The sequence below is a fragment of the Dermacentor albipictus genome, chromosome 4 (assembly GCF_038994185.2).
Source record: "Dermacentor albipictus isolate Rhodes 1998 colony chromosome 4, USDA_Dalb.pri_finalv2, whole genome shotgun sequence".
Taxonomy (NCBI): domain Eukaryota; kingdom Metazoa; phylum Arthropoda; class Arachnida; order Ixodida; family Ixodidae; genus Dermacentor; species Dermacentor albipictus.
Genome location: NC_091824.1, coordinates 164,270,879 through 164,342,967, shown reverse-complemented (window position 1 = coordinate 164,342,967; position 72,089 = coordinate 164,270,879). Strand labels below are relative to the sequence as shown.

The window sequence follows — 72,089 nt, the reverse complement described above, 5'->3', positions numbered from 1 at the left end:
CTCTTTGGTTATAGGCCTGTCCAGATCAGAATTTTCTTTCCCCTTGTAGCACTCTGTGTAGGCTGCTGGGTCACCGTCCCCGAAGCACTTGTGCGTTACTCTTTCTATGAGCTCATACTCTGAGCCCTGAAACTGGTGAACCAGCCTCTGTATGGCCTTGTCGTTCTCCGACTTGGTTTTAGTTGGGCCCAGGAGTGCTTTGAGTATGCTCCACGTTCGGGCAGTACTCAGGGTTGAAAGCACAGCGCGTTGCATGTGCTGGTTGCCGAAAGTCAGCTTCGCCTCATTACAGCAGTATGACGAGGTGAAGCATTTTTTAAGTATTGCGGTGAAGCTTAGCAAGCGTGGGAAGGGGCAATTGTCACAGGACACACTATGTATTCCTTAATTATAAACGTGTGCACCCGCCATCTCCTGTCACAGTACGGGCACCTACATGCCTAATAAGTGTACTGGCACGGCTTCAGACCTCCTTCGGATGTGCCTGTAGAGATTTGAGCCCTTAAGGGCAGTAAAAAACATGCATTTTTTTCGCACATTTTTATGGCCCCTAGGGAGTCCGAAAAATCGGATTTCGACTGACCAAAAGGATGCTTCAAATGGTCCGTGGGGCGAACACGTGGCGGAAGTACGACGAGCAGAAAGAACCAACACACAGAGGAATGACAGGGAAAGAAAGTGTGCTGCCACTTCTTTTAAGGAGCTTGAGCTCAGAAAAACAGTCTTGACTGACGCCGAGATGCAGGTGTCCCTCATGCAAACCAAAATAAACTCTTTAAAGCAGTGAAACGCAACACTTAGGCATTGTGCACGGGCTGAGAGTATGGCAGGACAGTTGAGGTTCACTTAATTCCAGCTGCTGAAAGAGAATCTCACTTGAGACGAAGTTCGGGCCTCATACCAATGAGCTTGCTATCAGTTGATAGAAATGGCTCATATTTGGACATATTTGCTTCTGTATGCATCTTTTTATTTGTATTTGAAATTGTTCAACTTGATTTGCAATAGGCATTACGATTCTTTTTTCAGATATTTCATTCACTGGGTATTTTATTTTACTAACCCCTCCCTTCTGCTTTCTTTTTGAATAATATAAGCACTACTCCTTACTACACAAACTGGATTAAGTCGTTCTTTATTTTTTAACATGCTTACTAGAGTGATAGCATCAGGTGACATGGTGTCAGCCCGTCTCGACATAAAACATTTCTGTACCACTTGGGGAACCCCTGGAAAAATCGGGAAATTTGGAAATGTCAACTTGGTACACCTGACCTAGGAATCGAGATCTATAGCATGCTCTACTCTAGAGACCAGCAAATTAATATACCAGCATTGATAACAACTTTTATGACAGGAGATTTATGAGACAATGCCCTTCAGTAGTGAGGCCATTCTATGATTAGGTAGAAAAGGGTTTCAGAGCCTCTTTAAATTGTCAATGTTTGCATATGCCATTTTGATAGCTTGAGGTCTCTTTCACAGCACACAAGTAAACATGTGCCTGTTCAACATTTGTGCCACCTACATTCTGTATGTTTAACAGCCTTTCTATGACAGCAAAATATTCTATCAAGTGATGAGACTAGGAATGTCACAGCTGTAGCATAGGTGCAGCTAATAGGACAGGGCCGATTGAAAGCACCGAACTTATATCATGGATTCTGCCTTTTTTCAAAAATGTAACACACTTTTGCATATAACCCACACATACAATTTCCAATCAGTCTTCAGAAAAAGAAGACTTGCACTTACAATCAACTAAACAAATAACTGAATAGAACAGCATTCCAGTCTGTCTAAAAGCAACTCGTCACAATTGCTGGTTCAAAGCCAGGCTCCAGAAGCGTTGTCGTTTTCTTATGACTGTTGCAGTTTTCGCTGCTGTTCTTTTGAAATGCAGTGCTCTTCAGCAATGCACTGTGCATAGCCATGATGCTGCACCTGATAACCAATTTGCATATGATTTATACCACCAGTTTGTGCCTGAATCTCGAACTCCTAGAGAGCTTTATAGGCGTGAAATGCAAGAACTTTGCTGCTGACAAAAGTGAGGAATACCGAGCAGACATTGACAAAGCACAGCATTTTATGAGTCTCTGAAATTGCAGGTGACTTTGCGGTGCTGCTCAAGGCAGGGATGTCAGTGAAGCAGGCGGTATTTTACAACGTGGTGTCATCTGTGCTCTGCCTGTTGGGAATGGCCATTGGCATCTCTCTAGGAAATGTTCACTCGGCCTCTTCGTGGATCTTTGCTGGAGTTGGTGGCATGTTCCTTTACATTGCTCTAGTTGACATGGTGAGTATGCTTCCTCGTCCATTTCTTCACCATAATATTGTGCTGTAACTTCCTGGGATGCGCCCGCTGCAATGGCTTGGTTATATGGAATTTTACGAGGTCATGGCACGAAGCAAGAATATTTTAGGAGGCGAAATAACACTTGCTTTGGCATCCCAATAAGATTATAGGGGAGGGATGGGGGAGGGCATGGTGCTGACGCGCCCTTTGTCATACAAGGCCACTCGTGGAGAATGGGAGGACACGCATGGCACAATTGCCGCAGAGACTCGCCAATTTAAGGCCATCCGCCGCTAGCCACTTTTACGTATGAATGGATTTACTTATTTCTGATACTGGCACAAACTTCCTCTAATTTCTAAGCAATGGCACAAACAACAGTCCGCAGACTTATGGCAAATGTGGGAAGCAACAAGACACCCCATCTCATCTTGCTTACTGTTGTAAGCAGTGTGCATACTCGTATGTTGACCCACCGAAGTCTGTCTTGGCATGCTTTATGTACTGCACATCACATTCACTTGGCTTTCTTTCCTTTCTTTCCTTTTTTTTTTGCAAGTGGAGACAAGTAGCTGGGAGAGTCCCAGAAATATTGACAGCAAAGTGTGTGTGGCTACAAAACAGGCCATTTTGGCTTGTTTTGGAAGGACTCATCCCCCGCCCCCCTCTATCTAGTTTGCCAAAACACCGCATCCTCACTATCGCTTACCGAGAGGTGCTTCTCACAGACATAGTCGTGAGACATTGGCTTTCAGTCTTTCTTTGGGATTGCATGAGCATACCCTTGCAACCATATATAGTCACTAGAATCTTTGAGGGTAATTACCTTTTCCATGGAAGATACGCAGCCACTGCTGCATTTTAGCATGAGACATTTCCGCACCATCCTCAAAGGGCACAGATTTGCAAAACTTGAGCTTGCTATTACATATGTGATTTGTAAATTTGGCATCCATGCAATTCGTCTTCTTCTTTGCAAAGACTACCTCTACAATAATGCCCTCGGGGCAAATGTAGAAACAATGAATAAAGAAATAAATCGAAAGCGCTCGCTTTTGAGAGCGCGCACACATGTCTGAGAAACCGGTGCTGCCAGTGCTGTGTGGAATCCCGTGGGAACCAAAGAGACAAAGCCTGTAAACCGCAAAGAAAACCAGGACAGTTTGCTCATTGGAACTTGTATTCCAACCAATCGGAGCTTTACCTCTCTAGGTCGCCTAAGCACCCATACACCAGGGTGTCTACCAACCGGGAAAACTGTGAATTCTTGGGAATTTTTAATTCGCAGCTTTCACCGACTGTAGGGGGCGCCACCACTTATCCAACATGGCTGTCGATTCAGTGATCACCTGCGCAGAGACAGCATTGCCTGTGTTGTTTTGGTCTCTGGTTGCCACCGCTGGCCCACGACAGAATCAATTTGCGTGGCACTGCACTTACCATTCGGGAAGCAGCTCACGCTTGAGTGCATAATGTCACTTATAAGCTTCCACAGGGTCACAAATGCACTCCCTCATAATCGGTATATCGGGAAAAGTCAGTGACACATTGAGCCAAGCACTTCACTTTCGGTCACCATCGAGCCTGACTGGAATCTAGTTTATATCTCAAATAGTTCCCTTCTGCAGCTTTCGCAAATGAGCCAGTCGCGATCGACGAATTTGATCTCAATCGGGCTTGATCGCAGTCATAAGTTCCCATACAACACCGATCAGATGGTGCACTTTTTATTGCGATAGAGGCCAATCGGTATAGAATTCCTTGATCGTAACTGGTTCTCCTCAACAACGACCGTAAAGAGTACCAATTATGCAAACATTCTTCTTATTATGCAACAAACATTCTTCTTTTGCAAATAGTCTGTTTACATGTATGTCAATGTGAGACTGTCTAGAGGGTGATCGAGTAAGGTTAATTCGGTGGTTTTACCTGGCAAAACAGGCTTTCCGATGCGCCAGTTCACAACCTATTGGCTTTTTAGTTGTTTGTACGAAGGAAAAATATGACTGCTTATGACACCTTTTACGGTGCGAGTTTAATTTCAGCACAGAGCACATGCAATTGCTCTTGTACTTCGTTCCCATTTGTGAAATGCCAAAGTTCAACGGTGATGTTTCAACAAAATTCTTCGCAATTCGCTTTCCGCACGTGCAAAAAGTCACGAAGGACAAAGACGACAAAGCACAGCTTGCACGTTTTCTCCAGTCAAATATTCGTTCTATCGTCGGACAACTGCTTTCGGCAGTTGCCGTGTAGCAGCACCACCATCCCTGAAAGTTGCGAATAGTCTGAAAATACTCAGGGAATACTCAGGGGATTTGTGCTTCTGTCAGGAAAAATCAGCTGTAATGAAATTTTATTGAAAGGGAACGAAAGTCGCGGTAATGCTGGCTCGATAACAAAGAGGGAAGGGATTGCAATGAATCGTCTTTGACGCCGTGTCGTTGGCTGGAGGAGTTGCCAGTGTACAGTCAACGATCGACTTTCTGAACTCCCGGCTTCACGCTACCACCACATACCCCATAGAGTTGATGTGTAACATCATCTAAAATTTCGGACGCAAGAACCATGCGCCGTTGGATTTTTTTTGTCTTTTTGCCATCTCCTGTCACAGTACAGGCACCGATATGTCTATAAGTGTACGGGCAGGCCTTTTCAGATGTGCCTGTGGCGGTTTGAGCCCTTGAGGGCAGTAGAAAACATGCATTCATTTTTTTTTTTCAAACTGCCAGATTTTCTGAAGTTCTCACGACCCTAGGGAGTCCGCCAAATCAGACGTTGAATGTACAACTGACCAAGAGGATGCTTCAAATGGTTCGGGGGGCAAACGCATGGTGGAATGAGGATGAGAACAGAAAGGACGTATGCGTTGAGGAATGGACGGGAAAGGAAGCTAAAGAAATAGTGTTGGTTGAGGCCGAGCTGCAGGTGTCCCTCATCCAAACCAAAATAAACTCTTTAAAGCAATAAAACGCAACCCTGAGGCATTGTGCGCGGGCTGAGAATATGTAAGGAGAGTTGAGGTTGACACACCAGCTGTTGAGAGAGAATCTCACTTGAGACAAATTTCGGGCCTCATACCAGTGAGCTTGCTATAAGTTGATAGAAATAGCTCATATCCACTTCAATCACGGCATCCACATTTGTGGACGCGACCTATTTTTGCCATTTCTGTGCAGTGATAGCAAGGAACAGAGCAGAAACATTAAGCTCAGGGTAAATTGAACATTCTGATAACCTAAATTACTTCCATTTTACTTCTGTGTGATATGTATCGTTACAGAGTACCGCTTTGATGACGGCACTACTATGTTTTCTGCGACGTTTAGCGTGGGACATGCCAGTAGCAACCTTGAAATATGTTTCTTTTTTCTTGAAATGCTTGAGGCCACTGAATAACTTGTGCATGTAATTTGAGCAAGGGATTTAATCCTTTTTATGAAGAAACGTAGCAAGACTGACTTTACAATATTCAAACATTGAGTTACCTTCGAATTATGACTCTTCATAAATGCTCAGTCAGTCTACCATTTTGATTTGCTTTCACTGGAGTCTCAAGCAATATCCATGTTTCACACATGTATCTACAGTCCATAATAATTCAGGACTAAAGGGGATATTCGAAAAGATTTTTTTCTGTATGCATCTCTTTTATATTTGTATTTGAGAACGTTCAACTGGATTTGGAATGAGTTCTAAAACTTTTTTCAAATATGTTTTATTCACTATGCGTTTTACTAACCCTCCCTTCCGATTTCTTTTTGAATAACGTAAACGCTACTCCTTACTATTCAAACTGGATTAAGCCCCCCCCCCCCCCCCCCCCTCCCTTTTTCTTTAGCATTCTTACTAGAGAGTGACAGCATCGGGCAACATGGTGTCAACCCGTCTTGACCTAAAACGCCATTCAGTGCCACTCTGAGACTTTTGCAAAGACACTCGAGGATGATGATGAATATAGTGTTTTGCAGCGCAAGGGCCAAGTATGACCAAAGAGCGCCAGGCCAGTGACACTCTAGGAAAAACCTGGAAAACTCGGGGAATTTGGAAATGACAACTTCGTAGGCACCCTGTGCACACTAGTACGAGCAAGGGAATTCATGGGGCTGGCACTCATCTGCTCAGGGATACTGTTGGTAGCTTCTTTACTGCTGCTAAAATGCTGCTGCTTTACTGCTGCTAAAATGTCCGTTGCTTGTTTCTTGACATTATTGATTGAAATTGGGGGAAATTGACAAATTATGGGATGTTATCACAATTTTTATGCATCGCACCTGTGACAGAGCACCTAAACGATGGGAACGCACCTGCCGTGTCATCTGTCATGGTGCAATGAAAACTGCATTTCTACTCGCCAAAACAAGATGCAGCCAGACATATTCCCCTCCTAAAATGTACTTTCTCCGTGAGTCATGGGTTCAATTCGCAGTCACAGTGACTGCATTCTGATGGGGGAGCAGAATGCGAAAATACTTGTGTACCATCTTTGGGTGCATGGTAAAGAACCCCACGTGTCAGAATTACCCCAGAGCCCAAGGGACGTCGAACTCGACAATGCAGTCAGAATTGATTCAGCACTTTCCTATACAGTGTCTCTTATAGCCCAAGTGTTGATTTGTGACTTCAAAACCAATGGTCTCATGTCTGTCCTGTTTATTTGTCATAACCAATGCATTAGTGACCGTTTAAGTTACTTTCATAACAGAGAAGTGTGCATTTGTATTTCTTTAATTGAACTAGCAGTGCGAGAGTAAAACTTGGAAACCAGGAAATTTAATTCTCTCGGAGAATGTAATTGGCTCTGTGTTTGAATTACTGATTTTAACCGAGGTAAAGTAGTGCCAAAGCCCTTTTTTTATAGCAATTGAGCAGCACTTTAAACATGGCAGAAACGCCAGGCACCTCCTTTTTCTCACGTCTTGCATTTTCTGTTTGCAGCTTCCAGAGCTGTCGGTGAACCCAAACCACGGCAATGCAAGGGCTGTGCACCAGCTTGGAATTCAGCTGCTGGGCATATCGCTGGGAGTGACCACAATGTTTGTGATTGCCCTGTATGAGCGAGACCTCCAAAGACTTATGAGCTCTTAGTTTCTTACTCGTCACTATGAGGCATCGGCCAACATGCACCAGCACCAGTGTGGACATGTTATTCACCATTCTTGCAACTCGTTCATCCAGCAACTTCACGCAGTTGCCGATTCTTCCAGTCGAGGCCTCGCATAACTCAACCCACATGAGCAAGATGCCATCGGGGTTGTGCCGGAGAAGTTCCATCAAGCCAGCAGCTCCATTGGTTGTGGATAGCCATTTGTCAGAGGTGTGCGCTGCACTTTGAATCAAGCCCTTGTGCTTGATACGTGTGTGTGTGTTGTGCGTGCTGAACAGTGCTGTGTTCACGATTTCGGACTAGTTTGTGAAAGGATAAAAAAAAAATACATGGCATTAGCAAGGATGGTGCTTAGGTAATTTATCTGAAGGACATTACATTGTGCTGTGTTCAGCAATAGTGTGTGTGCAACTTGATTTTGAAATCCTGTTGAATACCCACATCATGTAATCTGTGCTTGCAAGTTTTGTCTGCATCCTTCCCTTTTTTATTTGTTAGGTGCAAACAACCTTGGTCTACAATTTCAGTTTCAATGTTGCCTCTATTGACTGATGTCGATTTATCTGTGATGGTGAGACCGCCTTGGAAAACTTTCAGATCCTTATTCTCTATACCAGAACAATGAGAAAGTCATCAATTCCCAAGTTTTTGTCTTCTGGTGCAATCCTGCATATGGAACATCAAGTTAGAACAACTTGAAGCGGTACTTCAATATGTGTGACACAACTAGGAGCAAAGCAGCTCACATTTTCCTGCCCCATTTCAACATGCCTTATTTCATTTGTGTTGTTCTGTTCTATTTGCTTTTATCAGTTCTTCAGAACTTTCAAAAATTCAGCTCATCATTTTCATTAATTTATGCAGTGTTTGCTGGCATTTAGTAGAGTACTGTTCGAGTTTATGTATAGTTTGGGTACACTCCCAGCATGTGCGTGTGAACTGTTCATACCCATTATGATTTGCAAGTGGTGGCATTTTTCTTATGTTTTATGCATGCATAGCGACAAGATGTGCTGGTAGTGTTCCTTTGCTTGTTCCTGTTCTGTTTGGTTTGCTTAGGTGAACAGATCGTGGCTTTATTGCTTTGCTGTTTATTGCCCATAGTTTTTATTTTGCTGTTTGTCTCTTCTGGTGCAGAAATGAGTATGTTTGGGTCAAGCACGAGTGTTTGCACTGTACAACATGCGCACCTGTTGTCAATGTGCTTACACCCTCCCACATATGTACTCTGTCCACTGGCAGGCTGTGCTGCCTGGACACTTGAGTGGTGCTGCAACGTTTGCAAAGTTTACTGGCTTGCACATTTTATTCTTGACAGCATAGGTTACACAAATTGTTGCTGTTCAGACTGAGCAGCTTTATATAATATACATATATCTTTGATGATACATTTTGCTAATAAAGCCTCTGGGATGCTATTGCATTTGTAGTGCAAAGCTTGGTTTATTCATGGACAAAATTGTTGGCATGCCTGTTTCCAAAGGAGTGACATCACTTCTACTTGCCAAATTAAAAACTGATGTTGATTTAAATGTGCAATCATTGCTTTGTTTACTATGCACATTTAAAGCAAAGCGTTAAATTTAAAGCAAAGTCTTTCCTTCGACTTTTCCACTGCTGCTGCTGCTGTCTTGCACGCTATGTCAGGGGAGTGGTTCAGGGTGTTTATATACATGGCAGGAGTGCGGCAGAGAGCAAAGGCGGCACAAGAAACTCGTTAGGCCTTTCCATTGACAGTAACTCAACATCGACGGTTGTCACAATGTCCTCTGGAGTTCCCTGGGTGTTGCCACAATACATTTACAACAACTGTAGTTATCTGTGACCCCCTCACCCCCCCCCCCCCCAAAAGAAAGCATTGCAGAAACTGCAGCACTTTGTACTAACATGCAAAAGTCCAGAAGCGAAGTAGATATAATGGTAAGGAGAGGAGCCAGAGAATGGTTAGAGCCGATGCAGTCGCAAAACGAATGATTAACAGCCTTGCCACCCTTATTTGCAGCTCACATACATGGAGGGAGGGCGGGAGAGGGAAAAGGCAACGTAAGGAGGCAAGAAAATTGTCCTACTAGACATGACAGCGGTCGTGGACAAACAGGATGAAATTAAGTTTGAGGTGTGGTACGGTACCTTTCTGCTATTTCGGTAAAAATAAAAGCCGTGCAAATTTGTTAAGTTGATAACTGACGCAGAGCGTGTAGACGCAAAGCCACATTAAAGCACTGTAGCATCTGGGCTACACTGTGGAAACAGTCGCACATCAAATTCTTTGCTCGCTGCAGTAGCTTCGCAGCTATGGCACTGCTCGAGATCACTGGTTCGATTGCAACCATGGGAGCTGCGTTTCTACGGGAGGGTAATACAAAAACAGTAATGTAGTTAGATTTAGGTGATCGTTTAAAAAAACCCAGGGGGTCAAAATTAAGCCATACTTTGCCACTATGGCTTGCCTCATAATCCGATTGTGTTTTTGGCACATACAGCTTCGTAATTCAAGTGGAGTTTAACACTTCTGGCACAATGCGATGTGTCATGTGAGGCACTGTCAGTGCTAACCTTCTTGGAAGTTGTGAACAATGGCACACAATGCCTCGAACGAACACTTCTTGCTGTGTGTTCTGTGTACTACTTGGACAAATAGCCGTGGTGCACGCAAGGTTTAACATTTCACCGCTCTTGTATTCAGCTAAATGCTGAAGAAATCATTTACCATCAACATCTTCTATAATTATCGTCAAAGCAGATGGCACAGAAAGCTTCACTTACATGGATTTCCACAGTGCGTGGGATGCACATGATCTTGTTAAAGCTAGTCTTGGCTTTGGTTTGCTACAGGCATTATGAAAGCCTCTTGGCATACCTCGATCGCATTAGAGTTCTGCCAGGACTGCTATAGCACTTCAACATTGTGCACTTACATTTATGTGTTAATTTTTGGACTTGTGCTCCCAACATTTGAAATGCGAGTCAACAAAATTTTTTTGTCAGAATAATATTCATTGTATTTCAGAAATACCTTCCAGACCATAGGCGTTATGGAGGTAAGTGGCTACATGATTTGATGAACTTATCAGCAAGGACAATAGTTGCCATTTCGGCAGCAGAATGTAAGCAGCAATACCCTGCAATTGTTGCTGGATAGTGGTCTATCGTAGTGGCTGCAAAATGCTGCCTACCTTGCGGCGAAGGCTGCTGTTGGACATTCCTGAAACGGAACGCTTCAGCTTGCGCTGCTTGGTATTAATTACTGTCGCTCTGCTTATATATATACTTGAACAAAAGGAGGAATAGAGGATCCAGATTTTTTTTGTCAAGCCTATATACAGGGTGTCTCAGCAAACGCTTTCTGAAATTTTTTTTAATAGCCTTGTGGCAGACAGCACAATTCCAGTCCATGAGCTGGTCTTCTAAAAGATGCGGACATTACTTGTGCAAAAGAATGAAATGCATAATAGAATAGTTAATAAAAGTTCACTAATGAAGTTCTTAATCACCTTGTGACAAATTGCTAATTACAAATTCTAGCGGGTGAGACTGCAAGGCATATCCACTTGAAAAGAACCGTGTGAATGACACCATTTAGGAGACATATGCTGTCAAACCTGCGGTAAAAATGCACTGCCATTCCACTTACTCAAAACATCATTTTATGAATTGACGCACAAAATTAAATCGAATGCCAACGTGTTTCTCCGCAAATTTTGGGAATTAATATCTTGAAACTGGTGTCGTCCTGAGAATTCATTCCAAGTGGATCTGCCTTGCAAGCTCCCCAGCTAGAATTTGTAGATTACAATGTGCTATAAGGTAACTTACCTAAAAACTTAATTACTGTATTTTCTCGGTTCTAAGCACCCCCCCTCTATTTTCGCGAGAAAGTTGGGAAAAAAGTTTGCATGCGAATCTAAGCACCCCCCTATTTGTTAGGAAGAGCGCGTAGCCAAGGCCGCCAAGCACGCTTGCTCACTCTGTCATCGAGCCGGAGCCTCGGAGTCATGAGGTGGAATGGCAGCCGCGGCGCGAGTACGCCGTACAGCCGGACTGTACGGCGAAAGCTGCAGAAAGCATACCCATCAAACATCGCAAACTGGATTTCGGACGCTTGGAAGCGGGTCCAAGTGGATGTTGTGGTCAAACCATTTAAGAAGTGCTCGATCACAAACCACTTCGACGGAACGGAAGACGACCTGCTGTGGGATACCGAGAGCGGCGGTTCAAGTGGAGCGACGACCTCGAATGGCAGTGATAGTGACTAAGCATCCGACACAAGCGATGGGTCCACTGTCTGCTCCGATTTTTCTTTTGAATGTTTGCAAAATAAAATCTTATTCCTCGCACCCGTCTCATCGTGATGTCGCAGCGAAAAGAAGGGGGGGGGGGGGGGGGTCACTTCAGATTTTTCGAATCTAAGCACCCCCCCTCACTTTGGGCATCGCGATCCTGAAAAAAAGGGGGTGCTTAGAATCGAGTAAATATGGTAGTGAATTTTTGTTAATTAGTCAGTTGTGCATTTTAATTTTCTTTTGCAAGTAATGTCTGCCTTTTCAAGTAGACCATCTCGTGGACTAGAATTGTGCCGTTTGCCACAGGCAATTTTAAAAATTTTTTCAAATGTGTTCATTGAAACACCCGTTATATGGTCACGGCTCACTGTAGACAAGAAAAGAGACATATCTGAGCGAACTCGAACAAAGGCTTAGTTCAGGCTTCTTTTGTGTATAGATATGGCTACAAACACTGGCAACTGTCATGCATTTGTCATGCATGTGAAGCTTCATTTGCCAGTTGGAGCACCACGATTAAATAGTATTAATGTCTAACTGTAACGAAAATTGATCAGAAGGGCTAGTGATTATGCAATACACGACACAATTATCAGCAAATAGTTTGACCAAATATTTTATGTTGGCGAGGAAGTCATTAATGTATATTAGTGAAAGTAGCGGTCCTAATACAGAACTTTGAGGCACGCCCGAGGTCACTGAGACAGTAGGAGCATACCCGTTAGCAGAAACGTACTGGGATCTATCTGTTAGGAAGCATTTTAACCAGCGCAGGATATTGGCATCTATATTGACTTTATAAAGTTTAAAGAACAACAGATGATGAGAGACAATCGAATGCATTTTCGAAGTACAGAAATATACAATCAACGGTTGGAGAGCTAGCAATAGCATGGCACAGGTTTCTAAACCTGTGTGCAAGTTATACGAGTTATACTCCAAACACGAGTTATACTTTAGAAAACTGAAGAGTTTGCTGTTAGATTGACCTGCATTCACTGTAGACAACTTATTTCACATATACTTTGTCTTATAGTTCCTTTCATTTTTTGTTTATAGTATATTTGCTGTTTCTCTCACTCTGCCCTCAACTGAGAGCCGGTACGCCTTTGGTCCATTTCTTTCATTTGTCCATGTCTGTCTGTGTTGGCAAAGAATGTCTTCATAGCAGTTACCCTGTCGGCCTGTGTGCTTTCAAGAAAACGACAAAAGGACGACCAAGTCCTTCACCAGTACCATGACTGCACATGTGCACACGCACATAATTTTCCTATGCGAAATAGCATGCCTTGAAAGTTTAATTTTATTTTTAATGTAGAGCACTGTTGATACATGAAACTTTTAAGCCGCTCACTTCTTGCGTGTTTTTTTTTAGGTCTCTGTGCACATGCGACACTAGTTGGGGCAAAAGTGCACAGTAAGGTGCTCATCGAGTTCCTGCTTGGTGCTGAACCTTGATCGGCAAAGAGAACATACAAAAGGCCTTTCACGTGAATGAATCATCGTGTGATTTGTCAAGTTTGACTGCCTGCTGAAGCACCTTGCACAAATTCTGAACTATAATGTGCCTTTACGCATCTGACTTCCTGCCAAAGCGGTTGGAGCAGATGCTGCACTTGAAGGGCTTCTCTCCAGTATGTGTGCGCATCTGCACTATGAAATCAGAGTTGCAGAGGAACGTGTAGGGGCACAAATGACAAGAAAACAGTCCTCAGTTTTGATCTGGCCTGTGGCTGGCTAGGCTCTTGTACTCAGGGTCTTGAGTACAGCGTCACCTTCTGGTGCCACATCCAGTGTGGTATCCTCACTGCCAATGCTGGTATTCTCCATAACGGATGATTCAGAGGTATAGTCTTTTAGATGAATGCCGGTGTCGTGGCGTTTTACCAGGTTACTGAGGAGAGAGAAAGACACTGAAAAAATAGTCACAGAAGTCTCGGCAATGTGAGCAGTCACTTGCTACAGTTACCGTTCCCTAGGCAATCACATTGTTGGTACGCTACATGGAGTGCCGTTTGTTTTTCCCTTAAGCCAGTGTTGTCTATGGTATGGCAACATCTTAGATAAATTATGATCTCCCCACTACCCCCACCACTCCTCTCTTTAACAGAATCTACAAGTCATGACAAAAATTTTTAGACATCCTTGTGAAATGCAGCACCTAGTTTTTACCCTGCACAATAGTGTTTTATCTGTTGGTAAAGAGGTAATTCATAAGAGATTAGGTTTTAGCAACCCTCAAGATGACATTGCCTACCAACACTACAGCACAACCATACTTCAATTACTCCAACTTCTCAAGATGGTTGTTGCTATTATAAAGAGACGTGAAACATTGCATATGAGAAAAATCTTCCAACTACGTTATTATGCCACTCAGTACCTATTACGGCAAGTCGTCCAGTCTTTGTTACTCAAATGTGCAACATAATTCATGTGTTATACACTGAGTGACCCAATTCTACAATCTTCATATGAACACTTGCTACAGTGAAGCTTAAATTGTTCACGCTTTCATTTACTACTTACTGTGCAAGAAATAACAGCTGTGCAACTGCTGCCCTCACAAATGTTCGCAATAAAAAAACTGCACTATAGCTGTTTAGTCAAGAGCAGGTGTGGATGAGGGAAAAAAGGCCTTAGTAGATTTATGCAAATAGTATCAAGAACAGCATCAACTGTCAAATGTGAAACACTAAATGTGTGAAATCGTTAGCTAATCCTTTGTTATCTTAGAAATTTTAACAACGCTCTCAAATGACTGCTATGGCACCCACTTATCCTACCAAAGTTTATCGCAACTTTGTAAATTAGCTACAGGCTTTGATTTAATCAATTATGATACTAGTGATACAGTTCACTAGTATCAGAGATATCTACTACTTTCACCTGTACTTAGTCCACTTACTACTGTTGTACTTTATTAATGCAAAGTGGCATCCAACATGAAAATACCTTCGTTATATCAGATATTTGTCTCAAGCATATATTCATCACATGCTATTAGTGTGATAAATTTTAGATTTACTCTGTTATACTCATGTTTGTTATACCTTGGTACCTCCACTGTCCTGCCTGGGTGAATTTTTTGTAAATATGTTTACAAACATAACCTCCAGTGATGCCTTGAGTAGGGTGTCACTGAAGGTTAGATGCATTTATCTGAGCTGTATGCATCTGAGTGTACGAAGCAGCAAAGCATGGATGAGGTCTCAATAGATTGATACTGTAAAAGATGTGTAGCTACAATAGCAGTACTGTCAAAAAGACAGGCTAACTAAAGCTCGGAGCTGAAGTCCACATGCCGTAACACTTTTCATTGTTACTGGTATCATAAGGAACGGAATCAACACAGCGGTAAACATAACCACCTCAAAATATGAAACAGTTCACAGCATGAAGAATGCTAAAGGCACACGCTACATTACTAAAGGCGATTTAAATTCAAAACAAAGCAATAGAAGCTGGTGTTTTAAAATTCTTAGATGCATGAACAAGATTATACTGACAGTTGGTCCAACACTTGAAGTCATCGTAATCAGAAAGGATCACTTAATGCGTGCGCAAATGTAACATTAGCCACACGTTGAAAGACCTATATTAACAGCACACAGTAACTCCACACCAAAGAAAGCTAAAGCAAGCCTCAATACATTCACTTATTAAGATCACAAGTGAACACATTAAAACTATATGTAACAAAATGGGACAATACATAATACTACAGGAGTTAACGGGTGTTGGTATTGAAAACAAGAAATTGGACAGCTTAACGATTTTTTTTTTTTTCGAATTGCCATGGATGATGAAAAAATTCATATATCATAATATAACAGCTCAGTCATTGCAGCAAAAGCAAGTGCAATGCAACAAAGGCAAAGAGATGTTGCATTAGTCATCAATGAACTAGCTGTCCATCATCAAATGCCAAAGAAGCACACTTTAACCCAAAAGCCATGTGATCACGTTGTTGCAATACTTCAGGTTACCTTATTATTTTCACATAGCATTAACTTAGACTAACCATAGATTAACTGTAGATTAACTTAAACTATGTTGAACCAAAATAATAAACTAAATGTAAAAGAATGTCACAGCAGAGAATGACCGCAACTTATACAGCATATGCGCCAGAACAGTAGTATCCCAAAAGATTCCACAGTGGCAAAAAAAGGAGAGCAACTTGATTAACAATCTCCTGCCCTTATGGCACTGTGTGAGCAAAAAGTGGGAAGGAAATGGAGAAAGAGGAACTTAATCCATGTTCACACTCATTCCTGCAGCAACTACTTTGACTGCCAAGTAAATACATAAAAGAAAGTTCCTTTACACACAAGCGACATCCAGCAGTACACATCAAGAGGATGATTTCAATGCAGATCATGCGCAAGATAACACCAAATGAAAATTCTGAAAATAAAAATCTGTTTAATTGCAGCCAAACTTTAAAGTAATGCAGTCACACTTCCAACAGAAAACTTCATTAAATCAACGCTTTTGTTAACGCAATGTATTTGTGTTAAAAGAAGCAGGAAAAAAGATGAAGAAGAAAAAAAAGAAAACAGCACAGGCTCGAGCAATACTTGTTTTAACTAAAGCTTTGTGCATTCCCCCTCTTTTGCTTATCCAGAGAAATTCTCTTCTGGCTGATCTCACCTCCTTTCTGCTCATGAACTTTCTCTCCTTAGTACAACCTCGGTTCTTGCTGTTAATAGAATCAATCTTCATTACCTTCCCCTCAAAGCAGCTCCGTCTCTGAAAAAAAGAAAGAACAAATAATTCATTGAAGCATCAATCCCATTCTTCTGCATGAAAGAAAAAGGGGGAGGGGGGGGCAACCATATAGCTAACTAATAAACAGAGTAGGGTACAATAAATATTATTTATATAGAGTATGTAACATTGTGAAAGTGTCACGAGAAGACATTCAAGTAAAGTTAGGCAATTAACTAGTTAGGTAATTTTTATCAGCGTACGCTGAAGTTGTATGAAAAGGCAGCAATATGAAATGCCTGCTTCACTTTGGTACAGCAAGGTCAAGAACACACATTGCCTTTCGGGCAAAGCATGCGTGCTAGAGTGTGGGTATAAAGATTCAAAATTCATCAACTGCTTATTTTCATTGAATCAGCCATTTATCAGGCTATTCCTTCACTTTTTCATCATTTTATGACCTGCAGCAATTAGGCAGTATGTTTACGATGTCCAGATTCAGAATTTAAACCACAAGCAAGAAAGAAATGTACATGCACTGAAGCACACATCCAGTCTAATTTCATATCCTTTACCATTACTACACTTCTTGGCAACTGCCAGGCAAAACTTTTCTCCAAGTCGGAACACTTGATGTGGATTATTGAACCAGCACCAATTGTGAGGCGTCCCGCTTTACAATTGGTGGGCCCACTTGCTAAGTGTTTCCACTCTAAGTAAAGCTAGCTGCAGCTGCCAAAAAGTGTAATAATGGTAAAAGATATGCAATTAAAAAAAGAAATTAAAGGAAGAAAGCATTGCCGAATGTTTAAATTTTTCTTATGTTGTTTGCTTTTGTTATAGCCTGGATTTTCTGTGAAAGTATAGTTGTCACATTATTGGTTGTTTCTTTCACTGCAACGCCTGTCCTGGACTCCCAGTGCATCGCGGTGCCTGCAAAGGAGGCATAAATTAACAAATCGGGCAGTAGGCGTACGTAAGGCAGTAAAAAATGGCTACAATCTTGCCAATAATCAAAGCAACCTTCTGCAGGCTCGGCTTCTTCCTTACCACAGCAGTGGAGTTTTTGTAGTCTTTTAGGGATAGTTTGCCCCCATAAGCTCGCTCTATCAGCGCTCCAATGCCCCGTATGTCTTGGGCCATATCTTTTACAACCATAGATATGCCTTTTTGTGGCCAAGAATTTACTCGGCCTGCTTGCTGCCAATAATTAGGCCATCTTTCACATGATACTGCAAAATAAAACAAAATGATAAAAAAGGAAAGAAATATAGAGAATGCAGTGATACACTTACCCTGCCATCACCAATATCAGTGAAAGGATCATGGGCCTTTGGGTCAGCCACTGAAGAGAAATAAAAGGTAAAGATTATGTACAGCATGAATTAACAGCGTGACACATGCATTGGGCTCAGTGAGCTCCCATGTCTGAGGAAAGGAGCAGCCACCAACCATGTGAGCATGACTCATCCAGCCACAAATCATTATGCAACAGTGGTTACCTACACAGAACTTGAGCTTCTTGCCAGTGATACGGCAAGTGAAGGCTCACGTGCTTTTGACAAGTAACCTTTATTTCCAACAGGCCTATTTTCCTGCTCCCCTTTACAACACAACCTGGTGATAAGGGATCAGGCAATTGATCTGGTCATACAAAAAGCAGGGCCCAACAGCACACCTATGCAGGCGCAAACACACCGATTAACTTCACAGAACTTTATGCACAACAAAATGTAAAGCTCACTTCTTCCTCACTTAATATTATCAAACGAGCTTTGTGAAGAAATATTTTATTGATTTCTAAACTGATGATGTGTGGTGCTGTATGGCGCAAGGGCCAGGTTTGGTTAAAGAGCGCCATGAGAAGTGATAATGTTGACAATGTATTATGGATGGCGTGCACAATGAATTCCTCATGGTAGATGTGACATGGCTGTAAAAGGGCCTAAAACCTGTAGCTGTAAGTCGCGCAGAATATATAGGTGCTAAAATAATGACGGTGACTAGGCAGTGATGTGGGCTATGGCACTGGGCTTTCGTTAAAACATTATGCAATAAAACATAACACTGACACCAGAGTTTCAAGAGAGCCCTTGAATGCAGGGCTGTTAGTCATGTGCTAAAAGTTACCTGGCCAAATGATTTTCGGGGTTTCGGTTTCGGCTAAAGAATCTAAGACTGTTTGCAGATTAAAAAGCAGCTTATCGCTAAGAAAAAATGCAGGATGAAGGAGTATGTTCTCGCGATATGCAGCAGGGAAATACTTTTTCCTCTCCGTTTCAATGGCAGGGCACTGAATAAGAACATGGATGACTGTGAGAATATTGCCGCACTTAATACAAGTTGTAGGATCGCCTCCAGTCAAGAGATAAGAGAGTACCGTATGTGTGGCCTATCCTTAATCGGCAAAGAAGTACTTCCTTGTACCGTGCTGTTTTTCCACTTATCCAATTCCCCAGTTTTGGTTTTACACTGTGAAGCTTATTCATTACTTGTGTATCCCACTTGCCTTGCCAAAGATTCCTCAATTAACGGTGCAGAAAAGGCTTTAGGTCTGTGGCAGGGATGGGTGTATTTCTATCTTTGTCGCTAAAACTCACTGACGTAGCCATTTCGTCAGCAGCCACATTGCCTTCTATACCCCTGGGGCCAGGTACCCAGCATAAGATGATCACTTGGTTGCACATATTTGCAGAGCACAACAGGATATATAGCTCGTTCAAAACGGAGTTCTTGTGTTTTCGTAGGCTAATTAGGGCTCTCACTACACTTAATGAGTTTGTGAAGGCAATAGCCTTAGCGATATTTGTAAGCCGTATGTGTTGAATATAGCCTTAAGAATGGCGTATGCTTCCGCTGTAGATACTGGTGTGTGGGTTTAGTGCTCCAGATGTTGAAAACGAGGGTCCCAGAGCTGCGTAAGCAACACCAGCTGGAGACTTCTAAGCATCTGTGTAAAATTCATCACAGGAGTACTTCTCCTTGAGTTACAGAAAACACGAATATATGTGTGACTCCGGGGCTCCTTTCGATATTTCTAAGAGATGTCACATTGGATAGTCTGCCATTCCCAAGGCGGTGGAAGCCGTGTAGGAGCCATTAGGACATTGTGTAAAAGAGGGACCACTGTTTTTACTGAGAGTGCTTCCAACCGGAGGGACAGAGAAGGCCTAGTGGCAGGGCGGTTACGAAACATCCTTGCGCTCGTCCTGTCTGCCCTTTCTGTGTCCGTGTTTCAATTCGCGCTAGAAGCCAAAATCGGTTACGAAACAGCCTAGCAGTGGACAAGTCGTATATAGTCGAATGACAAGGATGTTTAACATCTGAGTTAACTTTCAGGACGCAGTTTTCGGGCGAAACTGCAACTTCTTTTTAAAATATCCTTCTGCAAAAATCTGTGCAAATATCGGTAGCGGGAGCCGCGGAACCAGCGAAACGGTAGCAAAGCATGTGCCCTCCAGGGCATTACAATTATGTTTTCGGCATTAGCACGATGACAGCGATCGGTTATCGATGTTACCAGTACAGTGGCGGGGTAGCATGGAGGAAGGCAAAAAAAAGTTTTCCCTCCCTCCATGCGGGAAAGTGGTCACTCCATGTACCCACCCACGCTCTGAGGACTAAATTACAACGACTTGTTGCATACACATACTCATGCAGCTTTCTCAACAATCATACTACAGGTCATAGCATCTGGCAGAGTTAACACGACCATAAAATAAAGATAAGTGTAGCTAATGAAAAATCATAGAGTTTCTAAATAAATACTAATACGAAACTCTATGCGAAAAATAGTGCAAGATCGATCTTGCATAGTGCAGCCACAGAAGAAGATCGCCGTCTAGCAGACGTCACACAAGTGAAGATCGCAGCATCACCATCGGTCACACACACAACAGCTAGTTCACGCTCGAGGCCAGTATATATATAGCACGTACATTAATAACCTTAATAAAATTAAAAAAAATTGCAGCATTAATCACAACGTGTTATTGAGAATGTTCACTATAAACGTTTCTCATAAATACGCTGATATACCGGATGTGCGCAATATGCAAAGGCCAAATTAACGTTACAAAACTTTAGGAGCATGTGTTATGGTTTTTGAAGCTCTTTACGAAGTTTGTTTATTGACGGTTTATTGAATTGTTGTCCTTTATTCTGGAACTGACAAAAAGTGGTTGCTCCACCGGAGAGCTTGCTATCGCGAACGTGGTCTACGGCATCCAGTGAGATACTGCGTGCAAAATGGTAAGCCGATAGTGTCGGACGCCGGTTTGATTTCCGTACATTTCTAGCAGCCAATGAGCATCGCGAGTTATCGGGTTACGCAAGATGGCGTACGTCGCTAGCCTCCCTTGCTTTTGCTCTGTCAGCTTCGTTTCATCCTTGCTTTAACACGCTAAGCTTAACTCTCCTCGGAATTATGGTCGGAAAGTCTCACTGTTTTGCCTGTGATGCTTTCAACACTGCTCAGCTTAGTTGTGCTTGTGCTCGGTCTGATGCTGTGTCATAAGTGGAATCCCTTTCTTGGAAGCGTAGTATGTTGTATATTAACTTACTACGGCATCAAGAAGGTTTTGCAAGGAAAGCTAGACAGTGTGATCGGAAAGTTTTCCAGAGGAAGCGCTACGAAATGTCGCCTGCCAAAGAACGCCTTTATCCTGCCAGACAACGCTGTGAAATTTATGAGTCACCTTTATGGTGTACTCACAGGCAAGGAGCCTTCAGGCACGGAGTTGCGGATCAGCAGCACCTGTCTCACTTCGTCTTCTCAGAGCGAAGATGGCGACTTAGAGCGTCACTGTCCGTCGGACTACGTCACCGCAGAGGTGAAGGCTTTTGTTGACAACATAAAAACGCACTACATCGACTCCTGGTACACCGACGTGAGCAGCAATCTGGATTTTCCGAAAGAGCTCGAGTACATTATCGAAGATGTGTTGCGGGCACTTTACCTACGGCTGGGTTCTCTGGATGTGTGTAGCCTGCTAGAGAAAATGTTGCCCGTGGTGCAAGCTCATTATAGAAAATATAGGACGTGCCTCTTGGCCGTGGAGCGCACCAAGAGGCACAGCTGCGACGAGTCGTGCGACGCACTGCGGCGCGAAACAATCAGGAGGCGATTTCCTTTGAAGCACGTTGCCTTCGAGAGCGAAACCTCGGAGCAGCACTATCTGAGAGGGATCACTTCGGTGTTGGTCAAGCTCCTAGAGCCACCTCACTTGCTGGCCAGTCCGGCAACAAATGCTCTTGTGGTGGACATCCTTACTAACAACGTACTCGCCCCTGCTGTCGACCGTTTGTGCATGCCCGAATGGCTCAATTGGGCGTTGCTCTTCGTACTTTCAATGGAAGAAGATGCAGAAATACTTTCCATGAAAAACTGTGATGTGCCAGATCAACATGCCAAACAGGGCAACACAGAGAGTGGTGATGGTGACTGTCCATGCAAGGCAAAGCAGAAGCCTTCGAGTACAGATGTGTGTGCTACCACAGAGAGTGCAGGCACTAACCAGTCTTCCAATGTCAATCAGGACGAGACATCTGTGTTGCCTTGTCGAGATTCCAGCTCATTTAGTCTCAACTCAGCCAAAGGTAGCGAGTACCTGACTCTCCCAGCTGTTTATGTTGGTACACAAGATCACTCGGTAAAAATCTTTAGTTCCAAGGATTTTGAAAAGGCTGTGGAAGCAGAAGTTTTCTTGGGGTCCTTGGTGTTCTCGGACATCCGCATAACGCGCACAGAATCGAGGTCTGTGCCTGGAAAAGGGGTACACACAGTTTACTGCATCATGTATGAAATTCGCAAGCACAGCGAAGACGCAACCGCACCCATGACTGAAGTCCGCAAGGTATGGAGGAGGTTCAGGGAATTTCTGGAACTACAAGGAAGCCTTGAAAGCAACACACACTTGAGAAAGCACCTGAAAGGAATTCGTGGCCCCAGTCGTGGATTGGGGAGTGTTTTGTCTGACAAAAAAAATGTCCAGGAGCGGCTCATATTTCTGCAGCACTATTTAAAGCTTCTCTGTAGCCGCGAAGCAGTTGTAAACAGCAAAGAGTTTCACAAGTTTCTTGACTATGCCGAGGACATAGAAGAGCAACCAGTCACTCAAATGCGGCGACAGGCGTCATCAAGTCGTTTAGACCGGGTCTTTGTGCAAGGAGTTAAAAGCACATTGGAGCTGCTCAAGACAGCTCTCCCTGGAGACGATCACAGTTCCATAAGCCCACTCTCACCTCTAGAAGGCAGCATGGTGCTGATGTCCGACTACCTTCCTGCTGATCTTGAGTATTCATTTTCTGAAGACAACCATTCTCAGCTGTTGCAGCAGTGTATGTTCAACTTCATTGACAACTTTGACCAGGCGTCATCACCTGAATTCTCACCACCACTCACCCCAAGCTCTTTGCCGCTGCCTCAGGACCGATCACCGAGCAATGCATCGTACAAGAGTTTCCAGGAACTGCCAACCCCTGAGGTCCACTTCCCACCTATGGAGGAAGACATTGTGCCGTTGTGGAGGGGTAATGCCCCACAGACGCCCATGGAACAAGTTGCAGAGTCCCTCCATTTGGACATTCCTCTCTTTGCTTCGGCAGTTGACTTTGTAGTGGACTCTCTTGAAGATGGCCATGTTTGCAAGTCAGCTCAGCTAGTCCTGTTTGTTGAACTCTTAATGGGTAGAGCACTTGAGACGTCTCTCAGGGATCAACTGACTGCACTATTCGGGGTGGCCAATTGCACTTTTTACTTGCATCGGTTGCATGAACAATTGTGGGGCTCCGAACCCAGTGCACAGGTATTTAGGGAAGCTCAGGTTGCACGGGGTTTGGTGAAGATTGTGCCTGTGTGGGCACAGCTAATTTTTGGTGTGGACAATGTGTGCAAAGCAGCAAGGACACTTGCCAAATCCATACAGATTCTTGACCTGAACAAATGTCTAGTTTACCAGTTGCTTGACATCCTGGTCGATTCCCTGCTTGCTCAGGACAATTGTGATGCCAGGCTTGAAGAGAATGCCTGATAGATTTATTTACTGTTTCTTCCCATTCAATACTTGCTTTATTGGCCCCAGTGTTGAGCCCTTTGTATACGGTGTATTCTATTTCAAGCCTTTATTTATTTACTGTTACCTGGACACCTTGTTGTGACGTTTGTTACATAGCGTGGTACACTGTGTACAATAAATTTATCATTCCATAGGTGAAAGCTTCTGCTGTTATGTGCATGTACAGCAACACTGCTGAACAATGTATGATGGAAAGCTGTATCTAGAGTCAAGTGCAAAAGTCTAGAGACCACAGAATATGCAAAAAAACAAATTCTAGCTCAACAGAAATGTATAATTGTATAAAACCATGGCACTGGTCAGGTAGGTGCACGTGGGCAGTCTACTTGATTTCCGCCTTTATGCCTAAGTTGAGAAGAAACAAGAAATTTAGTGGCAATTCTAGTCCTTAAACTTTTGCGCTCGACTGTACCTTCATAGGATTTAAGCCACAAGAAACTTCTAGAGAAGCTTTCTTAAGGTACATTTTACCTGGATAGTGGCACAAGTTATGATGCATGCACTGACAATATTCCCTACTGCAATGGATTTTTATTAATCGTAACATTGCTTGAATGAATGAATGTGTCAAACCATACAAAGTATATAATGGTGCATTTGGCTAGTGTTAATTGATAGGACTGAAACTGAGTACAACAAGGAAACAAGGTGATGCTAAGCACCACATTATAACAGTACAGAAGATTATAGGTGTAATGCTAAGAGATAGGAAGGCAGCAGTGCGTATTAGTTCAGGCAGCTCGTATTCTAGTTGAGAGAAAGTGGTGTTGGGCAAGTCGTATAATGTGTGGGGCAGATAGATAACCAGCAGTCTGTTAGAGTAATGGAATGTGTGCCTGGGAAAGGGAAACACATTTGAAGGCAGGAAAGAATTATCTTGTGCTGCGAGATTAGGAAATTTGCAGGCATAGGTTGTAGTCAGCTTATACAAGGTGAGAAAAGTTGGAGGTTGTTGGGAGAGGCCTCCATCCTGCAGTCGGCATAACTAGGCTGCTGCTGCTAGTGATGGTGCAATTCAAGCCAAACAGCATTCTAGCTACCCCTATTCAATGTTGCACTCTGATTTACTTAAATGTGTATTGAGCCTTTGAACAGCTTTTGTGTAGTGTCTGAAAAAGTGATTTGATAGGGACCATATTGCATTAGGGCCATCAGTTGTCCGATAACTTGCACAGATCAAATTGTTTTGCTTGAGATGTAACACACATAACTTTTTATTGGTCTTTATGCTGCATGGAAGGGAGGTGCCTTTCATCAGTTTGTTCTTAATTTCAGTATTCTGTATTGTTCAAGCAGGAACTGGGTAAGTGCTTTATAGACTTTCCTTTTTTCCCGGGACACTGACAGCAAATGTCGAATCAAGTTGCATTGTTAGATTGTCCTTCTGTAAACCTTACAACATTCCAAGAGATGACTTAGTAGCAGAGAAAATTGTGGCTGGAGGAGCAAATCAATTCTTCTGCAACTCAAATCACCCCCACTGAACAGAATCCTAAGCACCCACAAAATGTTGACAAAGCAGTGTAAAAAGGTAGGCATCACTGTAATTATCTGTGGAGAATTCCAGTTAAATTTGCTGCACTGCATTTTCTCGTGTTGGAATGCAAGATATTGCTTTCTTTTTGGAGATACCAAAGTCACATAGTCTCTCAGCTCTAGTGTACGACTCGCTTCTTTGCACCATCATTTTTCAACATTTTATTTGCTTTACTTTTGGCTATGACTAAACCTTTTGGAATAATCCTTGTCGTATAACTACTCCCTGGATGACCATATGGAGCCAACAGACAATGAAGCCAAGAAAAGCATCAGGGAAATTAGCTGTAGTTGACATTGAAATGTAGAAAATAATAAAGAACAAGAAATGAAAGTAGACAGAAAAGATAATGTGTCTCTGGTGGGAGCTGAACCCACAGCCTCTGCATTTCGTGTGTGTTGCACTACCAATTGAGCTACGGCTATCAAACCGTCCACTAACTTGAGTATTTATGTTTACTAGATCTAGCCCTAGGAGTGTTAGCCAGCACCACTTAGAGCCACAGTGGGCAGATATGGAACATCCTTTTTTTGCCCAGTGGCGTCGCGTAACAGATGATCTTAAGAGAGCAGGCACATGGCTAATAAACTCTCCCATGCTACCTGATGACATCAAGACCGTTATCGCAACACTTTTATCATTTCGTCCACTTTCATTTGCCTTTCTTTATTGTTTTCTACATTTCACTGTCAACTACAGTTAATTTCCCCGATGCTTTCCTTGGCTTCATTGTCTGTTGGCTTTATATGGTCATGATAACTAAAGTTGAGCCCCTCGGTTCCCCTGCTCTCGCTTTACAATCCAGATTCAGTGTATCACTAAAATTTTTGCCAGGTCCTGGTGAGGGGTGTCATAAAGCCTCAACGTAGGCTCTTTCAGTTCATGTACAGCCTCTTGGATATTTAATAACTGCGCAAGCATAGATCGCATGGAATATCGGCGCCTTATAACGATGTGAAGCACTGAGGTTGGCCTTATTATGCACATGTGCAGAAGGTATTCTCCAGTGCGAGTATTGTCTGCTACACTGTTCATTTCAGGAGTGCACATGCCTTGTCTTTGTTATCTGTGAGATCCCATTGTTCATAAACAATACCTCGTATGTCCTGATATACTCCCTTTATTAATACTTTCTTTCATGTTAAATTCATAGAAAATTGAAAAGCTGTATGTATACAGCTGTATACATACAATTGGAAGCTGTATGTATGTATACAGCTGTATGTATACGTGCTGAATGTGTGGGTCCAGTAATTTGGTAGAAAAATGTAAAGAACATCGCAACTGATACATCTTAGTCGTCCGCATGCTCGGCTTCACATCTGTTTTAGAGTGGAGCTCCCAAGTGCCCGTTCCTGTGGCAAGCAGCGGTGGTTGTGGTGGCATAACCAAGGGAACTAGCACAGTGAAAGATGAAAGTGAATGCAGAGTGCAGTGGGGGATGAAAGAGGCGGGGATGAAAGCGGAGAGGAGGGTGCAGCAGAACCATGAGGCAGAAAGCAGAGAAGGATATGGCGAAAGCATGAAAAGAAAAGTGTGGTGCACTGATGATGGCTACGAGATGGCATCAGAGTAGCGCACGTCATCTGGGAGGTCTGCTGGCGGCAGCTGCAGTGAATTGCTTCCATGCATCACCCACGTGCTGGCTCTCGCGATCTCCAGATTAGCAAGGTGGTCACACCACACTTCACTCCATTTGCAATGTGCCGCGCGAGACAGATTGTCCGCACCAGCCAATATATAGCGAAATGAAAACACGTATAGTTCTGCGCTCAAATTTTGCATTAGGGAGTGTCGTAATCGTCAGTGAATTTTTATTGTACGCAGTATCATCATCATCATTTATTTGTTTGTTTGTTTATTTGCCCTTAAGGGCCCCTCATGGGGCATTACATAAGGGGGGTAACAAATGGTAACCACGGGTCACAAAGATAAAACACATCAATACAGATTGCAAGAACTAGTAAACACAGTAAACACATGAAAATGAAAGAGCCGATAAAAGGGCTTACTACTGGGGCTGTGGACAAAACTGGTGTAATAATAACTGTAACTTTTTCAGAATTTGTTTCATTGACGATACTATCAGGAAGTACATTCCAATCCGATATGGCAGTCGATTGGCAGAAACAATTTATGCAAAGCATTAGTTGAACCATAAATCCGTTGAACACTGTGACAATTAAACAGATGTCATGATGATCTTATGGGCGGCAGAATTAGGCTCTCACGTAAATGAGGAAAATGATAATATAGCTTATGAAAAAGGCAGACTTGCTATCTTACAACGGGATGCCAGGGAGGTTAGACCAATCGAAGCTTTTATGTTAGTAATGCTCAACCGAGAATCATACTTGGATGTTATAAAACTAGCAGCTTGATTTTGTGCTGGCTCTAACGCCTGGGTTAGGTACTCTTGATAGGGGTTCCAGATAGGGGATGCGTATTCAAGTTTGGTACGGATTAAAGTTTCGTATACGATTAGTTTAACCGTGGGCAAAGCAAACGTGGGTGATCCTCTGATGAAACTTAGTGATTTAGAAATGCTTGCAGAAAGGGACATGATGTGCTTTGACCAGCTTAGATTACTTGTTATTTCTATGCCTAGATATCTATAAGACTCCACTTGTGATAGCACGATAGTGTTTAGCGTGTATGAGAAGTGTAGGTTAGATCTTTTACGAGACACGTGCATAAACTTACATTTTCATACATTTAACTGCATGAGCCAGGTCGAACACCAATTTTGGATTAAGGTTAAGTCATCCTGCAGCAATGACTGATCGTTCATTGTAGAGATACGTCGGTAGAGAACGCAATCATCCGCAAACAGACGAATGGATGATGAAATTTCAGCAGGGAGGTCATTGATAAAGATTAGGAACAGACTGCACAGATAACCCTGGCAAGGTGTGTGTCCTCCTGAGGTGGGCCTCTTTGATTATCAGTCCCTGACAGTCCTGGACTGCTCGGGACTGCGGTGCTACATTCTATTTTGCTCGGACAGCTTCGAAAGCTCTGCCTACCAGTCCAAGAGCTGCCAGTATTGCATTAGTTTTTCATGGACAGGAATTCGCAGACTTTCCCCGGACTTTCGGAGCTGTCTGCAGATTTTTGCTTGGACCAGCGCAAGCAAGTTGCGACAACAGCTGTCTGAAAAAGATGCGCACTGAGTTCACCGCTCTGTTGTGAAGGATGACGAGTGCTTCTGTGTAATTTCGCACTCTAGACGGCAAATATTATACACTCAGCTGTCGCGTCTATTACACTGGTGCTTTGTGTGCCATCATGTGAGCTTTTCGTGAACTGTCAAAATTCTGCAGCTTTAGTCTTCAATGTTTCTTTAAAGGACCCTTTACCAGGCCACAATTCAAATTTTTGCTCTATGCTGGAGGTTATGTGCCTTCTAAGGAATGTTCTACCGCAATAATATTTCAAATTAGTTAATTCATAGTAGAGATATAAATATATTGTCACAGTCGGTAATGTGTGAAAAAGAGGACGATGATGGTGGCCTTGGAGACGACAAAGAAGAGTTTAGCATTATCGCTGCTCTACGCTTGTTGGCTCAGCCATTAAAAGTCATCTGTAAATACACGCACGGTTCTTCCTTCCCATAACATCATTGGTGTACGTGCGGGGTGATCACTTGCGCCAGACGGAGCTCCGCAGCGGATGTAACCTGGCCCCCATGTCATCCAAAGGAGAGAGTTCAACCACGGCCCCTTCGTCGCCACCGACGGTCATCCTGGCCCAGCCTCGCGACCGTGGCATGTTTCCTGGGATCGACAACGTTGACGTCAATGACTGGTTGCAGAATTACGAACGGGTCAGCGCACACAACAGGTGGGATAACACGCTTATGCTGGCCAATATAATATTCTACCTCAAGAAAACAGCACGGGCCTGGTTCAAAACACACGAAGAAGAGATTATGAGTTGGGACCAGTGCAAACAGAAGCTTAGAGATTTGTTCAGCAAGCCCGTCGGCCACCAACGTGCTGTGAAGAAGGACCTTGGGACCCATGTACAGACGTCCACTGAATCTTACGTGGCCTATATCCAGGACGTCCTCGCTCTTTGCCGCAAAGTGGATAACAATATGGCAGAGGCAGACAAGGTCAGCCACGTTTTAAAAGGCATCGCGAACGACGCATTTAACCTGCTTGTTTACAAGAATGTAACAACGGTCAATGAGATCAATAATGAATGTCGCCACTTTGAAAACGCAAAGAGTCGCCCCATAGTTCAACAGTTTACGCGTCTACCTAATACCGCAGCTTCATCGACGTGCGAAGACGTTTGTCCACCGCGTGAGCCCACCTCCTGCGAGAACGTCGTACGTATCGTTCGGCGAGAGATCAAAGCAGTGTCTCCTGCCACGCCAGTGACGCAGTGCTTTGACGATTCCTGGCCACTTGTGTCTCTCATTCAGTCGGTCATTCGCCAAGAACTTGCCAATGTGTGTCTTCCGTCGATCTGCTCCGCCAACCGTCCTGACTTTGCTTCGTCTGCTGCCTCTGCCCCTGTTCACCGGAGCCATTGCGGTCCATATCTGAGCTATCGCAATCCGGCCGAATGGTACACACATGACGATAGACCCATCTGCTTTTACTGTAGATGTGTGGGCCACATCTCTCGCCACTGTTGAAGTTCCCGGTCAGCCCACCCTCGACCAAGCTTTCCCGCCTACCACCGCTCCCCACTGAATCCTCGCCCGCCACCACTCTCCACCAAGGTTGAAGACGCACCTGACAACGCTCGAGCCACCGCGACCAGCCGCTCGCCATCACCACATAGTCGCCGCTCCTGTTCGCCCCAGCTGCGTCGCTCTCCATCCCCAGCTTACTGTCGCTGCTCTCCGACGGGAAACTAACTGGGGCAGCTCCTGGAGGTGACGCTGCTCTAGAACCCCGGCCTGAAATTCCTCTGCTGACCCTGCCTACTAATCGGAACCTTCTGGACCTGTACGTGGATGGTTTGCCCGTTACAGCGCTCATCGACACTGGAGCCCAAATTTCCATTGTGAGTGCGGAGCTTCGAACGCGCTTAAAGAAAGTACTTACTCCTGCTCCGACTCGACTGCTCCAGGTTGCCGGCGGTGGAACTCCGGCTGTGCTTGGAACGTGTACTGCTCGTGTCAGTGTCGCCGGTCGCCACACGGTTTTGTTTAGTGTGCTTGAACGTTGCCCTCACAATGTTGTCCTTGGGCTCGCCTTTTTGGCCGCCCATTCTGCTCTGATTGACTGTTCTGCCGGCGTTGTACAACTTTACCTACCACTACCTGTGCCCATTGACCTTCCTGCTCAAGCTCCAACAGCTTTGTTCCGCGGATTTTATACGCCTGCCATCTCTTGCAGCAACCTGCATCCCTGTCTTAGCCTGCCCACCTTACCTGACGGAGACTATGTCCTTACTCCTGCGACTTCAGTCCTGCTTTCTCACAATGTCTCCTTCCCGCACACTATCGTTTCTGTCACGGAAAATCAGACATGTCTTCCCATCCTAAATTTCGGACAGTGCCCACAAGTACTTTCTCGAGGCATATCTCTTGCCACGTTGTCACCGACGCACGAGTGCCACATTTCCACTCTATCTGTTGCGCCATCTTGGACCAATGCTCATTCTGCGCCTTCTGCATCAGCCCCGACCAATAACTTTACAAAAATGGTTGCACCGGACCTCTCAACCCAACAAGCCGCAGAGCTCCGTGGCCTCCTCGGGTCCTATTCTGATATTTTTGACCTGAACAATCGCCCTTTGTGTCAAACTACGGTCGTGAAGCAACTTATAAATACCGGCGATGCAGCATCTGTTCGCCGACGCCCATACCAGGTGTCGCCCTCTGAGCGACAAGTTATCCAGAGCGAGGTTGACAAGATGCTTGCCAAAGGGATTATTGAACACTCTTCCAGCCCATGGGCATCCCCTGTTGTTCTCCTCAAAAAGAAGGATAACAGCTGGCAATTCTGCGTTGATTATCGTAATCTAAACATGATCACCAAGAATGATGTATATCCACTTCCCCGCATTGACTATGCTCTGGATTGTCTCCACGGTGCCACTTATTTTTAATCTATAGACCTTCGCTCTGGATATTAGCAAATTGCCGTGGATGATATGGACCGTGAAAAGACCGCATTCATCACACCAGACGGCCTATATCAGTTCCGGGTAATGCCTTTTGGCTTGTGCAATGCCCCAGCGACCTTTGAAAGGATGATGGACATGCTCTTGCGTGGTTTGAAATGGTACATCTGTTTGTGCTACTTGGATGACGTCATCGTATTCTCTTCAACTTTTGCGACTCATTTTGAAAGACTTTCATCTGTTCTTTCTGTTTTTCTCACCGCTGGCTTGCGACTCAACTCGTCCAAGTGCCACTTCGGTCACCAACAAATAACCATGCTCGGACACCTCGTCGATTCGTCAGGCATTCGCCCCGACCCCGCTAAAGTTCATGCTATGCAGAATTTCCCTGTACCAACTTGTGCCAATGATGTTTGCAGCTTTATTGGCCTTTGCAATTACTTCCGCAGGTTTGTGAGAAGTTGTGCCCATGTGGCCCGTCCTCTGACTGACCTCCTGAAGAAAGACGTTCCTTTCTTTTGGGGCTCTGAAGAAGCGTCTGCTTTCTCGCAGCTCATTACGCTGCTCACCACACCTCCTGTTCTCGCCCATTTTGACGCCTCCGCTCCGACAGAAATCCGCACTGACTCCAGCGGCTACGGCATTGGCGCAATTTTAGCTCAACGCCAATGTGGGCACGACCGTGTCATCGCTTATGTCAGCCGCCTCCTCTCTCCCGAAGAGCACAATTACTCGTTTACTGAGCATGAGTGTCTCGCCCTCATTCGGGCGGTGGGCAAGTTCCGACCCTACATATATGGTCGACCATTTACAGTTACGACCGACCACTACGCCCTTTGTTGGCTTTCCTCTCTCAAGGATCCCACCGGATGCCTCGGCCGCTGGGCCCTAAGGCTGCAGGAATACACATACACTGTGGTCTACAAGTCGGGTCGTCTACATCAGGACGCCGACTGCCTGTCTCGTCATCCTGTCGATGTACCGGATGGTTTAGTGGATGTCGCACTGATCTGCGTTCTTTCGTTCTCTGCCTTGCAAGACATTGGCACTGAACAACGACGCGATGAGTCGTTACGCCCCATTATCGAACGCCTGCTCTCTGATCTGTCTGACCCATCTCTTCACATGTTCGTACTACAAAATGGCATCCTGTATCGTCGCAACATGCACCCCGATGGGCCCGAGCTCCTAACCGTCATTACGTCTCATCTGCGACAGATTGTCCTGCAGCAACTGCTCAACGTTCCCACAGCTGGGCACCTTGGCGTCATGCGGACCTATGACCGAATTCGGTGAGAGTTTTTCTGGCCCTATCTCAACCGCTCCATCCGGTGCTATGTTGCCGCGTGTGAGTCGTGTCAACACCGGAAAAGACCAGCTGTGCCTCCTGCCGGACTGCTGTAGCCTTTGGACATACTGGCTGACCCTTTTTTTCGCATTGGCGTTGATCTTCTCGGACCATTCCCTATATCAAATGATGGAAATAGGTGGATTGGCGTCGCTACGGACTATGCAACTCGCTATGGTATTACTAGAGCCCTACCGACCAGCTGCGCCGCAGACGTCGCTGATTTCTTGCTTCACGACGTTATCTTGCACCACGGTGCACCTCGTCAAATTCTCAGTGATCGCGGCAGATACTTTCTTGCCAAAGTCATAGACGGCCTACTTTGATCATGTGCTACTAAACACAAGCTTACTAGCGCTTACCATCCTTAAACTAACGGTCTTACCGAACGCCTGAACTGCACATTAACTGACATGTTAGCAATGTATGTTTCCTTTGCTCATCGCGACTGGGACATTGCTCTACCATTTGTCACGTTTGCCTACCATTCCTCGTGCCACGACACAGCTGGCTATTACCCTTCTATCTCCTCTTCGGCCGTGAGCCGACTTTGCCTTTCGAAACTCTCTTTTTGACCACACTCGACTCCCCGACAGAGTACACCCGGGATGTCATAGCCACAGCGACCCGTGTACGCCAGATTGCCCGCATTCGTCTTTCTGCTTCACAGACATGCCACAAGTGCCGTTATGACCAGCGCCATCACGACGTGCACTGTGAACCAGGTGCATCTGTGCTAGTTTGGTATCCAACTCGGCATGTTGGTCTTTCGGAGAAATTCCTCTTGCGATACTATGGCTCTTACCGCATCCTTCGCCAGGTGACCCTTGTCACATATGAAGTGTCTCCGCTAGATGCCACGGTGCCTTTACCTCTCTCTGACATCATCCACGTCAGCCGTCTCAAACCTTACCTTTCTCAGACCGATGAGCCGCACCAATAAGGTGCTTTTTCCGACGGGAGTGATGTCACAGTAGGTAATGTGGGAAGAAGAGGATGTTGATGGTGGCCTTGGAGACGACGAAGAAGAGTTTAGCATTATCGCTGCTTTACGCTTGTTGGCTCATCCATTAAAAGCCATCTATCTGTAAATAGACGCACGCTTCTTCCTTCCCGTAACAATATGAAGCGGCGCGATCTCATGATTTCAGAAGGCGAGTGTCACTGCCAGCATAGACACTCTCTCTACTTGCCCTGTCTAGCTTCTGTGAGCGAAATTCCTTCCCTGCATTCTCCCATACTGGAGCTGAAGGATCACGTGACGAATACATCACAGACCTCTCATTCATTTTTCTTCTCCCTCTCTCACGTTTTTGCTGAGTGGTCCACTTTTGGTGACAGTCTTAAATACGAGCTGTTGCATTTGTCTCGTTTCGGGCAGATTGGTATTGCGTGCTCTGCTCGAGAACACCTATCTGTGCCACAATCACAAGCAATCAGGCAGGTGTGAGAGCCGTGAGAGGTGTGAAAGAGCATGATCGCAGCGCCGGGATACGGTTGAAAGTAACATCATTTTGTTCTTTGCGAGCACGACTGCACAATGTGGGAACAAGCAGACAAAACGGAAATACATCTCTCTCGCTACGGTACGAAGAAAAACAAAAACACGCAGATATTCGGTTTGTATGTATTATTATTTATCTAAATTTTAATTTGTTTATTGAAGGAACAGATTAAACAAATGGCCTATGTTGTCTTGAATAATTCGTGAAGTCGCATGTCTCTATGAGCGACGTCGCAGCACTACCACATATGTAGGCGCACTAGCACAATGGGTCGACTCTCTGGCTGGGAATGCGGTGCCTGCGTGAAGGGCAAACATTGTTTGGTTTGAAATTTAAGCTCTTTCCACAGAGCGAATTTTATGCGCTGGGCTTGTCAGCTTAATATGATCAGACCTGGTGAGGGGCCCTTTAACAGCCAGGCACAGTGATCAGATGAATAAACATGCTTTTCTTGATGTCTTTTGCTAAATCAGTCATGCTGATTGCTATATATGTGTAGTAAACAGGTGGATTTCACTTTTCAGGTGAGTGAAGCTTGTGTGCAAGGAAGCATATCACACGTTATGTGGCTGTTCCAAGCTGGTAGATGGGTTGGTACATAATCGAAGATTTGCTGATAACCCGTCTGCTGCCAAACTCGAGTGTTTGCACTTTGACGTGCAGGATTTGTACATGGTGTACACACACTCTGTCCTAGATAACCATTGGGCATTTTGTGAGAGGTTTCATGAGCTTTGAGAATATTGGCGGGTGCTTTCTGCGTGAACAGCGAAGTGACAAGGTTGCGATTTTCCTTAAATTCATGTAGGAATTCCAGTTAAATTTTGCAGGCAATGAAATAGCCTAATTACAGTGGTTATGCGGCAGAAAGTGAGAACGCGACCTAACCTACACTTTGCGAGCATATTCTATGTGCTCAGGCTGCGATTGCACTATGCAAGTGTTATGATTGTGTCATTGATGTGGCGTCTGAGGTTGCACCATCTCAGAGGCCACAATAATGAATCTGCTGTGTAGTGGTGCAATCTACAAGTAGCTATGAGCAGATGATGGCAGCCTGGCGAACCACTTCCGTTCATGGTGCTTTCAAATGAAACCTCGGACAGTCCACAACAGCTGAATCATGTGACTGTGACATGCCCTTCTGTCAGGGCTTGTCAGACCAGAAGCTGCGGACGGTTTGCAGGCAGTCCAGGATTGCATAATCGAAGAAGCCCAGTGTAGCAGACAGGGCTTGCACTGGAGCACGCCTTGTGCGCTTGCCCTTAATATTGCCAATCTCCTTTGTTCTCGCTGCTATGAAGGTCTGCCATACCGTGTAGTCGATAGTTACGGGAAATTATAAAATATATCAAGTAGGCTGTACTTGTAACATGCAGTAGTGCTAATATTGGAAAACCGCTGAAGTAAACTGAGTGAAATTTGCAACATTAATAAAATAAGAGCATATTTTTAAGGCGTTAGCTTTTCTTAGCTTGTGGCTCAGTTTTGTGCCGTCCACAGTGAGGGCTGATCCTGGAGAAAGTGCAGTCAACAGTTCTTGAATTAGGAAGGAACAGCGCCAACTAAGACGATCACGAGAGGGAGAACGACACAGGACAAGCGCTAACTTCATCTATCTTTATTCACCGAAAAATCTGCAAATATAAGGAAAATCAGACATGCACACAATGACCATAATGTATCATCTGCCAAACTGTTCTAGACAGGACATTTCACTTTTGAAGAGGGTCACAGAAGTATCACTAACACAGCTTTTTCTCTCTTCTCTATATGGAATGCTTCCAAAACCTCACGTGCCTTTGTTTCCCTGCTTCTGCCAAGAATCTTTATCTCTTGGAACCGTGGTTCACACTTCTTGCGGTACAGGCATTGTTTCCGTGGCGAATGTTCTGCTGCTCGGTCACACGCAGTGCAAGTTGCACAATGTTGCGAAAGATGCGCACCTCCTTCTTTCAGCGACCGCACATGTTCAGCTGCATGGTCATTCATGCATCTACCCGGTTGGCCCACATAGGTTTTCCCACAGGTCAAAGGTATTTCATATACCACACCGGTGGAGCACTTCACAAACTGCTTTCCATGTTTTTTGGTGCAGCTACTCCTCGTATCATCGCTACTACGTGCTACTAAGGCTCTATTCTGGATTACAATAGTACTTGAAAATGTTATATGTTACTTAAGACAAATGAGGCAAACGAATCTTGTCGGAAATTTGTCTGTATGCACTAGTTTACTTGCCTGCTTTTCATTGTAAAAATGCGTCACATGCAATAAATATTTTTGTTTGCTGGTCACGTGATCAGCTAATGATGAGAACTGCATTCTTGAACTGCTCACAAAATGCACACATAAAAAATGAGCTTCTTGTCTTTCTTTATGTTGAACTGTTTATAAATCCTCAAACATGTAGATGCTGTCCATTCAAATTGGGAAAGAAAGAAAAATTTAGAAAAGCACCCAGAAAGTTTGAACGAGATAATCAACGTTGCTATCGTAAAAGAGGCAAGAAAGTTCTACTTCATGAACTTTATGTACTTGTGTATTTTTGTGCTCATCTTAACTCATGACTGTCACTGAAAATGCACGCTCCTCACAGCTCTGATCTAGCGTTAATAATGCCACAATAGTGGCACAACTTCTGCCTTTTGTAGCTTTATGGTGCTATTCATGTATTCTTTGAGGCATCTATAACCTGCAACAGTATAGAGGAGTGCCTTTTTCTTGCCGGCACTCTGATTTTCGTTACCAGGCACCAAGCAAACACTTTGTGACTGTGCGCCAGGAACATGTGAATTCCGTTGCCATTGTCGTTGTCATTGATGGCGCCACATGTCTGGTTCAAAACATCTGTGCGCGAGACCTATAGCTGTGGTAAAGCTGGGGATGACGAAGCAGCCTAACGGCAACTTAAACGTGTTGACAACAACAACAGTTGCAGTCTCTGTAACAGAATGGTCTGACAGATGGACAGGGCAAGTCCAGTTTCAAAGCACCTAATAGCTGTTGCAGCAAGATAAAGGCACTTGTCACCTGTGCTGATGCCGGCAAAAAGAAAAAAGGAAAAGTAGATTTTGCAGGAACAAAACTGCGGTGCCATCTCACTGTAGTAGTGAAATACAGAACACTTTGCTTTGGTCTAATAATGAAAGGTGGAAGTACCATTTTGTTACAGTGTAATTAAATTTTATTGTCAACATGAACTCTCAAATGCTTGCAAACTGTACAGAAACAGTTAGTTTTTGTTTTGTGTATGGAAACTTTAGAACTGTTGTTACTGTAGTCTTTTCTCTATAGTTTCCTTGTCTTTTTTTTTTACTTTTTTGAACCTATCTACAGATAAAGAGAAGAGTAGCTGGAGCTACCAACAGGCACTAACATCTCCTTGCGTATAGTTAGTAAAAAAAATAAAATACTATTGTCTGGCATTGCTGCGAATGATGTGCGCTTCTGTTCTTTTCTGGGAGGAACAGGCAAGTAATACGTGCAAATGTGGTATAAAACTGCATGCACAGGAAAATGCCACCTTTGTATAAAATTTGAGCGCGAATGAGTCATCGGTTTAGCTGAAAGAGCTATGCATATTTAATGCTCCAACTTCAACAATGTTTGGTACAAAATCAACAAGTAAAATGACATATGCTGCTTCACATGTGCTGGGCAAAAGAGAAATAAGTCATGTGAATGTACATCATAAGGAATTCAAACATTCTTCCAAGCCCTGAAAATTCTTGGCAGCAATTGTTTTTCTGGTTTGATCAATGTTACCCAAAAAGGCCAGGCGCTGATTATTTACTTATGGTTATTTTTAGCCCATGATGATGCAATCTGGAGCTGTGCTTGGTCGAAGTCGCCGAAAGATGGGACGAACCACATTTTGACTGGTTCTGTTGACGACACCGTGAAGTGCTGGAAATGGCAAGTTGAACTGTTCACTCCAGTTAAAGTTGTATAGGTTCACTTGAATTCAGGTTTTTTCGCTCGTACTTATCTGTCATTCAGGAAAATCTATTCTTTGTATTAATTTTATCACTAATATGCATTTGTTCATGACTTATGACTATTAGCGTACATCTTTAAGAGATTAAATTTTTTTGTATGACATATTTAGCTATGCAATGTACAACAAAAGTTGGAGGAATTTGCTTGTAAACAACGCAACCTAAAAGTATATTATAAGAACACAATACAAGAACAGGAAATTAGCACATTTCTGATTGCAAAATTATATTGTAAAATGCTTCTTTACATCTTCATATCTCATTATTGCACGGGAACATAGTGTTAAAAAATCTGAAAGCCTTGATCTAAAACATGCACAGTTAGAATGTTAGTTATCTAGTATTTTCGCTGGTTTGGTGTATACTATATTTGCGGGCTTGCGTATATAGAGGTAGTTTATCAGTAAACATTTAGACCTAATCTAGTGACTTTTCTTGTAATAATAGCAGCAGGATATCTGCACACTTGGTATGTGTTTATGAGCTCTATGGCTAGGCTGGGTATGCAAGTAACAAATAGAACTTACTGTCAAGTTAACCACAGCTGCGCAACATTTAATTTTTTTTCAGGGACGATGAGAAACTGGAACTGCTGCATGTTTTTGAGGGCCACGCTCTTGGTGTCTTCTCTGTTGACGTATCTCATGATGGCAAAGGTGTGTTTTTCTTAGTCTTTATTCTGGTTTCTACACTTGTATTCTCTTAGGGGACATTAAAGAGAAACACTAAATCAGATGAAATTGATAAAGTATTTCAGAACCCTATTTTCGTTAATTTCACAGTAATAGGTTGAAGATAAAATGGAGGTTGAAGTTCCATTTTCAAATTTCGCACCAGAATGCCAGTGCGACGTCACACATTTAAAAGTATTTTTTTCACTCTTTTACTGTTTTGGCACAGTAAAAGTTTTGAAATTTTGAAGTTAAATTTTTGGCTGTTTTAGAATATAATGTGGGCATCTTTACTGTTACAAAATTAACTAAACCTCAGCAAGTGCTGTCACAATCCATGATGTCATGGTGGGCGGCTGGTGAGTAACTTCAAGGCAGCATCATCTGTCTGTTTCTGTCTCTTTTCTGGTACATTAACCAGAGTGGCTGTTTTAGTGTTGCCTAATGTTGCATTACACTAGGAGAATGCCAGCATACTTGGAAAAAGGAAAAACTTGAGAGGCAGACATAGACAAAGCGATAGGAAGGTGGCTGGATTAACAACTGAAGTTTATTCATGAAAACGACGTCCCCCAAGTCCGTACTGAACATGTGCAAGGCACAACATATCACATGCATGATAATCATTTTAACTGTACACGGTGACATTGATCAAGAAATTCAAGTTCTTTCTCGTGGTCAAGTTTATAGATGTGCTAAGCTTTAATCAACTCTCTTTCTTGCTGAGTCTTAGCCTTCCCCACGACTGATACGTTGTCAAATATTGGAGTGCAACTGCACTGCTTACAATGTAGCGGAAGATTATCTCCCATACCAGATTATCATGCTCACGCATCCAATCATTCATACAATGACTGGTTTGTCCTATGTTTACCGCATTTTAATGGGATACTGTACGATACACACGTGTCGCACATACAAAACTTGTTAACATGCTTGGTACTGCACGCACTCCTTCGAAAATTGTGCTGCAAAATCCTCATGTAAAGCTTTGCAAGCATACAAGGTGCAGAACATACCAAACTGACGTCGTTTCTTGCCGCAACCGTTTTAAATTTGTGTGAAATACAATGTACATACGGCATAACCATCGGGTTCTTTTTTCTTTTGTCCCGCACTTCGCGATCCCTTCCGTTTTTCGTTTTCAAACATTTGTGCCATTTCACCACTGCAGTGATCAAAGCCTTGGGATAGCCTGTCACTAACAGTCTCCTCTCTTGCTGGGTGGCACTGTCTTGCATTTGATGCTTACAATTCTTTTCCACCGCATTGGACAAGCACAAGTTGACTATGCCATGCATAACCAGTTTTGAGTAAGCAGATTGGTATGGTAGTAGCGTCTTTTTAGTTCTTGGACTATAAACCCAGCAAATGTGAGCATGAGTATGAAATGTTAGTCAGATCTAAAAAACTTGATGGAATTATCATGTTGTGCTTCGTGGGTGAACAAAGATGTCGAAAGCAATCCTGAGACACTGATAAGACACTGCGGATGATGTCAGTGAGGCAATCACTTTGTCCAATATTTAAAAAAACAAGGAAATCATCTACATACCTAAAGAGTCAGGCAACACGGTAATCATTAATGGGGTCACAAAGGGACTTTTGAAACTTCGCTAAGAAAGTACCACACACCATCGGTGTAACACTGGACCCCTTTACATATACCATTTTGTAAAAACACCTTGCCCTCGAATTTAACAAAAGAAAGATTTTTTAACAAAAACATTTCTCAGTTTAGTATTAGTTGAGGGGAAGTATATAGCTTGAGGTGTGTGATAAACAAATAGTTGGCATAATAAAAAGGTTATAGAGAAGAACTAAATCTCGAAATGAGAAAATTATTGAGAAACAAAAACATCTACGATTACATGATAAAACATGTTATTCACAAAAAAATATTTCTTTTTTCTGTGTTATTCTCGCAGTTGCTGCATCAAGTTCCTTGGACAGCAACATAAAGCTCTGGGATTTGGATACTGGTGAAGAAAAAAAAAATATTGATGCAGGTCCCGGTAAGGAAATTTACAGCTGATTTCCACCACCTCACTTTTTGTGTTCAGGTTTTCATAAGTAAAGGTGGGAAGTTGCTTTTCTGCTAATAGACATTGTTCGTGGGCGGTTACTTGAGTTGGCAGTATGTTTTTTTTTAAGCACAAAGGAACTAGTATTAGGCAGGGCAGTGTAAATCATGGCTCTCATTTTCAGTCTCTTAATAAGGACAAATTTTATGAGCAGGGAGCCATTTCTTACAAAATGCAGCAGTTTGATACAATGAAAATCACCATAGGAACGTTTATCACATGGGGCCTCTGTGTGTCAGTAGTGTATTCAGAGTGTAATTATTTTCTATTCACATAAGTAAATGCACCCTGCCAATTTCCTTAGAAGCAAGTAGAAAACACTATGGAGTAGGTAATAATAATATCAACAATATATACTGCTACTATAGTACAGGTATGAAATATACTGCTGTTTATCTAATATTATTTGCTTCCTTTTCTTTCTCTACAGTTGACGCTTGGTCTGTGACCTTCTCACCTGACTCTCGATTTCTGGCATCTGGATCCCATTCAGGCAAAATCAACCTCTATGGCATTGAATCCTGCAAGTTGGAATCCTCACTTGACACAACGGGGAAGTTCACGCTTAGCATTGCGTTCGTGAGTCCTTTTCTCTCCTCATGTTTAAAGTGCCTGCATGCAAGAGAGGTCAATGTTTGATGGGCTGCGATGTTTAAGACATTGCAGCCTAGGGTGCTTCTTTTCATTAGTCTTAGTGCGCTTTTTTTTCACACGGGCTTCTATTTTCATAACGTTCTACAAAACATGACTCGCATGTGGTAAGGTGTACTTTGGCCAGACTTATCATTGAGTTAATCGGAGAGCATAGGAACATCTGTAAGAAATAATTGTGCATTAGATTCACAGGTGTGTAGTTGGCACCATCCTTGTGTAGAGCATGGGAATGGTGGCCTCTGGGGTGTTCAGAGGCAGCCAGCAACTTTCACGAATTTCGGCAAACTAAAGACAAACAGGGACAATTCGCACGTGTAAGACTAACATTTATAATTGAAAAAAAAAAAGACCATCAAAGAAAACAACTCAAAACAAACACTAGACAGCGCAACGTAATGGTACACATTTACAAAAGTCCTCATATGCGATGCATAGATAAGTCCAACATATTTACATTGAGCCCGACGTGGCCACGTCACCTCATCACCACTGCTTCCAACAACATGTCAATAGGCCCATGGTTGGCCTGGTCGGGTGATCAGGGCAAGGGGTGACTGAAATGCCTGGATCGCCCGGCCAACTCTGCTTGCCTGCGAATCATAGCTGCAGGGAGTCTTGGAGACGGTGCTATCAGCCTGTAGCTGCAGTCTTCGGTGGGGCGCCCGCTCAGCTCAAGGGTCACAGCCACGGCAGCTGAAGTGCAGCTTCCACTAGGTTGTCACCATCTCCACGAACCTTACACTCTATTCAGCCTCCAGCTCCTTCTGCATCCACCGTCCTAGAGTGTAGCTGGGCTGCTCTCTTCTGCTACGCGTCCTTTTGGCCCGTTGGCCACATAGCTCCACATGAATTTTTGCACATCTTCTTTTTTCATATATTCCATTCTTTATATTAGGATACTTTCTTTTATTTCTTCCACAGCCTCCTTGTGCTGTTTTGTCCTCTTCATATCTTCTGCTTTTTCGTCCTCTCCCTTTCTTTCTTGGCTCATGACAGCGACGTCTAAAGCTAGCTGCTGGGCCTGGTGTATAACAGTAGCTGCTGGACATGTTTGGGCCCAGCAACTACCGTTAGACATTGCTTGCTGGCTCCTGAGTGCCCCGGAGGCTGCCATTCTCGCGGTCTACACAAAAGTGATGCCAACTGTACTGCCAAGCCTAAAATGTGAGCAGCAGCTGCATATTTTCACTATCTACTAGTGCAAAAGGCAGGATTGAGGTTCACATACTGATCTATTAGCAGGCATGGTTTTCTTGACTTATTTGGTGCTCAATGTTTCCTTGCAGAGTCCAGATGGAAAGTACATTGCAAGTGGTGCCATTGATGGCATCATCAATGTGTTTGATATTTCCACAGGAAAGCTGGTGCACACCCTCGAAGGTGATTTTTTTGTTGACAGCAATGTTTTTGTTACGTGGCTGGTGACAGGTGGCTCAGTGCATAATAGGTAGCATGTCATTGTCGACCATGTTCTTGGGGGTGGGGAAGGGGCTGCATAAACTATATAAATGTGCCTTCTTTGTACACACTCCTCTATCACAGTACCTTTCAATAAGAAATGATTAAGGGGCAGTCAAATAGGGAAGGGTGGTGCCTAAAACTAGTCAAATGCAATATCCTACTACTCATAAAAAGACAGTAAAAGGTGTTACAGAAATTCTGAGAGTTGTCTACTAATGCATAAACATTCTTTGGCTTGGCTGTTACTTCACTTTGCTTACTTGCTTTCCCTAGCTTACGCATGTATACCTGTCGCTTTCCCGCTGCCAAAAAAATGAAATCTGTGTACTGAACGGTGTGGAGATAAGTTGCAAGGAAGCTGCATGACCCTTTCAAAGCTATCGTATCAACTTAGCCAGAACGCCATCACAACTAGTTTCACCACAGCTGTTCTTTCCCTTTGTATTTTAACGTGATAGCGTTAAGAGCCCCATGTCATAGAAAGTGTGGAGCTGGGGCATTGGCGTCGTCGTCCATTAAAGGGACACTAAAGGCAAATATAAAGTGAAGCTATAGTGATAGATTAGTGCTTGAGAATCTCTAAGGCGTCAATATTACTGTAAACAGAGCCTTAAGGGGAGACCCGGGCCGAGCGAGAAATTGATGTAAATGCAGGACATGATTAGAGACTCCCCAGGAACATTCAAGTACTGTCCCAATGACGAAAGCACTCCTCAGTTAAATTCTGTCACTAGTACTGAACCACTCGTTGCAAAAAAAATCCTTGTATTGTATAATAAGACGAAATAATATGCTACTTTCCAAGGTCTATTTCATATTTTGAAAAAAAAAAAAGAACTCGTTGAAGTTACCCTTGACAATGACGTCCGCAGTCAAAAGGTTTCGTTTTCGCTTGACTCCGCACCGCCCACGCTTTCGCGTTTCAGTAGTTATCGCGTAGTGCTGTGCTGGTTTTGCTGGCTCGCGAAACTTGCACAAACTGCAAATAGTAGAGAATTCAAATTCCATGTGATGTCGCAGGATGAATGGTCTATGCCACTTGACCAAAAAGCAGCTGCAGCAGCGAATCCACTGCTCCATCTTGACTCAGTACCGCCGTCTGTCAGGCACTGGTTTAGTCACCAACGGCAGCAAAGAGTGGTGATGGCGTATGCAACATCACCACTCCCCCGGTTAGGTGGCGGGAGATTCGAATTTCAAAAAAAAGTATTCGGACCCTTCAGATGTAATTTCCTCGTAAACTAAATCTTTTCTTGGCAAGAAACAGGCATTGTGAGGTTTCGGGAATGGTATGTAAACAGTTCATTTCGACTTAGTATTTGCCTTTAGTGTCCCTTTAAACAAAAATCATTCCGAACCATGCAAGCCCTCCGCTTGGCGCATAGGCGTTGCTGAAATAATTGAATTTCTCAAAGTAAAATGCGTCGGAAAATTTGTAAAGTGCAGACACAACCTACAGACATAATAGTGTTGGATTGTAATTTGAATGTACTAGGAAACATGATTCCGTTAAGCGGAAACTCAAACACAAACCAACCTTTTTCAGCTGCTGTTTGAGGTCTGTCTTAGTAGGAGCAGCGTGCCCCACTTGCTTCCTTGCAACACCATCCAGATGGTGTTTGTCTCTGCACAACTGCGGCAGCGTCTGCCGTTGCAAGAGCGGGAGGGGCAAAGAACCAGGAAGCTCACCTTAGTGCATGGCGTTCACCACTAGCATTTCCATGAAAACATTACGATTACATAAGCTGCAGTCGCCAGGAATCATGAGAAGCAGTAAGGGATCTTTGAATGCTATTGCTCTTAAAGGTGAAAAAGCTTAAGCGTCCTCAAAGTTTTTTATTTCCTTTTCCTTTTTTGCTAACACCTTGAGGTGGCGATGGTGACGTCACCAGATTTTTTTAATGCCACCAATCATTTATTATTATTATTATTATTATTATTATTATTATTATTATTATTATTATTATTATTATTATTATTATTATTATTATTGCATATACCGATCATTCTTAGAATATTTTTATACTCAGCATCCCCACAGCAGGCTTCTCTGCACATGAACCCGCAATGCAAGAAAGTAAGCGTTCAAGGTGGCCTTTTCACGCTTTTCTCTCTGATCAATTTCTGATCAACACCCGTTCCTGCATTGAGCGTCGGTATGCATAGGCCATCCCACCTAACCATGCGAACAAACACAGCGAAGGATGAAAGAGCGAACATGGAGCGCAGCGGGTGATGAAGGACTGCGATAGAAAATAGAGCGTGAGAAGGAAAGTGGAGGAGGAGGATAGGGTGAAAGCGTGAGTGCCGTGCAAGATGGATTCTGTGGTGACGATGGCTACGAGATGGCGCCAGAGTAGCATGCATCAGTCATATGGAAACGAAGCACTGCATTACCAGAGGTCTGTCCGTGGCGGCTGCTGTGAATCACGCCCACGCGTCACCTACGCACTGCCATTTGCAAGGCAGAGTATCTGCGCCAGCCAATATTTCGCGAAGTGTGTTCTACAGTGTGCGTTGCTCTTATAAATATGTTGTCAGAAAGGCTGTAGTGCAAGAATGGTTGCTTTTTGCTGTTTTTAAAGTGCCTCTCACCATGTCTAGCCATTTTGAGCTGACAAGTGCAGAACATATATTGCACGATAACAATCGTGTCTGCGAAGTATTACATCGCTAGACACTGCACGCTGCAAACGCTGCAATCGAACGCTGTTTTTCCTTCTCCTTGCGGCCGCCGTGCTCCAAGCCGGAGGATGACGTACACGTGCTAGTGCGTCTATGTACACGTGTTTGCACTGTGATGTTGCTCGTGGTGACATGAGACTTCAAGAATTATTCAAGGCAACATCTGTTACTTGTGTAATATGTTTCTTGAGCAGACAAATGAAAGCTTAAAAAAATCATAAAATGCACAAACTGAATGTCTGCATGTTCTTGTTTTACTTCGCACCGCAGCAACATGTACTTCTGTTTCGTCTGCTTGTTCTCATGTCGTGCATTTTGCAAGCACAGACACTGAAACTATACCATTTTCTACCGTGTTCCAGCGTGAGATCATGCTCTGTGATCCGTTGTTGCCTGCCTCAGTATTAGCGTAGCACTGACTTATACTGCTAGTCAGGTGTCCTTGTGCACAGCGCGCAAAATTATGTGCTGTGCAAAATGAAACAATCGCAACAACTCGCCTGTGACGCAGCCAGCGGTAGTATGCACAACCGCAAAAAAAAAGCAAGAAAAAAATATGAAGGCACGGCCCGTGACGTATGCGTAACACGATCCTCAAGGTCTGGTACGGGAGGACGGAGGGAAAGAATTTCGCTTGCGGAGGCAAGACGGGGCGAGTGGAGAGTGTCTCACTTGGCAGTGGAGCTTGCCTCCTGTAATCATGGGTTCGTGGCACTGAAATATTTCTATCTTGGCTATTAATGAGCTGATTTGAAAAATTTTAGCGACAGAATGTTTCCTAGAGGACATGTAACAACTTCCAGCATATAATCAAAATTTGCTATGGAGCTTGGTGAGAGGCCCTTTAAACAAGTGTAGTATAGCCATTAAGTGAAATGGTGCTTCAAGAGTCTCTTTTCTTAGCAAAAGAATATAGCTTTTGCATGCCTTTATAAGAAAATGCGTGGGATTTCAAGTATATCTTTCATTATATTGCCGCGAATCTGTGCAGTGCTTGCTCACTCTTTAAGTCTGCTGCCATGCCGCTTTATCGCTTTGTTTGCGACGCAAGACGCACCCAGATTTATCCCGATAGAGCTCGCTATCAACTTTAAATTGAGCGCAGACGACAGCGGCGGGAATTCTGTTCGACGACCGCCGAGCACGCTGGTCGCCTCGCCGCCACCGGGTAATTCAGGGCATTGTGGGCGCAAGTCAGCCCAATAAACAGTCTTCTTTCGACGAACTTTTGTCCGTTCTCATCGCCCCTGCGACTGCCGTCACCACTACGTGACATCTGGTGGAGGTGCGGGGTAGCCTTCCGTGTTCCGGACGCGTCCTTCAAGTCGTGAAGCCAGCCCTCAGCGCTTCGCACTTGAGGATGAGCCAGCAGCTCAGTGAGCCAGCCGACGTTTCCAGGGAGAGGATCCTGAGTTCGGGACCTTGCCGGACCGCACCAGAAAGCGAAAAGACACCGCTACGAGTACCGCAACCTCGCCGAAAATGTCGACACCGATCATACTGCAGCAGCCTTGGGGGCCGCCAACCTTCAATGGATCCCTAGGCGAAGACCCCGAAGAATGGTTGGAGCAATTTGAGCGTGTGGCATCGTTCAACAAGTGGGATGATACGGCAAAAATTGGACAGGTATTTTTCTCATTGGAGGGCTCCGCACGCACGTGGTACGAAAACCACGAGTCGTCCCTAACGACATGGGAGCTATTCAAGAGGGAACTATTGAAGGTATTCAGCAGTGTCATGAGGAAAGAAAGAGCTGAACAACTCCTCGAGTCCAGGATCCAGCTGCCAAATGAGCCCGTCCGTGGTTACGTCGAAGAGATGAAGCGCCTATTTCGCCGCGCCGACCCCGAGATGACCGAGGAAAAGAAAGTTCAGTTTTTAATGCGCGGCGTAAAAGAACAACTCTTTGGTAGCCTCGTCCGCCAGCCACCAAAAACAGTCCAGGAATTCATGCAAGAAGCCAGCACGATTGAGAAAACCCTTGACGTTCGGGCTCGGCAGTACAACTGCCCTTCCTCTGTCTGTGCAATCCGTCCGGACACGACGACCACCACCAGTGACAACTTGCGGGAAGTGATCCACGAAATTGTTCGCGAGGAGCTACGCCGATTACTGCCATCTTCCGCACAGCTGCAAGCAGCAACTCTCATGGATGTGGTACGGGAAGAAGTGCAACAGGCACTTGGCACCCCGACGGCCACAGAACCCCAGGCCTTGACGTATGCCGCTGTAGTACGCACTCGTCAGCCCCAACGACAACCACCACATCCTGTCCGACATCTTGTTCCCGAACACCGCCTCCCTGCCCCCGCCCGCCCATCCTACAAGCAACCCTCAAGCCCCAGGAAATGCAACGCCTGGAGGACTTCTGACAACCGGCCGTTGTGCTACCATTGCGGTGAGGCCGGCCATATTCTTCGTCACTGCTTGTACCGACGTATCGGTTTTCGAGGATTTGCCGTTGACGTTCCACGACCACGCTTCGGCCAACGTTCGCAGGAAATCGACGAGTACCTGCGTCAAGAGGAGTACACACCGAACTGCCTTTTGCGCTCACCATCGCCGTCAACGTCGCGCTTTGTGTCGCCACACCGCAGCTACGCAGCCGGGGTACGGGGAAGGTCTCCGAACCCTCGTTGGGGAAACTAAAGACGGCAACCTCTGGAGGTGAGGTTGCTCACGAATGAAACGCTGAAAATCCTCCACTGACAACGCTCCATGAAGACGCTACACCCGCTACGCAGCATGAAGAAGCCCCACTCGCTGCACCGACGCCGCAGAAAATGACAACCCCGACCACGACGCGAACTGCCTTCGAAACGACGCCGCCACCCAGAAACGCTTCGACGATACGCCCCACCCGCGACTCAAATATGCGACGAAGCCGTAACCTGATGCCGAGGGCGACGTGCAATGCAAGAGCCAAGACATCCGACTTAGAAGTGGCTATCGACGGTCGGAAAGTCACTGCTCTAGTTGACACAGGAGCCGATTGCTCAGTGATGAATGGAACGTTCGCTGCGCAGCTGAGGAAAGTCACGACCGCTTGCGATGGCCCACAAATTCGCACCGCAGGTGGCCACCTCATTACGCCATCAGGACGATGCACAGCGCGAGTGACTGTCAGAGAACACACCTATCCTGCGACCTTTGTTGTGCTACCGCAATGCTCCCGCGAAGTGATCTTGGGCTTGGATTTCCTTAGTGAGCATCAGGCGATCATTGACCTGCGATCCAAGCTGATCATGCTTTTGACGAACGAGGCCATCCCTTCGATGACAACTCTGGGAAATCACTTTGCCCTGAGCATCCTGAAAGAAGAAGTGAGCGTCCCACCCCGTTCAAGCGTTATCGTTACCGTAGGTGCCATGAAAGCCATTAACTCTGAAGGCATCATCGAGGGGAACACGCAGTTGCTTCTAGACCGAGGAATTGGTATCGCAAGAGGCATCGCACATTTCCGCAACGGCCAGACCGAAGTACTGCTGACTAACTTCAGCGAAGAATACCGGCACATTAACATAGGAATGGCGATTGCTTTCTTCGACGAAATATCCGACATACGGGATTCCTTCGCCCTCTCCGACCCATCCGCAGAAGATTCGTCTGACCATGAGAACTCGCCCACTTTCAACATCAACCCAGCCCTGCCCCGGAACAGACAAGACCAGATCCAGATCCGCAATCTGCTTCGAAGTTACAGCCAGTGTTTTTCGTCATCGCCGAAGGTCCGACAAATGCCAATTGCCAAGCATCACATCATAACCGACCAGCACGCCCGACCTCTCCGTCAAAGCCCCTACCGTGTGTCGCCGCGAGAACGACAAGCCATCTGGAACTAAGTGGAAGAAATGCTTTGCGACGACGTCATTCAGCCATCAAACAGCCCATGGGCTGCACCAGTTGTTCTAGTGAGAAAGAAAGACGGCACACTTCGATTCTGCGTTGATTACCGCCGCTTGAACAACACAACAAAGAAGGACGTCTACCCCCTCCCCCACATCGACGACACACTGGACCAGCTCTGCAACGCCAAGTATTTCTCATCGATGGACCTGAAGAGCGGCTACTGGCAGATTGAGGTCGACGAAAGAGATAGCGAGGAGACAGCATTAATCACTCTGGATGGGCTCTTTGAGTTCAAGGTGATGCCATTTGGTCTCTCTTCCGCACCAGCGATGTTTCAGCGGGTGATGGATACAGTGCTGGCAGGCCTAAAGTGGCAAATTCATCTGGTATATTTAGATGACGTCGTTGTCTTCGCCTCGAACTTTCAAGAACACCTCAAAAGACTTCAGACAGTGCTAGATGCCATCAAGTCGTCTGGCCTAACTTTGAATGCTGAGAAGTGCCACTTTGCTTATGCAGAGCTGCTGTTTCTAGGCCACATCGTTAGCAGGGAGGGAGTACACCCAGACCCGCAGAAAACAGCCGCTATTGAACAGTTCCCACTGCTGGCCAATATGAAAGCTGTGCGCAGATTCCTCGGACTGTGCGCATATTACCGACGAATTGTGAAAAACTTTTCGCGCATCGCCGAGCCCCTGACCCATCTAACGAAGGCAAACGTGCCATTTAAATGGGAAGCGCCGCAAGCAGAAGCCTTCAAAGAACTCGAGCGCTGTTTACAGTCTTCACCAATCCTCGTGCATTTTGATGAAAACGCTGATACTGAGGTGCGTACCATCGCAAGCCGTGTGGGCCTAGGTGCCGTCCTCGTTCAAAAAAGCGACGGGCTGCAGGACGTCATCGCATACGCTAGCCGCTCCCTTTCCAAGACCAAGGCTAACTATTCGACGACTGAGAGGGAGTGCCTTGCCATCATCTGGGCTACGTCGAAATTCCGCCCCTACCTGTACAGACGACCGTTCAAGGTGGTCAGCAATCGCCACGTGCTGTGCTGGCTTGCCAATTTGAAGGACCCCTCTGGCCGCCTCGCTCGTTGGAGTCTTCGCCTCCAGGAGTTTGACGTCACCGTGGTTTACAAGTCCGGACTCAAACACTGACGCCGATTGCCTCTCACGAGCCCCTGTAGATGCGCCGCCACTGGACGACGATGAGGACGCCTTCCTGGGACCCATCAGCTCCAGCTCTTTTGCCCAGCAGCAACGCTCGGACCCAGACCTAAAATGCCCCATCGAGTACTTGGAAGGCAACATTTCTTTGCCCCCTGCCTCATACAAGCGAGGACTTTCTTCCTTCTGTGTACAGAATGATGTCCTCATGAAGAAGAACTTCGCAGCGAACAAAACAGCCTACCTCCTTGTTGTACCTGCTTGTCTCCGCGAAGAAGTTCTACAGGCTTCCCACGACAAGCCGACAGCGGGACATCTCGGGTTTACTCGCACTCTCCACCGCATTCAAGAAAAGTATTACTGGCCCCTCCTTTCTGCCGATGTCGTACATTATGTGAAAACCTGCCGAGGTTGTCAGTGACGAAAGACACCTCCCACCCGACCAGCAGGATTCCGAACCCCATTGAACCCCCCGCAAGACCCTTTCAGCAGATCGGTATGGACTTGCTTGGCCCCTTCCCAAAGTCAACGTCTGGAAATAAATGGATCATCATAGCGACCGACTACCTGACTCGCTACGCCGAGGCAAAAGCCCTACCGAACGGAACAGCAGCAAAAGTCACCAAATTTTTCGTGGAATGCATTCTTCTGCGACCCGGCGCCCCCGATGTACTCATCACGGACAGAGGAACAGCATTCACGGCGGAACTAACGCAAGCCATCCTGCGTTACAGCCAAACCACCCACCGGAGGACAACTGCGTACCATCCGCAGACCAACGGACTGACCGAGCGCCTGAACAAAACCATCGCCGATATGCTCGCCATGTATGTTGATGCCGAACACAAGACCTGGGACGTCATCCTGCCATTCGTCGTATTCGCCTACAACACCGCAGTGCAGGAGACCACCCAGACGACGCCTTTTGGGCTCGTCCACGGAAGGGAGGCCACGACCACGCTAGACGCCATGCTGCCCAATGTTACAGAAGAAGAAAACGTCGATGTCGCCGCCTACCTTCAACGCGCAGAAGAAGCTCGAAGGCTTGCCCGATTACGAATCAAAGACCAGCAGCGAACTGACACCAGACGTTACAACCTACGAAGACGCAACGCGGAATACAAGCCAGGGGACCAAGTCTGGGTTTGGACGCCCATTCGGCACCGTGGATTGAGTGAAAAGCTTTTGCGCCGCTATTTCGACCCATACAAGGTTCTTCGTCGGCTAGGTGAACTGGATTATGAAGTCATCCCTGACGCCATGACTGCATCCCAGCGACGCCGCATACGAGCAGAAGTTGTTCATGTCGTCCGCCTGAAGCCCTATTATACGCGCTAAAGGACGCTGCATTTTTACACTCTGTGTTTAATTTCGCACGATTCGTTTTATTTGTTGCTAGTCGCATTATTTCTTTTCATGCATCAAGTCGATGCCTCTTTGAGAGGGGAGTAATGCCGCGAATCTTTGCAGTGCTTGCTCACTCTTGAAGTCTGCCACCACGCCGCTTTATCGCTTTGTTTGCGACGCAAGACGCGCCCAGATTTATCCCGATAGAGCTCGCTATCAGCCTTAAATTGAGCGCAGATGACAGCGGCGGGCACTCTGTTCAACGACCGCCGAGCACGCTGGTCGCCTCGCTGCCGCTGGGTAATTCAGGGCATTGTGGGCGCAAGTCAGCCCAATAAACAGTCTTCCTTCAACGAACTTTTGTCCGTCCTCATCACCCCTGCGACTGCCGTCACCACTACGTGACAATATACATTAGTCATAAAGATAGTATCCCCTGAAGCTTCTCAAGCACACTAAAAGTGTGCTGGAAGAAAGCAAACTCCATTCAAAGCAGGCTCGGAAGACATTTACTGAAAACAATCATTTTTTTCTGGGCATGTTTTTGCTGGAAGTAACCCTCGATTGTCAAGGCCAATAGCTTGCCAAGCTAAATGTCCTAAATGTGACACAAGAGGATGTGTCTCACTTCAGTATTGGTTCATCCCTACTATCAACATGTACAGGAAGCCGCATGAAGAAAACAGAAAGCTGAATAAAGCCAAAACCAGCTTTGATTGAACTGCAGACAGTTAATTTGCACACAAATCCTCTTCTGCACCTCCAGCCATGACTGAATGCACGAATCTGGTGAACACACACGCATGCCACTAGAATGAATGAAGTGAAATTTCACAGCTGTGCTGATAGATGGTTCCATCGGTGAACTAGGCAGCGGCTTTACACCGAGGCATTCTTTATTACTGTGCAATTTAAAAATTGTTCATGTCAAAGAAGAGACAAAAATAAGTGGAGGCTTTTAACTTATTTCAGTGAAACGTTGTATAAAGTATATGCTGCTGTACTCAGTGACAGGTCAGAAACACAGCTGCAGGTATCCCTCACAAGAAATATGTATACAAGTGCCAGCAAATCGCATCTTTTACCCCCGAATGCAGAGATCTAACTTGGCTCGAACTTGACTTCTGGCAGTCTCACAACAGCTTCACTGTGCGTCCTAAATCGTACTCGAGCTTGCGGGCGACTTGCGAATGACTTGGCTGGGTCGGAGTCCGCTCAAGTTTCAAGTCTGCTCCTGGGCTAGCTTGAAACTGACTTCGTGTGTTATTCCAACATGGCAGCCTCCCGAATGGACGTCGTGCAGAGGACAGCTGCTTTTGAGCTTGCTTGCCACGCCACGGATGTAGCATTTTTAGAGGCGCAGCCCTTGCCGAAAATTCCACAACCAGCCCTACGTGACCAAGGGAATCCGATGGATCTCTATGACGACGAACAATTCCTCGGTCGCTACAGATTCACGAAGAACGCCGTGCGACAACGAACGCCGGGAAAGAAGGGACAACAGAGGATAGCCTGTGTGCCTCCCGTGCTGCAGTTGCTGATTGCTGTGATGTTTTACCGCGCTGGCACGTTTCAAACAGTCATTGGGGATCCGACTCACATTCCTCAGTCAACAGTGTGCCGTGCAGTTGGAAAAATGACTCTGCTCATCGCGAAGCACCTGCGCCCGATGCTGGTGCGCTTCCCACAGTCGCGGAAGGTATTGATTGCGAGTGTGTTTTCTCATCTACAATGACTACACATGCCATCACTAGTTATTAGCGCTCACGAACATATTTACACTCTGCATGCTGAACTGTCACGCACTCATCCACCGAATACGAAACATGTGCATGAGCATAATAAAAGGTAGCCCAAATAAGCCAGTCATGCAGAACATGTGCGCTTACCAGTTTTGTGGTGATCTCGCTTTTGTTTCGTGGCTTCCTCTTTCCGCATTTGCTTCAGGTTGTTCCAGCATTTTTTTCAGTTGCACGCGATCGTGCCACGTAATCCTGTGGTTGGCATTATATTGTTTTGCTATTTCTTTTCATGGCTGATTCTTCTTGGTCAACAACGCGACATGAGTTTTCTTGCATTCTACAATATGCTTGTAGTTGTTCACGAGTGTCGTCAGCAGGCTCTTTTCGTCTTCTGTAAAATGGGGTGCCGTCTTGCGTTGCGGTACATTCTTTTGGGAAAAGAGTGTACGTGAGTGCCACATTTCAGCGTCAAAGCCTGTTGACAGGGCAGTAATTTCGTACCAAATGCGACGCGCGGCCATCGTGCGAGCCCCGCAACTTGTTTTCCTGATAGACACTTTCCTAGCAGACGACACGCGCTGCCAATTTGCGATGTCTATGACTGTGCCACACTCTCCCTTGTGGGTGATATGGGGTTCTCCTCCGTGCTCTTGGAACAAAGGAACGACAACACAGTAGTGCAAACAATCACAAGGGCATTTATTGCGCCTTTCATAGATCAATGCCTGCTAGCCGAGTTGCTATCCACAAAACATGCCGATGGGCGCGCGACAAATCTCGAAGTCCGACTCACCGTGACTGGAAGCGAGCGAATATGTTCGCCCCATGCTGGATCCAAACGCCTGGTTGTTCGCGTGTACTGTCACGTGAACGGTGGTGCGTTCCAAGGCGGCCACGCGAGATAGTCTCGCAGAAGCGTGGGTCGGCACACGCGCGGCACGGCACGTCTGTCCCGCTTGCTGTCCCAAATCCCAGAGAAAGCATGCCTTCCGCTCCCGCACCCAAGTAACCTCGCAGCGGCGCGACACTCGCGCCATCTCTCGCACCGCGCTTGTACCACTCCAACCGCCGCGGGCGCCAGGCCACGCGAGCCGTGCGGGAAAACAGCATATCAGGGGATGCGTGAGAGTCGTGCATCCCCACACCCTGTCGTTGTTCTTGACAAACTCTCCATGCGAAGTAGACAAATCGTTTGCATGTGTCATTTTATTCATTTATTTTCTTTTTATTGGGTGCTGTCACCCATATGGGTCCGGACAGGTGACTCTACGGCGTTCGGTACTCCTAGTTTGCAGCAGATGTTGCAGTTTTTTTCTTGTTTATGACTCCGGCCTAGCGCGTTCGAATAGGTTGGCCTTTTCTTCAAAGGGTCACGGAGCCCGACCAGAACAAGGGCCGTCGCCTTCCTGCTGGAATTGCCTATAGGCAAAAAGGGACGCGCGAGCTCCCTCAGAAACCGACCGTATGCCTAGTCTCGACCTCTTGCATCTGTTTGCCGGCCGAGATGGCGCATAAACGCCTTGCGGCAATCAAGAACAAAAGCCGTTGAAAGACCACCATACGAACCAACCATTTGTTGCTTCTCTACAGCCAGCTATACAAATGCACAACAGGACCTCTAAGCTAAAAAGAAGCTAAAACCAAAATAAATGGGAATGTAAAATTAATTTGCAGTCAAATACACTCGCCTAAAAGTGGAGCACCAACTCAGCTTGAGTGTCAGCTTGAGCGTCTATGAAACGCAAAAGCCAACTTGGGCGTTTTGAAGTCTGCTTCTTGCTTCGGGCCGAGTTCGTGAAGTCAAGCCCAAACACGATCCAAGTTAGTGCATTCGGGGTTAGTCTCCATCTCCTTCCTTATCCTTTGTATCCATGTCTCCACCTCAGCTTTGTCCAGGCATTTTGTTAAGAAATTCCTCATGCTACTGGGCAACTGGGCACTATTCCTCTCATGAGGCGTAAGTGATATGCTTGTCTATAAAGGTATCTGCTAGGCCATTAATATCATTGTGAATTTTTGCACTAAACAAATGGGGGAAAAGTATCTTTCTTTGTCCCTGTCTTCTTTTTTGCAAAAATTCACGATGAATCAATTCCAACTAGGCCTGCTCACAGTCATGCTTCATTAATATCATGTCGCATCTTTTCAGTGACCCATACACGAGGTGGGGCGAGAAGGTACATTAAACAAATCAGAAAAATCTCTCTCCTAATCGCTTTCTTAAATGCCATGTTAGTGCTGTGAGCTTTCTTCATGGGCATGCCTGGTGATTTGGGTTGTTGACCTGTTTGGTGCGGGATTGTTGCTGAGACGAGACTCCTTCTTGAGATGGCAGGATTTGTAAGGAAATCCAAATAAGACAAAATGTTCACAGGAAAATAGTGGCTCGAAGGGATCAAGTGTGGGTGAACAAAAGAAGCCTCAGCCTTCTTCACTCAGGGCTTATTCACACCAGCTACTGAGAGAAGTCGCATGTCTGACTGTGTCTGGCAACCAAGGAGTGACTGGTGGCATTCAGTGTTCACACCAGCAAGCGTGACCTGCCCATCGTGATACTGAAATGTCTTGCAATATCTGCCGCTCATCCTGCTTGCACCACCATTGCAATGTAAGATAAGTGTTAGCATATACCGACATCCTGCTCCTGACCACTGATTGGTATGCGATTGCAGTCGTGAAGTTATAAAATAGAGCGACGAATTACTGACCCAAAACATTCACTTTTTGATGAAGTTGACCATTTGTGGCCAGTCGCTTTGCTATCAACTTGGTTGCCATTGTGATTGAGCCCTTATTGTTGACTTACACGGGAAGTATATTTCTTCAAACATCAGGCACTTGCATCATGCATTTTTGGAAGGAGCCTCTACTGTATTCTTGCCTTGTCACTGACTATAGCACCTCCTACTTTTGACCATGTTGTACTCTTGACCATGAACAAATTTGAAAAGAAAAAGGTAAAAAGCAGAGGCAGCAAACATTATGGCTGTTAATCATTCATGCTGCAATTACTTCAAATAAAGGTATATTTTTTTTTGCAAGCAGGAATATTGATGGCAGGCTGATCGAAGCTTACTTATTACGAAGCAGGCTATTTTGCAATTGCTGTTCCAGAAGCTTACTCTTCTGGAACAGCAATTCACTTAATGAATGAAAAGTGAAAAGAACTAAGGGACTCAATTTTTTTTTGTTCGTAACAGCCACTTGAAACCAGCAGACAATCACTTAACGTACAGTAATCTATGGCGAACATATAAAAGATGGCCCATTTAAGTGCAGACACCAGAGCCAGGAAATGACCCAGTTGTGTTTGTTTCCTCATCATGTGTTCAGGCATAGCACGACATAACATAAAATTTTGAGCAGGTATAGGTGGTGTCCAAATCCGTGCTCCCATCGAGTAAAGGAAACCAATCTCAAAGGTAAAGCTTTTGCTGACTACATGCACCAGAAGCACTCACAGAGTCTGAAACATGCCCTGAAAGCCATGTTTTAGATACTACCTGTACTTGTGTTTAAACCAACAATCGTGCATTATCTATCCACGCATTCTAATTCAAACAGCCATAGCCATATGCATGGCTATGGCTGGTTGCATTGGGAGATGACAAATGTTGTTTTTTTTTTTTGTTAGACTTATCTCATGCACCATACAACTTTCCGCAGCATTGATTTAGGCATATTTCGCACTGTACTTCGCCAACTGACTGTGAGGTTCACATGTTTCTCAAATGAGTTTCATAAAGCTTATGTTCTTGTGATTTCAGGTCATGCCATGCCTATCAGGTCATTAACATTCTCACCAGACTCTCAGATGCTAGTCACTGCATCTGACGATTGCCACATCAAGGTATATGATGTGTAAGTGGTGCTCATTGCTTGTAACTAATGCAACAGACTCGAATGGAAATCATATCATTGTTTCTTTTCGATGCATATGATGAATGTATAGTTGTTCGTCTGACTTCCCTTGAAGTGGTGCAATTAATGTTTTGCAGACAAGGCTATTTTGCATTTAGATGCATATTGACGTAACGCTTTCATTTGAGAACTGCTTCTGTTCTTCACTGTGACAGCACTCAGTTGTGAGAATCCAGCAACGAGAACATAATGGAAGTGTACCGGGCATACATGACGTTATATTGACAGTTTGGGTGGCTTGCTACACATTGCCTCAGTGAAAGCGCATGAATGTGAAATCATTACCGCTTCTGCCCTGTTACTGTGCGATCAACTGTTGGAAATGCAACTAGGTATTTAATGACGCATTGTGCACCATTCATGCTGCATAATGTGGAGTGGTAAAGCAAAGACATGTGCAGTAGTTGGTTGCAAAAATAGTGACTGGCATATTAAGGAATGGAATGAATCTGTGTGGCCAAGTTCATGAATCGCTGCTACAACTGCCCATGTTACCAGCACTTTGAGATGTATGGGTTTCCTCAATGGATAAAATAATTCATTCATCTGCCAGCGTTTTATCGCTAACAAAGAAAGGGCTTCAGCCCCAGAACGTCTGCAAGAGTAAGTACTGCTCGTTACACAATGACAAAGGGAGTAGCATCGCTTCCTGGTATGGTAAGTTTCTCAAACGTTATCTACACTCGTCCACCCCAACTCGCACGCAAACTTATACCCCCTCTGTCGCCAATGTATCAAGAATAAGTTAATGGGCACACACTTGAATCAATGCACCGAAGCATGAGTGATTGTGACTACACAGACAGCACACGGATGTTGGAAGTTGAACATTTCGTGACAGTCCACAAAGTAAGTGAGTGACTAGCGATAATACATATTTGCTTCTAGCTATTAAGAAGTACAGGACATCTATGTTCCAAGCCCTTGTGTGCAGCAAGAACATCTATCACAACTGAGCACACTCGCGGGCTATTAGGCAGAAAATAAACAGATGGCAACTGTGCTGAGGAACTTTGCTGAGTCAGAAACATGACAAGCCGTTGCTTCATAGCGTTTGTCAAACAAAGAACGAAGAGCGAAACACACTAATCCTGATTTTATTTATCAGCAGAAAGTCTGGACAGCTTGGAATACATTTCTAGCCTTGCGTTTAGTAAATGCATTGTGTACCATGCTCATGCCATTTGGACGGGGCGTAATGGGTTCCTAACATGCTTACATGTCCTCTGGAGCTGTGGCCAAAGCTTTATCTCATCCACCCAGTCACCGTCTACAATATCTGTCAAAATAGAGGTTTGCTGAGCAGCACCGGGGTGTCATAAACATCCATTGTAAACACCGAGTCAGCGGACGCAGCTGAGGCAAGCCATGGACACATCACCACATGAACAAACATAGCAGCGTCCGGGGGATCATTGTGAAAAGGTTCTATGCAGTCCAAACTGACTACAACAAACTCGCATCCGACACAAAAATACCTTTGTTATATTTGATATTTGTTATAAGCATATAGTGGTTACACAATGGTATCGGCAAGGAACACTTGAGATTTACCTTTTATTATCTGATAATTTGTTTTATACATGTTCATTGTATAGAGTTTCAACTTTTATTGAAGTAATTGGAGAGCTGTTCCAGTTTTTGTTATATACTTCGCTATGTTGGTATCGACTGTGGCCCGCTGCCAATATTGTCACATTGGAGTGACGAGGAAGAAGCAGACTGTAGCACCATGGCAAGTCTCAAAACCAACTCCTTATTGGGTATACCTGTGCCCACAAAAACAATTTATGCTTAAGCAGAACTATAGCGAAAAGCACTTGCGCCTATTGTTGAAATCTGATCTTTGGATCAGATGCATGCGCTATTTATACATGACTCGTTGAACCTCCCTGTGTAATTGCTGGCACTTTCATAAATTCTAGAATGTACACCACAATTTTTGTTGTGCACACAATCTGATTACACAAGGCCTGGCAACAACATAAATAACAGATAGAATCAATGATAACATTCGAGAAACGTTCGATACAGAAAGGTGTGTCTTGTGCTGGGCGATAACTTTGAATACTTGTTGGCCGGTGAATGACAGTCCGTGGGAAAGATTAATAAGTGTGCATGGCAATATTGTCTTTCTAAACAGGCTTGGGAGTAAAAGTTGCCTACTTTCGACTTCTTCACAGAGAAGACGTGAACAAAGTAAAGAATTAATCTTAAAAGCTGTGCTTCATGTGAGCATGAGTACATGAATTTCTTTTGAGACAACACTGTCATTGAGGTCAAGCAAGAATGTATTCTTTATCGAAGCCCGGTGTGTTACATGTCGGGGCCACAAGGTGGAATGGACACATATGCAGGCATTAAACTCCATCATGTGCATTATTTCATGGCTTCTCCACAAATTCACACATCTAAATGGCAATGAATCCAGTCTTGCTTAACCACTTTTCATATATCTTTTTCTGTGGATGGTGACTGACAAAACGAGCAAAAGTACATGTGGAGAAGAAAACGTGTTTGTGGACAAACTTCTTGTCAGCATTATGCTTGCATTGCTTTATCATTTATGTCAACAAGATAACAAGATAGACAGCACAGGCATGGTAATGTCTGCAAATACCTACCATTGCATTGAGGAAAGACACTGGAAGTTATGTCTTGCAAAAGCAGAAGTATAGTATATTTTTGATAATTTGGCTCTGGCCAATTTGAATTTCCAGCTAATTTGATCCTGACTGATGGTCGCAGCTGGCACTCATACACTCCTATGGGCCAAAACTTTAGTTATTTTGATCCTGAATTTTGCCCTTACCAGATGATTCAAACTTGACATGTCGACACGAGCGCGCCTCACCCAAGTGGTGACTCCAGTGGTTGCAATCTGTCTTGGCAGTGGTAGAGGCAAGTGAACGCATTGAACGCATGTCATCTCCTGCTGAAAGTGCCTATTTTGGCCTGCACTAAGAAGATTTTCAAGCAAAAATAGATATTCAAAATGAATGATTGCAATATTTACCGAAATGTGATGCACACCTTCTCTTGCAAAAAAATTGGTTCAGAAATTACCTGTAGAGTGCAGTCGGATATGAAACTAAACTGCATTGTTATCATTTACAACATCCAAGCTTCATCGCCATTGCTGTCACAAGATGATAACAGAGCAAGTTCTCATGTATGATGATGGCAACATGCCGCTTTCATTCTTTGATTACAAAAGCCATTCAATATATAAGTTATTTTAGATTGCTAAGATAGCACCAACAAGTCATGTTACTACATGTTCTTGCTGTTCCGAAGAATCGCAAGCACTAGCGTAACCATGAGCTAGTATCTCATTTACAATTGTTGTGAAGTCATTTGGTAAATGCACAATATTAAATGTGCAATGAACCATACAGGGGATGGCATGTTGACCATAGACAGTGATAAAATGCTGTCTGAGAGCCATGGCAATGGACATTAAGTGTACATAAATTTTCGTTCTGTGAAAGTTCGCTGGTTTCATCCTTTTCTGACTGCGAGCATTGGTGGCATGCTACTTTTTCTTGCTACGCACTCCAGTGCGCAATATATTTCTGCTTCATTTAGGAGCTCTTATTTCATTTCCACGTTAGTTTTCAACTTTCAGTCCATAGAAAGTGAGTAGTACACATTCAATTTGGGGGCATGTTAGAATTGGACAAGTACTGGTAAATGAATAATCATTGTGGTTTGGCATTTATTATGCTTCTTGTTTAATTCAACCTGCTGGATAATTAAATAAATTTGGATATCTCCATCAAGGTCGAATTAATGGAAGTCGACTGTATTGCCAAAAATGATTGTTCGAAGGTACTGCTCCTGTTAGTTTATTCTAGTTTCCTGTTTACCACAGCACTATCCTTAGATTATGAAAAGGTATAAAGTGATGCATGGTGTGGTGGGTAGCTTGTTACTTGTTATTGAAGCAAGCGTTAGTGAAGCCCATAATTAGATGCACTGTCAGTCATTTTGTCATAACTCATTCGTGCAGTTCCTTGGTTGTTGTAGTGCAGGCAGAACGACAGACACATAGCAGGTACATTAGGCAACAAACAGCGCTGTTTGTTGCCTAATGTGCCTTTTTTTGTGCCCGCCGTTCTGCCTGTGCTACAACGAAGTAGAAAATGCCCTACCAACAAGGAGGCCCATATACTACTGTCATACGTATTGTAAGGTTCCACACTTACTTTCAGAAGCGCACAAAGCAGTCCCTGAAACATTCACTACTGTCAATCCTGATTGAAAAGCTCGACTGTCACATAATATATAATGCTCAGTACACCGATTATTGCACAAGTAAAACCACCATGTATACATAACTTTTTCAGCTAAACCATAATCTCATTTGTACTCAAAACTCACAAAGAGGTGGCATTCTGTGATGCATGTTGTTGAACGCCATGTTCATGTGCATTACTTGTTTGAATAAATCAAGAATAAATTATAAGTGTCATCCGCAGTGATGCCAGATTAACAAGATCACCTGAACAAGGGGGCGGCACCATATGTCATAGTTAAAGTGAAACAAAGCACACACTGTGTTTAACTGTTACAGCCAGTGGTTCAGCCAAAAGGGTCATGCATTCCTGACACACTATTATAACATGTATGCAGCATTTACTAGGAGCTGTAGATAGCATATTCAACAAGAAAAGGTGAGAGGACAAAAGCCGTTGTGTGCTTGATGATAAATTCCAGGAAGAGGGCAACGAAGAATTTTGTCTTCTGTGTGCAGTAACTCTGCATTTAGAGTGCAAACTTTTGCTTACCTGATTGTTGACCGTTTGTTGCAGCCAACACGCTGATCTTGTGACTACACTTTCTGGCCATGGTTCCTGGGTGCTGCATGTGGCCTTCTGCTCGGACAACACCCACTTTGCTTCAAGGTAACTGTTGCCCTTTAGATGTTGGCCTGTTTTAAGCTTGTGTGCTTAGGTTTATGTGCATGTTAAAAAAAAACCAGGTGGTCGAAGTTAATCCGGAGCCCCCACTACAGTATCCCCCATTACCTGTATGATGCTTCGATATGTTAAATCCCACATTTTCATTGGATTCTGTTTCCCAAAATACAGCTTTTACTTGAGGTAGTCTGTAAAAGAAATAGAATTTCTGCATTCACATATTATTGCAGCCTGACTGCAAGTCAAGTAATGATTGGTCTTCTGGTTTACAGCATAAATTATGTGTTTGCACTAAATGCGTTGTTGCCTTCACGCCTGGTTGTCTCCTTTAGTGGCTATTCGTCTGGCATGAAACTCTGAATGGCTAAAGATGGTGAGGATTAATTCTGAAGAATTTTGGAAAAAAATATATTTTTGTATATGGCTTGTTTTTCACACCCACAACCATAATTTTATACCATATCAAAATACTGTCTTTTTTGAATAATTGCACTAAGTTGCTTAAAAATCATTTTTTCATGCATATGGTAGGAAAGAGCAAAAAAAGAAGCCTGTGGTGTGATATCTTGAGTTTCTTACCACTGGCACCTACCATGTTAGTACTATAATTCAAAAGCAATTTTTTTTTCGTTTATTTTCACATCAGCTCTTTGACCAGGAGAGAAGCAAAATGACAGAGAACAATATATGAAAGGTCATCCAGACCGACCAAAATGCCACCTCAAATTGGTCTTTGTCGTTATGTGGTCTTTGACCTCAGGGCCTCCTCCTGTATATTATTCCCTTGTACTGTATCTTGTCTATTAATAATAAAACCTCATTCATTCATTCAGGTGCTCTTAGTTACTGGGCAGGATTCACGAATGTGAAGTTCTGTCTGCTTTTGCAAGTAGGACATATGCCTTTGTATTTTGTGCATTTTTCCTGTTGTCTGGTTGCACTCATCTGACTTTCTGCAGGGTATGTTGATGTTCAGTGATTGTTCAATACCTGAACAGCAGTAGATCGCTTTGGCAGCCAGAAACAAAAAAATGCCTGAATGAAAAAGAGAGCAACCAAAGTCTAGCTTCTGAAGGTGCAATCTCATTTCATAAGGAGGCTTTCCGCAGACAGTAGTACACTGCATGGAATATCCAACACGCACTTATGTTTGAGGCTGTTGCATGTGTATTGGCATTGAATGCTGGAACAATGGGGGACACGGACGGCAGCATCAGTGCTGATAGCAACATATTGTCACAATTTGTAAGACCACAATGTGTTAGAAACGTTTTTGTGTTGCATGTTCTCGTTGAAGCACAGTCGCTATGCATTAACGATTGTCTTGCTGCCAACACATTTACAACAGCAGCCCATTCTGAAGACAGGACAAGCGTCCTGTCTTCTTCTAGTCTTCATCTGTGTCCCTTCGTGCTACAAACCAAGAATGTGTCACATAAAGAGCTACCCTGCTGCCATGTTGCTCCTTTCACCACTTACTTTTATAGGACTCGTGTATAGTCTCTTATGTGAACTTATAGGTAAGTTTGCTGAGGTGATGTTCTAGGGACCAATTTACTTCTTACATGGGGTCACTTAGCTTTATGATGATGTTCCTTTCCGTTCCTCAAAAGCAAGTTGGTAATCCCGAACAGGTTGATGCTCTTGTTTAATAGGGGATGCGGCACTGAAATCCTGATTTTCATCAGGAATATGCATTTTCTAACTTTGTTTTGAATTTCTAAGCATATAAAGGGGCTCATTGCCAAGTTTGGTCATTATCTGTGTGACAGAAAAAAAGAAAATGAGCTTTTTCACCCGGCTGTTGCATTGGTTTTTGCATGTTTTGAGATCTTTGGATCGATTTTTCTGTTTCCACTTTTGGGCTAAATCGCACTTCCGGGAAAACAATTGCTTCGGAACTGCAAAGGCGAAAACTGCTTATAAGGTTGTTTCTTGGCTGATAATTTGTCGGGAACAGGAATATGGGAATCTTTAATTTCTGTATTGCTTCTACAAAAAAAAAAAAAAACCTTGATTTCTGCATCACAGTAACAACATAAAAAAAAAATCAAGTGATGCTGTTTCTACAGAAGAAATAATAAGATTGCAAGTGCTGGCCCCTGTCCTGTAATATAGGGCATCCAAAAGATATTCATTTAGAAAAATGTTATCTAACTTGATAACTTTTAAAATGATAGTTTTTCTAAGGTGACACTTATTTGCTCAATGGAACATATGTAACCTTCTTCTTTCTGTTTGCATTAGTTTAATCAAATTTACTACGTGTTCTGACAACAAAAAGACAAAGCCGAATTTTATTTAAATTGGTGTATCGGTTCAAAAAATTGACCTAGGTCATCAGCCCCGCATCCCCCTTTAAAGGCACCCTGAACCAACCCTCAAGCTTGGTGAAAAAAATTCAGTCTGCTGATAGCATACGCTCAGGAATGGAAGTTCTGCACCAATTGCACCAAAAAACTAACTTTGAATGATGTCGCTATATTTTGCAGGATGTTCATGTTCAGTGGCAATCAAGCAGTGATGGGTTGGCTAGCATTTAGCCCTAGAAGCCAAACGAAAGCAATCTATTTCAGCGTCGGCATTTTTGGAGTGAGGGTGTGCTTGGTGGTGTATTGTAAATTAAGCCGCAGGAAATCGAAAATCTTTTGTGCTATACAATGCATTACGAATGCTTCATATAAGTCTTACATGTTTGCGTATTATGCGGACTAGCTAAAGATTATTTGAACTGGCACTCTTTTAATGGGACAGTCGGGAAAGAAAGCCACGCTCTCAGCTAATGAATAAGTTGTACGGTCTGTCGTTATACATTTTAGGACTCGCTTATATGCCCTATTAGTAAATATGCATCAATTAATAGCGAACGCCATGCGTGTAACATAAAGATACCTAGTTTGCATGTGCCCGTGCAATCTTTTGACCAGAAATATCCAATGGCAACCGTGATTTCATCACTCAGATTTGTACTTCTGGTGCTCTATATTCTGCACCACCACACCATACAAAATCAGACTTTTACAGCTGCAAAACGCAAACCGGGGATGTAAAGTTTCGTCTTAGTCTACCGTAGTGGCTGAATGGTGGTCGTAAAGGATTGACTAATACACGAACAACAGAAATAGCATTTGCAGCAATGATGTCTATGACACGACTTGCGCAGATAGATTCCAAAAATTTTAAAAACCATTGTTTGGCATTCAAAATAATGGTCGCCGTTTTTTATTGACCTTATGGGGCAGCCCTAATAATAAAATTTCTGCAACATTTTGGTTGATAACGCTGATTGGAAAGCCAGTGAACACATTTTTTCCCTTTATTGACCAATAAAGTAACTTCGCATTATTCTTTGGTACTCTGCTATGCCAACTGAATGCCACTAAGAAAAAAAAAAAAATAACTGAGGGTATCATGCGAAAGGCGCTCACTGTATGTTGATGGTTGTGTTGTTCATGGTTGCCACAGTCAGTTTTCTTGTTCATTGTGCATGAATACATCTGATTAGCTAACTTTATATACTTACGTAGTCGACGAGATGTCAATTAAAAAGTTGTGGAGGAGGTAGAAACATGAGCGATAACTGGATTTAAAGCAACCTAGTATTTGAATTATCCCATATCATTATCCAATAAGTGAAGCATAATTAATATTACATAATCAAACTTAAATGTTAGTTGCTTGTGCACAATAAAAAAAAAGAACTCTTGACTAGCAATAACAAAAGCCTATTAGTATACAGTGGGTGCCCTTTGCATAAATTCCTTGGTTATTTTCCTTTCCATGGCCACATTTAGTTGACACGTCTGGCATGTAGCCTAATAGTGGCTTGCGAGGGAGGCAAATGGGTTTCCTTTGTCGGTTGTATGACTTTTTTCTTTCTTTTGTGAACGTTCCTCCACCTTGTGGGCTACCGCAGAATGATTCGCCATAACCTAATAGTGTTCTGTAAGGTCAAATAAAACACACCTTTTGTTAATTTGTCTGCATTTCACTGATGTTGAGCTTTACCTAGCATGCTCCAAAACTCGTATCTTCTGCTCCAAAATGAACAATTCCTATGTCAAATCTGCGCCAATGTGCCAAATTTGCTGCTCCCAAAGCTGTTCCAAAACTCCCTTGGCTGCTTCCATCCCTGAACGCTGCTCTGAACAGCCAAACTTTGCAGTCGTGCGTGGTGCGTGGAGTTCACAAGCAGAGGGCGAAGTCATCTTTTTCTCAAGATACTGTCTTTTCAACAGAAGCCTTCACTCTTTTCGGGTGCTGTATTTTGTCATATAGCATATTCCCATATGAGGCTGCTATTGGCCAATAGCTGACAACGATCAAGAAGGGTGTTTGGATCAGTGCACTTCTTCCTACTGTTACTGTGTATATTTATTGACACAGTTTAATAAACAGTCAAAGATATGCGAAGTTATGCTTTTCAATTTCAATAACAATTACATACTTCTGGAAGAAGCTTACCATCATCTGCTCACACTCGGTTGCTGCCACCCACATAATCACTAAACTTTTGCCAGACTGCTTACTGGTGTCATAGTTGTCAGGTCTCACTAATTTCGATTAGTTTTGAACGTTCAGCTAGCGTCTAACTACACATAACTTAAGGTGAGATCACACACACACTCACCAGCACATGCTCTCTGTTCGCTAGAAACCTTGGCGGACTTCGCATCGTACTGACAGCGCTTCAATATGTGCAAGTTGGATGTGGCTACTGTCTTTTAGTCAAGATGGTGGAGGACAAAGCGAGTCTGCGTCACATAGCACGGCCACGCAGGAGCATATGAGCGCACTCAAGCCCTGTCATGCACAAAGCAAACGCTGTGCATACACATGTAGCCGCAGCCTGCATTGTAGCGTAGATACCACAGCCGTCGCAAGGTGCCAAGACGTGTCCGCTTGCTTAGGACAACCATGTTTGGCATGCTGTAGGTGCCAAAATCTGATATAGTGGTGTCTATGTGAACATCCAAAATCAAATGTGAACTGCATGCCACAGTGATGTTCAGTAGGCTGAACGTAGTGGAAAAGCCCGGCTCAGCTGTAGCCTTCGTAGTGCAAGGCATTGAAGAAGGAGTGGGAGCACCTTGAAGGGGACCTTTGATTGCTAATAACTCTGCTTCTGCTGAACACATTAAAGTACTTTTTGCGGCTTCCTGAAACAGTCTAACTGCAAATGCATTTCTCGACTTCAATAAAAAGTGGTTCATTACCCCTTTAAGACCGTGACCTTTTTATCATCCTAGACACCCTGCAGTATACCGCGCGCAAAATTTTGTAGGTAGGCTTTTCCTCACACTTAGATCAACACAGCTGAGATAGCCATGTTCACACTCGAAGCATTGTTGATGCCGAAAGTCATGCCAGTAGTGGTGAAGTTTACATGCTCATACCTTACTTCTGACATTTCAGTTTTGTTTCTTACTTATATAAAGGACTTGGTTTGTTAGGCGGCCAGTTTGTGTTTGTGCTACATGCCTTTTTTCATTCATCTTGTTTCTTGCTTAACTACAGGCAGTGCCACAGTGTGCGTAACCCTGTGAGTATAATTAATGTCCTCTGGACTTGCAGTTCATCAGACCGGACAGTGAAAGTGTGGGACCTGCCAGCGAAGGAGTGCGTCCACACATTCAGCGAGCACACAGATCAGGTCTGGTGCACCAAGTACAACCCCATGGGGAATCGCCTGGTTTCAGTCTCTGAAGACAAAAGCATCATCATCTATGACTGCCCTGTGTAAATAAACTCTCCCATCACTGCATTTCCAATTTTCTTGCTGATTTGTGTATTACTAGGCACACTTGACAGTGGAAAGGAGATACGGATACTTTTCCCGGCATCCTTCAAGTTCACCAGACCGCATCGAATCGCAGTCGCACCCAATTAAGGTGCTCAGAAGCACGTGTAACACGATCCCTGACCTGTCAGACAAGTTGGTGAATCCCTACCCGAGGTGCCGCACATCCAGACAAGTTGGTGGCCCCCACCTCGTGCGCTGCACATGGAGCTATTGTCCCACTGCTTGACTCTTCCTGAAAGTGCAACGGGAACCTGGCACGGTACCAGATAATCTGGGTCCCGAGCGAAGTTGTTTTGCGGCTCTGAAAGGTCACTCAAAAACAACACGTCTGCCCCCCGTTGAGCGCATGCAAACCCGGAGGCAATGCTATGCCAAGTCATCCCTCGGACAGTGAAGCCCATGGAGTGAGCCCCTGAGCCGAACGTGACTGCACTTGCACGGGCACCTGCCATTGGAGGAAAATGACGGCACCTGAGCAGGCTCGACGATTGACTGAAAATGATGTGACCTCAAGACACCGAAGGGGTTAAAAGCCAGAGACAGGGAGCAGAGAGGAGCATTGCTTCATTCATTGATTTCTTTCGGGCTTCTTGCCACAGGCCGCAGCGTCCAACTTGCTGCCGGCCATCAGTGAATTTGTTACTGTTAATTTCTTTGTATTCACTGTAAATAATGTAAATAAACCTCCAGTTCTCATCTCAACATCCTCCTCAACATCGGCCAACTCCCGCACTCAATGGCAAGATCCAATCACTGGTGGACAGCGGTGAGATTGTCCTCCATATACAATAATTGGTGGCAGCGGTAGGATGAACCTTCGTCCAAGGAAATCCTAAGGAACTGGGAACAGCGAAGAAGAAAGAGCCTTCGACCCAGAGAGTTCTGAGGAACCCAGAACAGTCAAGAAGAAAGAGCTTTTGTCCAAAGGAGTCCTGAGGAACTTGGAACAACGAAGAAGAAAGAGCCTTCATCCAAAGTAGTCTTGAGCAAATGGGAACAGGGAAGAAGAACGAGCCTTTAACCCAGGGAGTCCTGAGCAACCGGGAACAGCAGACCGATGAACCAGATGGAGTGGTACTGCATCCGTAAGTGAGCGCGTGGTTTTTATCCTTTTGATTCGCCAGATTTCAAATGTTGCGTGTTTATTTTGATAGTTCTAGGAATTTGGAATTCATTGCATATTGTGTGTTTGCACAAATTATTTAAGGAAAACAGTTCTAACCACCAGTCGGGGCAGCTGCCAGGGGTCTTGGAAGGTTGCCGAGGTCATACCTGTTGTTGTGCGACGAGTTGGGAGTTGAGGCGGACAAACAGATGAAAAAGCCAGCTACCATAAAGGCAATTCAAGATAGTGGCAATGATGATGAAAGCATTAAGATTGCTTGGGCAGTGATACAAGAAACGCGTGAGCATCAAGAACGTGATTGTGAGCGTCAGGAACGGGAGAGGGAGCGTGAGTATCAAGAACTTGAGAGTGTGTGAGTGTCAAGAACGTGAGCGTGAGCAAAAGCATGAGGAGATTAGCAGCACATTCATAGGTGAACGGAAGGGGCTAGCTGCTAACGATGTCTTAGTGGACACAGAGGCCGTTAAAGGCTGTAGTGAGAGCGACGAAGTGCTGTGCCAACAAGGCACTGTAGAGACAGCTAGACCAGCTGCGAATGAATTGGCATAGTCACCGCGTGTGTGCGTCACTTGTAATGTTAACGAGGTCATTAACGAAATGCAGAATACTGTTGACCTGACAGACACGAGCACCCATGTCGAGTTAGATCTGCATGCCGAAGGGAAGTGCCAGCTGGACGATGCAGTTGAGGGCAGTACTCAGGATTGTGAGCTACATAACTCAAGGGAAGACAACTGCATGGTTCAGGGATCGGAGCTGCTGTCCGCCACTCTCGGTAGCCGAGAGAAGGATGATTTAGTTATGAATCATTTGGACTGTGCACGTGAGACGGCGATCGAGACTGACGAGTTGTGTGCCGATGCACAGCGTGAGCTGGGCAATGTAGTAGAGAGCAGTTCGCAAGAGTGCGAGTTGCATAGCTCGAGTAAAGACTGCTACAGTGTTCCAGAGTCGGTTGAGCTGTCCACCAGTCGAGGCAAAGAGAGAGTTGATTTAAAGCAAAATCACTTGGACAGTGCGGGTAGGAGAGCGGTCCTGGCCGACGAAATGTGTACCGGCCAGCATGAGGCGCGAGAAGACGGCATGAAAGGGAGTTCGAGGAAAAAGCACCGTAAAGATCGGAATGCGGTGAATAATGTGCGCATCCAAAGACGGTGACAGACGCAAAAAGGCAGGGTGCAAAGCGAAGAAAAGAAAGGTGCGGTCGTCGTTGACGACATGTGCATATCAAGCACGTTTGAGCCACCAGTCAGAAATAGACCGAGAAGCATGTTCTGCGTAGACAAAGGGCACGGGGCAGTTATGTTCCTCGTCATTCTTTTCGGAGTGTTACATGTAGTGCGAAGGAGTGCAAGGGGGCAAGATGAGACGAGGTGATAGGGAGTCGCGACGCGGTCAGTCAAATTCATGATGAAAGCCTGGCCTGGCGCCAGGACGCAAATTGGCAAGACACTGAAATGTCTTGAAGGAGCTGATAGGGTATCGGTCCTTTTGTTATTCCTGGATAGCCACAATAGCTTTTGAACCGCAACCACCTCGAGTACGGCTCAAAGGTATGACTCCATCGTAAACGTACGGAATGGGAGACCAAGATAGTTTTCGTAGAAGTGAAGCGTGTTGCATTGTTTTCTTTTCTTTTTTGAGCATATGAACATTTTCTCGATTTAAGACTAAAGTTTTTTTTAATATGTAAGGTAGGAGCTTTGCCTATGTTTTCGTTTGAGAAGCTCGGAGATTTAAGAGATGCGTTTTATGCAAACCTTTAGTTTCGCGAGCTGTTAATTAATGTGTAGATTGGCTTTTTTTTGTGAGTAAACTGAAGCACCAAGGTTACCGGTGAGAAGCCTATGGTAATGTGCGTCTGCATTAGTTAACCTTCTTTATTTTTAGAAGTGTTCTCGAAATTTCTAAGGCTAAGCACGTAGGTTTTCAGTAAGTGCATAATTTGCACTGAGAAGCGTTCTTAGTTTCCATTAGCGCGTGTCCTATGCAGACGGAAGGAAGCAGAATGTTTATGACTGGGTCGTTCGTGTGTGGTGAGGACAGCCGTGTTCTGACTTCTCTAGTAAGCGCGTACGAGACTAGTTATTGGAAGACGAATTTTTTTAAGGGTTCTGCAGAGTGCGTAAATTATGCAAGTTTAGTTGTCCGTTTAAGGTATGTGTCCTGTAGGGACTAAAGGAAGAAATGTGAGCAAGCATGATGAAACGTTTGCCTACGACGCAAGTACGCATTCTGAAGAGGGACCACAAAGCTAGCACGATTGTGATTACGTACCTGTGGAGTTGACCAGACTGTTCAGTGGCACCAGTTCATGCGATAAGTACGCACTCTGATAAGGTAAGAACAGGCTGTTCGTGAAGTTAGGCCGCTTAATTACGTTCGATTGTTTTCCTTAATTGTTTAACTTTCTCCTGTTTCGTTTGCAACGACAATATCTCTGCCCTCGGCGATATTCGGGGAGATATGGAAAGCAGTTTAAAAAAGTGGTTGGAACTGCTTTATAAAAATTGGGGAAAGGAAAGATCAGGGTTCATTTTGACCTAGTAATAGCCTGGCGAGTCAGGGGTGAAGAGCCTGTGCTTTCACGTGGTGCTGCGCTATATTGTTTAGTTTGTTTTTTGTACGTTCTCCAGGGCCCGGGATTCCGAAATTCACACAAGGCTTATCACCAGTACACTACATGTTCCATCAGCGTT

General features: G+C 44.4%; 3 protein-coding genes across 9 annotated transcripts in view; all 3 read left to right on the top strand.

The window, feature by feature from the left end:
* LOC135899966 (zinc transporter ZIP6-like) overlaps window positions 1–8,829 on the top strand; it is a 113,409-nt gene extending 104,580 nt beyond the window's left edge. For 6 of the 7 annotated variants that reach the window (XM_065429369.1, XM_065429366.2, XM_065429368.2 and 3 more), the window contains exons 14-15: window positions 2,112–2,299; window positions 7,238–8,829. In XM_065429369.1, coding sequence (XP_065285441.1) covers window positions 2,112–2,299; window positions 7,238–7,387 — 338 coding nt within the window. In that variant the 3' untranslated portion in view covers window positions 7,388–8,829. Of the gene's footprint in view, window positions 1–2,111; window positions 2,300–7,237 lie in introns of those variants that run through there. The other variant, XM_065429372.2, reaches the window with a different exon arrangement.
* Window positions 8,830–20,449: 11,620 nt separating this feature from the next.
* Window positions 20,450–68,225, top strand: LOC135899970 (superkiller complex protein 8). Its single transcript, XM_065429380.2, has 10 exons — window positions 20,450–20,653; window positions 24,754–24,781; window positions 37,771–37,876; window positions 38,530–38,615; window positions 40,559–40,645; window positions 41,145–41,293; window positions 42,655–42,748; window positions 57,386–57,479; window positions 62,354–62,446; window positions 68,036–68,225. The coding sequence occupies exons 1-10, from the start codon at window positions 20,651–20,653 to the stop codon at window positions 68,202–68,204; spliced, it is 909 nt and encodes a 302-aa protein (XP_065285452.1). The 5' UTR covers window positions 20,450–20,650; the 3' UTR covers window positions 68,205–68,225.
* Window positions 20,692–23,611, top strand: LOC135899969 (sorting nexin-19-like). The gene has a single exon (XM_065429379.2). It carries the CDS (start codon window positions 20,860–20,862, stop codon window positions 23,431–23,433), a length of 2,574 nt encoding a protein of 857 aa, XP_065285451.1. The 5' UTR covers window positions 20,692–20,859; the 3' UTR covers window positions 23,434–23,611.
* Window positions 68,226–72,089: the final 3,864 nt, after the last annotated feature.

Coding starts and splice junctions, on each gene's coding strand:
- LOC135899970 (XM_065429380.2), top strand. Junction 41,294..42,654: donor TCACGCTTAGCATTGCGTTC/GTGAGTCCTTTT, acceptor GTTTCCTTGCAG/AGTCCAGATGGAAAGTACAT. Junction 62,447..68,035: donor AACACCCACTTTGCTTCAAG/GTAACTGTTGCC, acceptor CTGGACTTGCAG/TTCATCAGACCGGACAGTGA.
- LOC135899969 (XM_065429379.2), top strand. CDS start 20,860: ATGCTTTCAACACTGCTCAGCTTAGTTGTGCTTGTGCTCGGTCTGATG.